The sequence below is a fragment of the Cherax quadricarinatus genome, chromosome 23, assembly GCF_038502225.1.
Source record: "Cherax quadricarinatus isolate ZL_2023a chromosome 23, ASM3850222v1, whole genome shotgun sequence".
Taxonomy (NCBI): Eukaryota; Metazoa; Arthropoda; class Malacostraca; order Decapoda; family Parastacidae; genus Cherax; species Cherax quadricarinatus.
The window spans coordinates 13,676,560-13,740,193 of record NC_091314.1 but is presented as its reverse complement, the minus strand read 5'-3'; the positions used below and the strand labels follow the sequence as shown (position 1 = coordinate 13,740,193).

Below are 63,634 nucleotides of genomic sequence, written 5' to 3'. Positions count from 1 at the left end.
ACCCTCTACCCTATCAAGATTTCTCAATTTAATATGTGAAGGATCCCTCACGTTTATGAAGACCCGTAACACTGCCTCACCTATCATGAACTCCCTACCCCCCCCCCACCACCACCACCGTCGCATATCCTGATGTATCCTATGAAGTCCGTCTTCTTTCGCCCCCCTCCCTCCCGCTTATAACTACGTTTTAAATATAATACTTTTTATCCTCTTTTCGACATCTATAAGACCCAGCCCTCCACGGCCAACCGGGAGTGTGACAACCGCTCTACTTAACCATTCGCTCCCTGTTCCCCAAATGAATCTAAAAACACTTTTTTGTAACCTTTTTAACTCACAACGAAATATCGGAAATATTACTGTAACATGCCATAGTTTACTATATAATAGCACATTCGTTGTAATCACCCTTTGTTGCAAACTTAAATTAGCAGCTCTTAAACCACTGAGGCGCTTCACAACACTATCAACGATACGCACGGAAGTTATTTGTTGTGCTAACTTGATATCACTTACATAAACGATCCCACATATCTTTATTTGGTCCACCCTTTCCCACCTTTCATCAACCATTCCTTCCTCACGTGACCCTTTTCCAAGATCCATATACTACTTTGTTTTCCCCGTATTAATCGTCATGCCAGAAGCCTTTTCAAAAGCTTTCACTAACTTTTCTACCCGTAGCAAATCCATGTTTTCTCTCACCAAAATCGTCGTATCGTCGACATATCCAACAATGGCCGCTCCCCCACCCCTTACATTACCCATCCCATTTGCTTCCAATAAAACCCTTATCCCTCTATAAAAGGGATCTTGAAAACAAGTAAAAAAAATTTGTGAAAGGGGACAACCTTGACGCAAACCCCTTCCCATCTGAATTCGATCTCCCAACCTCCCATTCACCTGCACACGTAAGGTTGCCTCCTGATACATTAATTTGGCCCATGATATAATTTCCGCCCCAAACCCCTGCCATCTCATGATCTTCCATAACGTCTCCCGTTCCACACTATCATATGCCGCCTCCCAATCTATAGCCAATACCCCCCCCCCCCTCCCAATCTTACTCTTTCTTCAATAAAACTTCTAATCATACCGTGACCTTCATACATAGACCTGCCCGGCACCCCATATTGTCCCTTGTCAATCACTTTGCCCAGGACTTTTTTTATCCTGTTAGCCAAGATCCTTCCAAAAATTTTATAGTCACCACATAATAACGAGATTGCACGATAATCTTTAACCGTTAATGGCTCACCTTTAGGAACTAGGACGACCACAGCCAACCTTTGTTGTTCCCCTAAAACCCCATCCCGCTTCATTATACTGAATAAACGTACCAAAAACCCCTTTAAAACGTTCCAATTTTGAAGATAAAAGTCGCTGGGCAGCCCATCAATTCCTGGCGCCTTACCTAATTGCGCCCCAGATAAAGCCTCCCAAGTCTCACACTCCGTTATCGGCCCTCCCAACATCAAACGATCATGCTCCTCCAGCTCACACTGCACAAACCTACCGATTGACTGCAATGCAATTTCACTTATTCCAACACTTTGCGTTTTCAATTTAACCCAAGCATCAATATACCCACTCATACCCTCCGTCGTCGTCAACACCTGATTCACTCTATACCCCTGCATACCTACCTGAACATTCAACCCCATTAACTCCATTGCCTTGCGACGTCTGTGTTGATTCCTCAACACACACGCCGACGGCCGATCTCCCCACAAAACCTCTTCGATTCCACCCTTAAGCCTTTCCCCATCAAACCTTTCGTTTTGTAAATTTCTTAGTTGCTCCTTAATTCTTTCAATTTCTATAACAGGATAATTAGCATTCGCTTGTACATAGCAGTCGCGCAACTGCCCCTCTAAATATCGTTGGAAACCATACTGTAACTGATTATATCTCACCCCTTGACTAATATAATATTCCTTAATTCGCTTTTTGGCTATCGTTTCCCACCAATTAACCAAAGCCACATCTCCAGGTGCTTCAACCACTAGGCGTTTCCACATATGCCCAAAAGACAAACGACTTTCCTCTCTCTTCAATAACTTTACATTCAATTTCCAAAATGATGGACCCCTCCTAGGCACACCCTCAATATCTACATCCATTATAACTCCTCTATGATCCGAAAAAAACACATTTATCACATTCACTCTCCGACATCCGACATAGACAAGGATGTCAGCCACAGCACCGTGTCTTCCTTTGCAGATGACACCCGAATCTGCATGACAGTGTCTTCCATTGCAGACACTGCAAGGCTCCAGGCGGACATCAACCAAATCTTTCAGTGGGCTGCAGAAAACAATATGAAGTTCAACGATGAGAAATTTCAATTACTCAGATATGGTAAACACGAGGAAATTAAATCTTCATCAGAGTACAAAACAAATTCTGGCCACAAAATAGAGCGAAACACCAACGTCAAAGACCTGGGAGTGATCATGTCGGAGGATCTCACCTTCAAGGACCATAACATTGTATCAATCGCATCTGCTAGAAAAATGACAGGATGGATAATGAGAACCTTCAAAACTAGGGAGGCCAAGCCCATGATGACACTCTTCAGGTCACTTGTTCTATCTAGGCTGGAATATTGCTGCACACTAACAGCACCTTTCAAGGCAGGTGAAATTGCTGACCTAGAAAATGTACAGAGAACCTTCACGGCGCGCATAACGGAGATAAAACACCTCAATTACTGGGAGCGCTTGAGGTTCCTAAACCTATATTCCCTGGAACGCAGGCGGGAGAGATACATGATTATATACACCTGGAAAATCCTAGAGGGACTAGTACCGAACTTGCACACGAAAATCACTCACTACGAAAGCAAAAGACTTGGCAGACGATGCAACATCCTCCCAATGAAAAGCAGGGGTGTCACTAGCACGTTAAGAGACCATACAATAAGTGTCAGGGGCCCGAGACTGTTCAACTGCCTCCCAGCATACATAAAGGGGATTACCAACAGACCCCTGGCAGTCTTTAAGCTGGCACTGGACAAGCACCTAAAGTCGGTTCCTGACCAGCCGGGCTGTGGCTCGTACGTTGGTTTGCGTGCAGCCAGCAGCAACAGCCTGGTTGATCAGGCTCTGATCCACCAGGAGGCCTGGTCACAGACCGGGCCGCGGGGGCGTTGACCCCCGGAACTCTCTCCAGGTAAACTCCAGGCACTGTAACCGCACAAGACACGTACATTCTGTCCAATCTCGCCGCATAATCTCGTCTAATGAAGGTATGCTCCACCATGCCACCCCCCCACACACACACACATCCATTAAACCCACACTTGTCAATAAATTTCCCAGGAACCCCAAGCAACAACCCGCTCCTCGAGGCTCCACATCTTTTCGTCGTATTACACAGTTCCAGTCGCCCCCTATTATTGCTACATTTGGTAAACTACGTAGATAATATACTAATACATCTTGTACAAAATGAGTTTTAAGTCTTACATCTCCCTCGGCCGGCCCATATACACATACAAAACTTATGTGTACTCTACCCCATAAACCATCCACCCTAATCACTCTCCCCTCCCCCCTTTCACTATGCCATACTACAAACGGGCTATTTTCCTTTACCAGAATGGCGACGCCCCCTTTTAACCTCGTCGCATATTCCATATACACATCGTAACCATCCATTTCTAACTCATATCCAATTCTGTAATTGTGTTCTTGGAGAAATACCACATCCACATCTAGACGCACCAGAAATTCATTAAACCACTTTCGCTTCCGCTCAGATCTCAAACCGTTAATATTTGTCAAAACCTTAACTTAAAGTCTTAATGGGATTTTCCCTTCGTTCTAGGTATAGACTTTTCACTTATACATTTTACAACACCTATCCCTCCCCCCTTTTTTGGGAACCACCTTGATAAACTCTTGTTTCGTGGATTCACTGTTCCCTTTCCTCTGTACCTCCGCCCAAGACTTTTTCCCTGGCCTTTGGGCAGGAGTAAGCACGTCATCTGAGTCCGATGGGATCGCAGTTCGCTTTCGCGTCCTACCCTCCACCTGCATTTGGATTTCTTTAGTACTATCGTGATGCACCTCCACTTCTGCTACATTCACCATCATACCAAGTGACACACTAGACTCAATGCTTCCATCTGTCGCCTCACCATGATGCTCAACCGATCCCAAAATTGCACCTGGATCCTCCACACGGTTGACGATCGACTCGTCTAACAAAACATCCAGTGCCTTCACTAAAGACGCCGCTACATCCTCTTCCCCCAGAATGGGCAGAGTCTTTTCAAATACTTTATTTATGTCCAGTGACGGTGATTCTCCTCGCTGTATTGCATCCTCCAAAGCATTCTCCTGTGCTTTTTCTACCCCATCACTCCAAGATGACCGTTGTCGAGACAGGTTAGCATAAGACTGGTCTCGTCCCTCACCTTCCTCGACCTCTTCCGATTGTTGCTGTTGCGATAGTTGGAGATTCCCACGACGCTTACCACACTGCGCCGCTATGTGGTCATACGACCCACACAGCCGACACGTATGACGTTGCCCCACATATGTTACATATACTTGAGTTCGAAATGCTTGCAACATAACATAGGATGGTATGGGATGGCGTAAGGTCTTTTTGACTGAATATGTTCCTTCCAACATTCCAGCATAAGGTCCAGCGGCCCACCGACCTGCAGAGGCCATATGAACCGTACCATAATTACGTAGCTCATCTTTTATAACAAAATCAGTCGCCTCAAAAGGCACATTCCTGATTTTTACCCATGTGTAATGTCGAGATACATCATGAAGACGTACTGATACAGCTGAATTGACGGCTATAATGGTCTCTTGATACTTATCAACCACCGCTTCGTAGACATTTGCTGACGTCAATTTAACGAAGATCCGTGTCGTCCCATTAAGTGCTACACCACGTATCTCTTCATTTGCGATACCGTAGGTATCACGGATAAATCGCCGGTAGTAACAAATCCATCGTGGCTCCCGTGACAGCCCCACGGGTCAACTCAACGCAGACAGTGTTGATGCGCCTGCTGCTATGCAGCGCCATGTTGGAAAATAAAGTTTTCACCAGCTAACGCCAGGGGTAGCAGCTCAAACAGGTAAACTGCGCAAAAGCCAACTCAATCAGGAGCGTCTGCGCAGCCTGTCCGCACGGCCCGGAAGCGATGCGAACAATGTGTTTTAAATGAGTTCTTGCTAATTGACCAGTTTTACATATTCGGCACGACATTATATATATATATATATATATATATATATATATATATATATATATAAAATATATATATATATATATATATATATATATATATATATATATATATATATATATATATATATATAATGTGTGTGTGTGTGTGTTTGTGTGGAGAAAATTTCTCCAGAAGGGGATATCAGCCCCTCTTCAGTCCTTTTCAGCCCTCAGGGGCCCGCACCTTTAAGAAAAGGCAATGGTGTCTTTTGAATCAACACTTTAGTTGATTCCAGATGCAGTACCAGCGTCTGCCAGTAAGTCACGTCATGGCTGACCAGTGTTACAACCAGCGTGAGTTAATGAGAGTAATTACTCTCTGTACTGCAACAGGATAGGTACAAGATAATAATATACTCTCAGTGATCGAGACATGCTGAGGAATCGAGCATCTAGTATAGCTTTTGTTGAAGTTTGGCAAGGAAAGGAAACTTGTTTGAATCAGCTTTTCCTTAATGGCTAGGGGCAGCAGGGTGTGAGGTGCTGTGGCATTTCAGATCACTTTAAACCCCACGGGGTGGTTAGAGTGAGCATAGATCTGTCTCGATGTTACACAATGTATGCTTAGATTGAATGCTAAGAGCATCAGTGCGAGTTGTGAATGGAGCTGTGTTGGACATAAAGGCAAATGAGTACATACACTTTTAATCTTGTAATCACATGTGTATGCATACTTTAGTATGTGTATAATATATCAGTGTCATTGTGAGGCGCGTATTGTGCACACTTTACACGTCAGAAAAGGGGTTTATTTGTATAAGCAGGCAAAAGTGCAAGCATACTGAGTGGTACTGTGTTTGGTTTTGGAATCTGTTTTATTCACTCACAGGCTTGGGTGAGTTGGTAACTTAAATTATGGACAGCAGTGTGCTGTTAAGATGCATCATTGTTGAGATACAGTAAATTGGGTGATGGAATCGTTACTTAAAGTTGTGACTGATTTCTTGTTATATATGTGCCTGTTTATCTACTATGAGCGTTTGGAAAACATAAATACATGAAAAATGAGACACTGATGCATATGGTATGTCTGAGAGTTCTTTGCACATAATATTATAATGTAAATGGTATGAATTCGGTAGATATATGTAAAATGTTGCGTAACATCGTATAACTTAGGCTCGGGATATAATAACGTGGGGGAGGGGGACAGTTTGTGTACGCACACAGTTGATTTTCTGATGTATTCTAACAAAGGAATTATGATTTTCTGTGGAAGAAGTGATACCATATTCTTTTATTTATTTCATGTATTGTATTGTTTTAAGTAAAATAAAAAAAAATGTCAGTGATTGTAAACTTTATCATTCATGTAAAGCAACTTAACCTTGTATAAATTATTATTATATTATGTATAAATTAATCTTCAGGCTGCATAACTAGGGCATCTCTATAAGTATGTCATCAATGTCAACTTATCCTATATCAATTATATAACTTGATAGAAATAATTATTATTAATTATTGTTATTATTATCATCATCACCATCTCATTATTGGTAGTGGTGCTTTGTTCCTCAGGAAAACTATCTCCTAACGCGAGTCTTTACAGAAGCTCTAACTTAGTTGTGCACACTTGCAGTTTGTGTTACCTCAAACACCGTCGTTCCCTGCACGGCCTGCCACACTCACTCTAGTGTCACCTCAAGCACCGTCGTTACCTGCACGACCTGCCACACTCACTCTAGTGTCACCTCAAGCACCGTCGTTACCTGCACGACCTGCCACACTCACTCTAGTGTCACCTCAAGCACCGTCGTTACCTGCACGACCTGCCACACTCACTCTAGTGTCACCTCAAGCACCGTCGTTACCTGCACGACCTGCCACACTCACTCTTGTGTCATCTCAAACACCGTCGTTCCCTGCACGACCTGCCACACTCACTCTTGTGTCACCTCAAGCACCGTCGTTACCTGCACGACCTGCCACACATAACACATTCACTCAGCAAAGTTCACAGATCTTCAGCAACACTAAGCATTGTTTACATGTGAGTGAGTATGGTGAGAGTTTAGCTGATGGTTGCCTACGTGACATTGAGATGAGGGAAGTGGAGAAAGGTCAGTTCAGGTCAGGAGGAGGTAGTGGGTAGTGAGTGGGTGAGGCCACGTTGTCTCCTTGTTGGTGTAATTAAATCATATCAGTGAGTACATCGGATGTTACATCAATCCATTATAGCCAAGTACGTAATTTTTACCATAGTTTTAGTCCTGTATAGATAACGTTATGAATAGTCTAATTTTAGTTAGTACGGTATATGATGTTCCTTGACGATGTGACAAATCACGTAAACGCTTGGAATATTACTGTTTCTCAATGTCGTTTTATTATATATATATATATATATATATATATATATATATATATATATATATATATATATATATATATAATATTTATTTATTTATTATTGGGTTGGAACCATTTACCAGCTACCAGTTATTAGAAATGTTACACGATTGGTGTAGGCAGAGGGTTACTTGATCCAGTTTGTTACCTTGATCGTGGTTGGAATGCAGTGAGCCAACAACTGCTCAGTGTAGTAGTTGGTCAATAGAAGACGATAACGATGAAGCCTTCACTATGTTGAAGATTTCTACAATGATATCTGCTCACTCACTCGAGACCGGATACTTTAAGTATGGGAGGTGTGCTGATAGTTTACAGTGTGGCTAGTACCGTTGTTAAGGGTAAACAAGCCAGCTAGATCTCTGAACCCTCTAGCTCATGACTCTACCATGAGCATGCTAACTCCTTAACTCTTTATATTTATGCTTCATATTCTTACGTGTCGTAAGATTCATACTTTTAGATAGCATTATAGATGTGTTAGGGTTAACTTAATTTATTGTGCACTCTTGTGGGTCTGATTTTATGTTGTACTTTTCAGATAGGGGAGGTTCTGTCTAGGGAAGGGGGGGTTCTGTCTAGGGAAGGGGGGGTTCTGTCTAGGGAAGGGGGGGTTTAGTTTGCAGGGCTACGGTATGTAACACACTGTGCTCTTTTGAGTTAGTACCTTATGACGTTCAGTCATAGTACAGAATATCTGGTTTTACTTTTGATGTAGTTAGTACGGAAGTATGTATCAATTCTCTCCTTACTTTGGTTACTGTTTGTGTTTTCATTAGATAATTTTTGTTACATGATGTGTAATTATTATATCTGTATGTGGTATTATATGGCCATGGAAAGTTTATTACATTTGTTGACAGATAAAGCCTGTTTGTTATTTTTTATGTGCTGTGATGTACTTTTAAATAAAATATAAAAAAAAACTCTTTATATCAGTCAAACTTCTGAGTGCTTCGTGCTTTTTTTTGTAGCCAGCTAGGCCAGTGGCTAACGCGACGGTCTGGAGTTTTGAGAGACTGATCGCGAGTTCTACCCCCATCCGTGGTATGGTTTGTTTGCAATCGTGTTATTACGATTTCGTGAGTTATCTTGACGACTTTGAGGGGACTTGAGCTAGAGTTCGTCACGACCACGCTAGCTGGAGATTCGTCTGTAAAAACTTGCATTTGTGGTCACAGTGGTGCCTGTGCTAACTTTCCTATGGTGTAGAAATATACCTAGTTGGATGAATCTTTTTTTATAGCTAGCTGGTCCAGTGGCTAGCGCGACGGTCTGGAGTTTTGAGACTCTCTGATCGCGGGTTCTATCCCCACCCGTGGTATGTTTTTTTTTTCACTGTTGTAATTCTTGCCCTTATTCCCACATATCCATGTAATACTCTGCTCATTGATCATATATACTGTTATGGCTTCTTCTAGCATGCCTATTTAAGAGTTTCTCAGCTAGGAAGATTAGCTATTTCTATGTTTGTAAAAGTGTGTATCTAGCCCTTTGTGAGCTGCATCTCTGGCAAGTATTATTGACATTGACACAGATACTCCAAGACTCAAAGCATCTCAGTCCCACAAGCCTACAGAAAATCTGAATCACAGATCACCTGACTGTTGGTGGTAGGCCTGCTTCTTAACCGTACGGTAAAGGCTAACTATTCCTACGTTTCCCCCTAGTATTTAGTGGTCACATAACCAGGAATGAAAAAGCAGTAATGAGTATCACAAACGGGTCTGGCGCAGAAACTTGTATCCATGATTCGTTCGGAAGGACTCAAGCACGATGTTGGCAGCCAGAACTAATATGAAAACTGGGTTGGTCTCTGAGGTTAGTATATCGTAGGTGTTGAACCGCGGGTGCTTGTGCAAGAAGAAATTCCTAGCCTAGCCTACTCAGTGCAACCTAATATTAACCTATATTAAAGCCTAAAACTACATTATTAATTCTAATATTAACCACTAATAATTTGTATCTACCTTAAAGTGTAAATCTAATGATTAGTTGTTAATAATAATAATAATAATAAAAATATTTTATTTCAGCCTGTAAAATTATCAATGTTATTACAGCTTAGTGGCAAATTTTTTGATTCTGGTAGTGGGCAGCTGGTGCAAGACTTGACCGAGGCCGTGCAGGTGGGTCAAGTGACCCAGCTGGGTGACGAGAAGGGACCTTACCGGTGTAATGTTTGCGACCAGAACCTCGCCTCCAAGACCTCCATCAAGACCCACCTCACGACCCAGAAACACCAGAATAAGGTACTACAAGGCGCAATAATCTCTTATTTCCTTATAATAAAATTCGTCATCTTTTTCATCGCTTAATTCTCTAGTTCTTTTTTGCCATTATTTTGATTCTGTATTTTGAAAGATTTCTTACACTAATGGACATGTATTTCATATGTTTTTATTTGCATATACAACTTTTAAACGTCTAGTTTTTCCTTGCCTTCTGTTTATTTTATTATATCAATATGTCATTACAGGCTATAACCTCGGCTAAATTATTAATTGGCTAGGTTGCTAGGTTTCAATCCCTGTTGTCTGCACGAGAGTCATTAAGGTTGTGCACATCACCTGTCCACCGAGTCATTAAGGTTGTGCACATCACCTGTCCACCGAGTCATTAAGGCTGTGCACATCACCTGTCCACCGAGTCATTAAGGCTGTGCACATCACCTGTCCACCGAGTCATTAAGGCTGTGCACATCACCTGTCCACCGAGTCATTAAGGCTGTGCACATCACCTGTCCACCGAGTCATTAAGGTTGTGCACATCAACTGTCCACCGAGTCATTAAGGTTGTGCACATCACCTGTCCACCGAGTCATTAAGGTTGTGCACATCACCTGTCCACCGAGTCATTAAGGCTGTGCACATCACCTGTCCACCGAGTCATTAAGGCTGTGCACATCACCTGTCCACCGAGTCATTAAGGCTGTGCACATCACCTGTCCACCGAGTCATTAAGGTTGTGCACATCACCTGTCCACCGAGTCATTAAGGCTGTGCACATCACCTGTCCACCGAGTCATTAAGGCTGTGCACATCACCTGTCCACCGAGTCATTAAGGTTGTGCACATCACCTGTCCACCGAGTCATTAAGGTTGTGCACATCACCTGTCCACCGAGTCATTAAGGCTGTGCACATCACCTGTCCACCGAGTCATTAAGGCTGTGCACATCACCTGTCCACCGAGTCATTAAGGCTGTGCACATCACCTGTCCACCGAGTCATTAAGGCTGTGCACATCACCTGTCCACCGAGTCATTAAGGCTGTGCACATCACCTGTCCACCGAGTCATTAAGGCTGTGCACATCACCTGTCCACCGAGTCATTAAGGCTGTGCACATCACCTGTCCACCGAGTCATTAAGGCTGTGCACATCACCTGTCCACCGAGTCATTAAGGCTGTGCACATCACCTGTCCACCGAGTCATTAAGGCTGTGCACATCACCTGTCCACCGAGTCATTAAGGCTGTGCACATCACCTGTCCACCGAGTCATTAAGGTTGTGCACATCACCTGTCCACCGAGTCATTAAGGTTGTGCACATCACCTGTCCACCGAGTCATTAAGGTTGTGCACATCACCTGTCCACCGAGTCATTAAGGTTGTGCACATCACCTGTCCACCGAGTCATTAAGGTTGTGCACCGTCAAGCAAGGAAACTAAATCTCTAAAATGTGAATCAACTTTAACTATCATTATATTTACACTAACATATAAAGCATATATATATATATATATATATATATATCTATATATATATATATATATATATATATATATATATATATATATATATATATATATATATATATATATATATATATATATATATATATCCTGCTTTTATGACAATTTATCTCCATCTTTTTTTTCATGTTTATTCCTGGTATGATAACATGGTTTTTTTTCCAACTGTGACACTATTATCTATCCTGTTTCTGTTTCTTTCAACGATTTAATATTGGTTGGTTAGTTTTATATTTCAAGACTCGTATCAAACCTCTGGTGTTCTGGTTTTTTTTTTCTTATTTCATCATAAATATTTAAAATTTTTTTAGTCTAATTCTTTCACTTCCAAATTTTAATATATTCTCTAGATTATATTAATTGCTTTCCTCTCTCTCTCTCTCTCTCTCTCTCTCTCTCTCTCTCTCTCTCTCTCTCTCTCTCTCTCTCTCTCTCTCTCTCTCTCCCTCTCATAATTTTTTTGCCAATATATATTTCAAAGTTTCAAATCTTCCCCTTGTTTAATTTATTCTATAATTTCTTTGTCATTCCTCATTTTGTTGCAGTGTTGTCACTGTTTACATCATCCATTCAATGATTTTCTTGTCTTTTCCAGGATCAGGAGATTAAGCATAAGTCAGTCTAGAATCCATCGTTATTTAGTAAGCAATGAGTCGTAATACTTTGGTTTCTTAGATTTTCGTTTCCAGAATTATATTGAGAGGTTTTCTATTTAATATTTCTGGGAAAGTGCTTACATCTACGACTCTGTTGTCGTCACGTGAAATACACAAGAGGTGTGTGTGTGTGTGTGTGTGTGTGTGTGTGTGTGTGTGTGTGTGTGTGTGTGTGTGTGTGTGTGTAGTACATAATTCACTCAGAAATGGCGCTGATATTATTTGTATATTAATATTTCTATCCCGTGGAAGAGAGAGGGTAGGGAGAAAAGCATATCACACACACACACACACACACACACACACACACAGTAGTGGAGGCAGGAAGCATATATAGCTTTAACACGAGGTATGATAAAGCTCATGGAGCAGGGAGAGAGAGGACCTAGTAGCGATCAGTGAAGAGGCGGGGCCAGGAGCCGAATCTCGACTCCTGAAACCACAAATACGTGAGTACAAGTAGGTGAGTACAGTGCCTTTGACAACTAGTAACTAACATATATACACAGATACACAGACATATATAAGGGTATAAGGGACATTGAATATAAGAGGTCACTCGGTGCTAGCGACCACCAGTACTGGGGTTGGAATATCTTGTGGAAGTAAAAGTGTTGAGAAACACAGCGTGAAGAAAGGTACAAACCTGTCTTCAAAATAGTGATGATATGAGGTAATTCCTAAAGAAAAAGCAATGGTAAAGAGAGCTAGATAGAGAAGCAACGATCGAAATGATGGAGTATATAGCTGGAAAGTACCAGCAAGTAGAACAGAAATTTATTCCCAGAAACAGAAGCGAAGACAAGAACAGAATTAACCCATAGTTCACCCAGAGCTGCAGAGAGAAGAAATCTAAACGTGAAAAAGCCTGGAAGTAATATAGGAAGCAAATAACGCCGGAGAATAAAGTAGTGAGCAGAAGAGCCAGAAATGCTTACACATGGATAAGAAGAGGGGCTCTACGACGATTTAAGAGTAACATGGCATTGAAAGCCAAATATGAACCAAAGTTGTTATACGGTCACATCAGGAAGATGACAAGTGTGAAGCACCAGGGGAAGCTCACTAGAAACAAGCAGGATGTGTGCAAGGAGCTCAACAAAAGATTTACAAAGGTATTCAAATTAGAAACAGGAACGCTACTAGAGAGTCAAGGAGGAAGAGTATACCAACGAGTACTGGACACAAAACACAATGAGAGGTGAAACTACTGAGAGTGTTAAGTACCTCAAATGTAATGGAACCAAGTGTCTCCTCGTGGGTTCTGAAAGAGGGAACGGAAGAACTGTATGAACCGGTAGCCGAGATCTTGAACAAGTGAAGCTGTATAACCCTTGTAGGTTTAGCGCTTCATTTGATTATAATAATTCTACAAGTAAAGTGAAACAGGGCAGGTACCGGAGGTGTGAAAAAGAGCGAATGTAGTCTAGCTGTTTCAGAAAGTGACAGACAGGTAGCATTAAACTAGAGGTTAGTGTCACCGACATGCATAGTATACAAGGTTGTGGGAAAGATTATGAGAAGAATGGTGGAGTACCTGGGAAGAAGCAGGTTCATCAACAACACCCACCTTGATTTTAAAGACTGTAAATCAGGTCTCACAAATCTGCTGAAGTCCTATGACAAGTAAACGTAAGTTAGGTGAGTGCGCGCACGAGAGAAAGGGGAAGGATAGGTAGACTGTATATTAGAAAAAAACATACCACGGGCGGGGATAGAACCCGTGATCAGAGAGTCATAAAACTCCAAACCGACGCATTAGCCACTGTGCCAGCTGGCTACAATAAGATTCATCCAACTAGGTATATTTAAACACCATAGGAAGGTTAGCATAGGCACCACTGCGACCACAAATGCAATTTTTTACAGATGACGAGAGATTTGTTGTCACAGTGGTGCCTATGCTAACCTTCTTATGGTGTTTAAATATACCTAATTGGATGAAACTTATTGTAGCCAGCTGGCACAGTGACGCGTCGGTCTGGAGTTTACTGACTCTCTGATCGCGGGTTCTATTCCCGCCCATAGTATGGTCCGTTTGCAATCGTGTCATTACGATTTCGTGAGGTAAAATGTATAATTATAGACTGAATGAAGGCGTTTAGTACAATATTTCACAAGAGATTAGTGCCAAATAGATCAAGAAATACTTAACAGGAAGCTGTCAGAATGGGTGACAGTGATTAATGAGGTTCCGAAAGGTTCAGTGCTGTGACCAGTACTATTTCTTGTGTACGTAAACATGACAGGAAAACGAGTCAGAGGTTGTGGAATGTCTTCCTCTTACAGTGGTTGTAGCGCTTACTACCTCTTACAGTAGTTGTAGCACTTACTACCTCTTCCAGTGGTTGTAGCACTACCTCTTAAAGTGGTTGTAGCACTTACTACCTCTTACAGTGGCTGTAGCACTTACTACCTTACAGTAGTTGTAGCACTTACTACCTCGTTTAATACATTGTTCTACTCAGTTTACAACTGTATCATTTTGTTTCCCTATTGAAGGTTCAAGAGGTCTGAGCTTCGCTCAGCTTCGCTCAGACCTCTGCAACACAATTGTTCTCAAAGATTAAAGTTATACCTGAATTAAGGAAAGATCCTAGACTTCACCTTACGAAACAGACAAAGCAAATGCGATAATTATGGACAAGGTAGATTATAGTGGAAAAAATGAGCATGTTATTAGGAGACATGGGTACTTACGTGCCCCTTAACTCTGCTCCTTTTGCAACCTTGATAATCTGTAACTCATCCTCGTGTGCTGGCAGTGTTTGGTTTCTCGGGGACGATTGGGGGAATACTTTCTGACAAGCGTCTTGGCAGAAGCTCTCACTAACTTGATTGTTTTACTAAGTTGCAGTTGGGGTCACCTCGAGCGTCGTCATCACCCCCACAACCTGCTACACCCACCTACACTCCGCAACATCAACAGGTACGCCCTCATGCCTTCTTACGTCAGCCTTACGAAGGTAAACATTACTCAACTGACGCCTTGAAAGGTTAACATTACTTCGGTGACGATTACAGGTGGGTGGCGCAGGTGTTGGTGCAGTAGGTGGCCGGCAGCTGGTGCAAGACTTGACCGAGGCTGTGCAGGTGGGTCAAGTGACCCAGTTGGGTGACGAGAAGGGACTTTACCGGTGTAATGTTTGCGACCAGAACCTCGCCTCCAAGACCTCAATCAAGACCCATCTTATATCCCAGAAACACCAGAATAAGGTATTAAAAGGCGCAATAATTATCTTACACACTAGTGATGTTAGAGCTCTGGTAGTGTTAGTACTTTGGTGAAGTTAGTGCTGTGGTGTGAGAGTGTTAGTGCTGTTGTGTTAATGGTATGGTAGTGTTAGAGCTGTGGTGATTTTAGTGCTGTGGTGATGTTAGTGTTGTGGTGTTAATGGTGTGGTAGTGGTAGTGCTGTGGTGTTAATGGTGTGGTAGTGTTAGTGCTGTGGTGTTAATGGTGTGGTAGTGTTAGTGCTGTGGTGTTAATGGTGTGGCAGTGTTAGTGGTGTGGTGTTAATGGTGTGGTAGTGTTAATGGTGTGGCAGTGTTACTGGTGTGGTAGTGTTAATGGTGTAGTAGTGTTAATGGTGTAGTAGTGTTAGTGGTGTGGTGGTGTTAATGGTGTGTTAGTGGTGTGGTGGTGTTAATGGTGTGTTAGTGATGTGTTAATAGTGTGGTAGTGTTAGTGGTGTAGTAGTGTTAATGGTGTAGAAGTGTTATTGTTGTGGTGGTGTTAGTGGTATGGTAGTATTAGTGGTGTGGTGGTGTTAGTATTATGGTAGTGTTAGTGGTGTGGTGGTGTTATTGGTGTGGTAGTGTTAATGGTGTGATGGTGTTAATAGTGTGGTAGTGTTAGTAGTGGGGTGGTGGTACTGGTGTGGTGGTGTTAATGGTTTGGTTGTGTTTGTGGTTTGGTAGTGTTATTGTTCTGATGTTGTTAGTGGTATGGTAGTGTTGTTGTTGTGGTGGTGTTAGTGGTATGGTAGTGTTATTGGTGTGGCGGTGTTAGTGCTGTGGTAGTGTTAGAGGTTTGGTAGTGTAGTTGTGTGGTGGTGTTAGTGGTGTGGTGGTGTTATTGGTGTGGTAGTGTTAGTGGTGTGGTGGTGTTAGTGGTGTGATGGTCTTAGTGGTGTGGTGGTCTTAGTGGTGTGGTGGTGTTAATGGTGTGGTAGTCTTAGTGGTGGGGTAGTGTTAGTGGTGGGGTAGTGTTAGGGGTGTGTTAGTGGTGTGTTAGTAGTGGGGTAGTGTTAGTGGTGTGATAGTGTTATTGATGTGTTAGTGGTGTGATAGTGTTAGTGGTGTGATAGTGTTAGTGGTGTGTTAGTGGTGTGGTAGTGTTAGTGGTGTGGTAGTGTTAGTGGTGTGGTGTGTTAGTGGTGGGGTAGTGTTAGTGGTGGGGTAGTGTTAGGGGTGTGTTAGTGGTGTGTTAGTAGTGGGGTAGTGTTAGTGGTGTGATAGTGTTATTGATGTGTTAGTGGTGTGATAGTGTTAGTGGTGTGATAGTGTTAGTGGTGTGTTAGTGGTGTGGTAGTGTTAGTGGTGTGGTAGTGTTAGTGGTGTGGTGTGTTAGTGGTGGGGTAGTGTTAGTGGTGGGGTAGTGTTAGTGGTGTGTTAGCGGTGGGGTAGTGTTAGTGGTGTGGTGTGTTAGTGGTGGGGTAGTGTTAGTGGTGGGGTAGTGTTAGTGGTGGGGTAGTGTTAGTGGTGTGGTGTGTTAGTGGTGGGGTAGTGTTAGTGGTGTGGTGTGTTAGTGGTGGGGTAGTGTTAGTGGTGGGTTACTGGTGGGGTAGTGTTAGTGGTGTGTTAGTGATGTGATAGTGTTAGTGGTGTGATAGTGTTAGTGGTGTGGCAGTGTTAGTGGTGTGGTAGTGTTAGTGGTGTGGTGTGTTAGTGGTGGGGTAGTGTTAGTGGTGTGTTAGTGGTGGGGTAGTGTTAGTGGTGTGGTGGTGTTAGTGGTGTGATAGTGTTAGTGGTGTGTTAGTGGTGTGATAGTGTTAGTGGTGTGTTAGTGGTGTGGTAGTGTTAGTGGTGGGGTAGTGTTAGTGGTGTGGTGTGTTAGCGGTGGGGTAGTGTTAGTGGTGTGGTGTGTTAGTGGTGGGGTAGTGTTAGTGGTGGGGTAGTGTTAGTGGTGGGGTAGTGTTAGTGGTGTGGTGTGTTAGTGGTGGGGTAGTGTTAGTGGTGTGGTGTGTTAGTGGTGGGGTAGTGTTAGTGGTGGGTTACTGGTGGGGTAGTGTTAGTGGTGTGTTAGTGGTGTGTTAGTGATGTGATAGTGTTAGTGGTGTGATAGTGTTAGTGGTGTGGCAGTGTTAGTGGTGTGGTAGTGTTAGTGGTGTGTTAGTGGTGGGGTAGTGTTAGTGGTGTGTTAGTGGTGGGGTAGTGTTAGTGGTGTGGTGGTGTTAGTGGTGTGTTAGTGGTGTGATAGTGTTAGTGGTGTGTTAGTGGTGTGATAGTGTTAGTGGTGTGTTAGTGGTGTGGTAGTGTTAGTGGTGGGGTAGTGTTAGTGGTGTGGTAGTGTTAGTGGTGTGATAGTGTTAGTGGTGTGTTAGTGGTGTGATAGTGTTAGTGGTGTGTTAGTGGTGTGGTAGTGTTAGTGGTGCGATAGTGTTAGTGGTGTGATAGTGTTAGTGGTGTGATAGTGTTAGTGGTGTGGTAGTGTTAGTGGTGTGGTAGTGTTAGTGGTGTGGTGTGTTAGTGGTGGGGTAGTGTTAGTGGTGTGGTGTGTTAGTGGTGTGTTAGTGGTGGGGTAGTGTTAGTGGTGTTAGTGGTGGGGTAGTGTTAGTGGTGTGTTAGTGGTGTGATAGTGTTAGTGGTGTGTTAGTGGTGTGATAGTGTTAGTGGTGTGTTAGTGGTGTGTTAGTGGTGTGATAGTGTTAGTGGTGTGATAGTGTTAGTGGTGTGATAGTGTTAGTGGTGTGTTAGTGGTGTGGTAGTGTTAGTGGTGTGGTAGTGTTAGTGGTGTGGTGTGTTAGTGGTGGGGTAGTGTTAGTGGTGTGTTAGTGGTGGGGTAGTGTTAGTGGTGTGTTAGTGGTGTGATAGTGTTAGTGGTGTGATAGTGTTAGTGGTGTGGTAGTGTTAGTGGTGTGGTAGTGTTATTGGTGTGGTGTGTTAGTGGTGGGGTAGTGTTAGTGGTGTGTTAGTGGTGGGGTAGGGTTCGTGGTGTGTTAGTGGTGTGATAGTGTTAGTGGTGTGTTAGTGGTGTGATAGTGTTAGTGGTGTGTTAGTGGTGTGATAGTGTTAGTGGTGTGTTAGTGGTGTGATAGTGTTAGTGATGTGGCAGTGTTAGTGGTGTGGTAGTGTTAGTGGTGTGTTATTGGTGGGGTTGTGTTAGTGGTGTGGTAGTGTTAGTGGTGTGGTAGTGTTAGTGGTGTGGTAGTGTTAGTGGTGTGGTGGTCTTAGTGGTGTGATGGTCTTAGTGGTGTGGTGGTCTTAGTGGTGTGGTGGTGTTAATGGTGTGGTAGTGTTAGTGGTGTGTTAGTGGTGTGATAGTGTTAGTGGTGTGGTAGTATTAGTGGTGTGGTAGTGTTAGTGGTGTGGTGTGTTAGTGGTGGGGTAGTGTTAGTGGTGGGGTAGTGTTAGTGGTGTGGTGTGTTAGTGGTGTGATAGTGTTAGTGGTGTGATAGTGTTAGTGGTGTGATAGTGTTAGTGGTGTGTTAGTGGTGTGATAGTGTTAGTGGTGTGTTAGTGATGTGGCGGTGTTAGTGGTGTGGTAGTGTCAGTGGTGTGGTAGTGTTAGTGGTGTGGTGTGTTAGTGGTGGGGTAGTGTTGGTGGTGTGTTAGTGGTGGGGTAGTGTTAGTAGTGTGGTGATGTTAGTGGTGTAGTGTTAATAGTGTGATAGTGTTAGTGGTGTGGTGGTTTTATTGGTGCGGTGTGTTAGACATGTGGTGGTGTTAGACATGTGGTGGTGTTAGTGGTGTGGTGGTGTTAGTGGTGTGGTGGTGTTAGACCTGTGGTGGTGTTAGTGGTGTGGTGGTGTTAGACCTGTGGTGATGTTAGTGGTGGGATGGTGTTAGACCTGTGGTGGTGTTAGTGGTGCGGTGGTTTTAGATCTGTGGTGGTGTTAGTGGTGCGGTGGTTTTAGATCTGTGGTGGTGTTAGACGTGTGTTGGTGTTTGACCTGTGGTGGTGTTAGTGGTGTGGTGGTTTTAGATCTGTGGTGGTGTTAGACGTATGGTGGTGTTAGACCTGTGGTAGCAGTGTGCTGATTTTAAAGCTGTGATGGTGTTGGGGTGTGGTGGTGTTCATGGTGTGGTGGTGTTCGACCTGTGGTGGTGTGGTGGTGTTAGACCTTTAGTGGTGTTAGTGGTATGGTGGTGTTAAACCTGTGGTGGTATTTGTGGTGTGGTGGTGTTAGACCTGTGGTGGTTTTACAGCTGTGGTGGTGATCGACCTGTGGTGATGTTAGTGGTGTGATGGTGTTAGTGGTGTGGTGGTGTTAAAGCTGTTGTGATGATAGAGCTATGGTGGTGATAGAGCTGTGACGGTGTTAGACGTTTGGTGGTGTTAGACTTGTGGTAGCAGTGTGGTGATTTTAAAGCTGTGGTGGTGTTAACCTGTGGTGGTGTTAGTGATGTGGTTATGTTATTGGTGTGGTGGTGATAGAGCTGTGGTGGTGTTAGTATTGTGGTGGTGTTAGTGGTGTGGTGGTGGTGTTAGACCTGTGGTGGTGTTAGCGCTGTGGTGGTATTAGTGATGTAGTGGTGTTAGAGCTATGGTGGTGTTAGTGGTGCGGTTGTGATAGAGCTGTGATGGTGTTGGAGATGTTTTGGTGTTAGTGTTGTGGTGGTGTTAGTTCTGTGGTGGTTTTAGACCTGTGGTGGTGTTAGTGCTGTGGTCGTATTAGCGCTGTGGTGGTGTTAGTGATTTGGTGGTATTAGACCTGTGGTGGTGTTAATGGTGTGGTGGTGTTAGAGCTGTGGTCGTGTTAGACCTTTGGTGGTGTTAGTGATGTGGTGTTATTAGAGTGGTGTTAATGGTGTGGTGGTGTTAGCGCTGTGGTGGTGTTGGTAATGTGATGGCATTAGACTTACGATGTTGTTAGTGGTATGGTGGCGTTTGAGCTGTTGTTGTGATAGAGCTGTGGTGTTGTTTGTGTTGTGGAGGTGTTAGTGATGTGGTGGTGTTAGAGCTGTGTTGGTTTTAGCGCTGTTGTGTTAGTGCTGTGATGGTGTTTGTGCTGTGGAAGTGTTAATGGTGTGGTGGTGTTAGAGCTGTGGTCGTGTTAGTGATGTGGCGTTACTGGCGTGGTGTTAGTGGTGTGGTGGTGTTGGTGTTAGTGGTGTGGTTGTGTTAGTGGTGTGGTGGTGTTAGTGGTGTGATGGTGTTAGTTATGTGGTGGTGTTAGTCTTGTGGTTGTGTTAGAGCTGTGGTGTTGGTTCTTGAGGTGCTAGTTCTAGTTATGTTAGAAATGTAATGTTAGTTCCGTTGATGTTAGTTCTGGTGTTGTTAGAGGTGTGGTGATGTTAGTTATGGTGTTAGAACTGCGATGTTCTGTTGGTGTTAATTCTGGTGGTGTTAGAACTGTGATGATAATTCTGGTTTTGTTAATTCTGGTGGTGTTAGAATTGTGATGTTAGTTTTAGTTTTAATTCTTGTGGTGCTAGTTCTGGTGGTGTTAAAACAGTGATGATAGTTCTGGTGGTGTTAAAACTGTGGTGATGTTAGTTCTGGTGGTGTTGGGTTACATCTTCTTACACCATTGAAAAAACACCTATTGTCAGTGAAATGGAATATATTATCTCCTGACAGGTGGGCGGCGCAGGTGTGGGTGGCGCAGGTGTGGGTGGCGCAGGTGTGGGTGGCGCAGGTGTGGGCGGCGCAGGTGTGGGTGGCGCAGGTGTGGGTGGCGCAGGTGTGCGCGGCACTGGTGTTGGTGGGGCAGGTGGCTGGCAACTGGTGCAAGACTTGACCGAGGCCGTGCAGGTGGGTCAAGTGACCCAGCTGGGTGACGAGAAGGGACCTTACCGGTGTAATGTTTGCGACCAGAAGCTCGCCTCCAAGACCTCCATCAAGACCCACCTCACGACCCAGAAACACCAGAATAAGGTACTTAAAATGCTAAAGAACTCATGTTTATTATACACTGGTATTGTCCATGTCGTAGTGGAGCGGCACGTTAAGTCAGGTTAAGCGACGGTTGTTCTGGCTTTATTCATTATGCGTCAACAGTAGACTTCGGATGGCTCGTGACTTCGATTCACAAGCGAAAGATCCAGCCTCAGTTCTGGAGCAAATGGAGACCTTAGGGATGTAAGCTGACTATTGTGGGTCGCTTCTAGGATAAGAGCATCAGAGGACATCATTAACTTATTCACTCTTATTCACGTGAGTTACTCATGACCAATAGTAATCTAGGCAAGTTTTACACTGTAAGACTTGCCTAAATTACTGTCGGTACACTCTTGTGTCCAATGTATGCATACATTATTATTATATGTGCTAATATAATAAGTCATTCCTTCCAGGGAGGTACATGGATGCCAGGAAATCGAAGTACCGTCTCCTTTCTTGGATCGAATCTAATTTCCTCTCACACTTCATTTCCCAGGCGTTGAATAACCCCTTCGGTTTAACGCTCCCTTGTGAATATAATACCTATATACATTCATTACCTTACCTAAAAACATGTATATACATAAAGTATCAAATGCATCCTTGACTGGATTATTAGGTAAAGGTAAGCGGTACAGGTGTGGGCGTCGCGGGTGTGGGTGGTGCAGGTGTGGGCGTCGCAGGCGTGGGTGGTGCAGGTGTGGACGTCGCAGGTGTGGGTGGTGCAGGTGGCAGGCAGCAAGTGGACGAGTTGACCGAGGCTATCCAAGCTGGTCAAGTCACCATGATAGAAACTGAGAACGGACCTTACTGCTGCAATGTTTGTGAGCAGAACCTCGCCTCCAAGGCCTCCATCAGGTCTCACCTCTGCACTCAGAAACATCAGAAAATGGTAATAGAAGCATTCAACACTCCTTCATATCTATTGTGTAATGACTAGCATACTTATCTAGTTACGTCATACAGATCTATCGTAGATCTTACAGTTTCTCGGATACAATGCTTGAATGATTCAATACATCATTTTTCGTATTCATTATAGTGGCGTACTTCACCTTCGTCACTGCCTGCTAAAATCTGTATATTTCCAGTTGGATTTACGAGCATTGTTGTGTCCGGAATCTGTGCAACAGGGACCAATCTTGACCAACACACCTCAGCAACCTGTGCAACAGGGACCAGTCATGACCAACACACCTCAGCAACAGGTACAGTTTCACAACTACTTATACGAAATAAAACGTAGAAAAGTGAACCTTTCATTAGATGACGCTTCGCCCTTTACAGTGTCTTATCTAGTGTTTATAGAATGTACACTCATGTATACAAATCTGAGTAGCTATTGTATACACAGGATGAGTAGAGTTAGTGGTGGGTGAAGTAAGAGCAACTAGTGGTAATTTTGGTCCCGTTTTCCCCTGACAGGAGGATGAGGTAGTAACAGAAGCATTAGCGGCAGGTCACGTCAACTTAATGAGTGACGGTGTGAGGTACAGGTGTAATATGTGTAAAAGATTCTTCGTTTCTCCGGCCTCTCTGAGGAGCCACGTCAGAAGTCTAAAACACCAAATAAAGGTAACCTGACAAATTATTTTTTTAACAGCATATTGCAAATTACATCGACACCATCTTCACGTCTGATGCATGTAACTAACTCTGACACCTACTTTGATTAAAATAAGAAATACGTGCGAGTAAGTTAGTACCTACACTATTTATACTCTTAATTCTGATAATCGAATTCTGGATCTTCAGCCAAAGTATCATTTTCATTCACATATTTTCGAGAAGCTCCACGAGGATATTTGGCTCCAAAATGTTTAACGTGAGTCGTGTTTCTCGTTGTTATTTGGGGAAGGAAGATAGTAGAGCTTGGTAAGAAAATGGAGGAGCGGATAGCTGAAGAGTGCAGGAAGTGGGAAGTACAGGTCTTAGCAGCAGAAGCTAGGATACAGTGCTTAGAAGAGAAACTGCAAAGCCTGAAACACATTAGAGAGACAAATGACAATTCAGATGTGACATCAGGAAATTCAAAGTCAGGCGCAGACAAGGGGATGGTAAGCAACAACGGAGACATGCCGTACACGAAGGCCCTATCAGACCCACGTGGGGCCAGGGAAAAGACGATGAGCACACTGAGATCAAACGACAGGTCTGAAGACAATGAAGGAAATTCAAAGTCAGGCGCAGACAAGGGGATGGTAAGCAACAACGGAGACATGCCGTACACGAAGGCCCCATCAGACCCACGTGGGGCCAGGGAAAAGACGATGAGCACACTAAGATCAAGCGGCAGGTCCGAAGACAATGAAGGTTTGTTATATGCAGAGATTCTAACAGCCAACTGCAGTAGCAAGGGACAGCTGGTCAGGAAAGACAGTTCACTGAGAATAGAAGTTTCAGATATGACAGGGACTGAAGGCAAGAACATGTCAATGGAAGGAAATAAAACGCCTCAGAGGAAGCAGATGGAGACTCAGTGGGAGGAGGAAAGGGCGAGGTCAGTTTTTGTGTACGGGCTCCAAGAAGCCAAGGGGGCCAACTTTGAAGAAATAAAACAGGAGGAGAAAAAAATGATTGAAGGCATCATGAAAACAATAGGGGAGGGCAATATGACCCAGGTGACAAATTTTCAGAGAATTGGGTGGTTTGCGAGTGGAAGGATACGGCCTGTCAGAGTAACTTTCAAGGAAGAATCAGTTCGAACCAGGATTCTGCAAGAGAAAGCAAGACTGAGGGACAAAGAGGGGTACCAGAGAGTATACCTCGACCGCGACAGAACACAAGAAGAAAGGACTACACTGAAAGAGAGGGTACAGAGACGCAAGGAGGAACGAGAAGCAATGAAAATGAGCAGGACCCAGACACAGGAGGAAGGGCAAACACACCCCACAGAATCTCCCACCAAAAGACTCCACCCGCAACATTCCCAACGCAACTGAGCAACCTATACTACAACCCACTCACTGTTCCCTCTGCCACCAACCCCCATATCACAAACCTTACCCCAACAGCTGCCCCTTATGGGCATTCTGACCCCACCCCCATCAACACAAACCCCACCTACACCACAGCCCCATATAGGCCCCCACCAAGGCTCTCGCTCCCCCAACCCCAATATACTTGCATGACCACAATGATAGAAAAGAAACTAAAGGTTTGGTATACAAACGCGGATGGAATAACGAATAAACATGAGGAGTGGAATGAAAGAATCAGTGAAAAATCCCCAGACATCATAGCAGTCACAGAAACAAAACTCGCTGAGACAATAACAGACACAATCTTCCCAACAGGATATCAGATCCTGAGGAAAGATAGAAGGAGTAGAGGGGGAGGAGGGGTTGCACTGCTCATAAAACACCAATGGGGATTTGAGGAAATGGAAGGCATGGACATGATTGGAGAAAGAGACTACATTGTAGGTACAATTCAGTCCGGAGAACATAAAGTAGTCATTGGAGTGATGTATAACCCACCACAGAACTGCAGGAGGCCAAGAGAGGAGTACGATGAAAACAACAGGGTGATGGTGGACACACTGGCTGAGGTGGCAAGAAGAGCTCACTCGAGCAGAGCAAAGTTACTGGTAATGGGCGATTTCAACCACAGGGAGATCGACTGGGAAAACCTGGAGCCACATGGGGGTCCCGAAACATGGAGAGCCAAGATGAAGTATGTGGTACTTGAAAACCTCATGCATCAACATGTCAGGGACACAACCAGAGAGAGAGGGGAGGATGAGCCAGCAAGACTGGATCTTGTGTTCACCCTGAGCAGTTCAGACATCGAGGACATCACTTACGAGAGGCCCCTTGGAGCTAGCGATCATGTGGTTCTGAGTTTTGACTATATAGTAGAGTTACAAGTGGAGAAGGTAACAGGAACTGAAGGGGACAGGCCAAACTATAAAAGGGGGGACTACACAGGTATGAGAAACTTCCTGCAGGAGGTTCAGTGGGACAGAGAAATGGTAGGAAAATCAGTAAACGAGATGATGGAATATGTGGCAACAAAGTGCAAGGAGGCAGAGGAAAGTTTTGTTCCCAAGGGAAACAGAAATAATAGGAAGACCAAAACGAGTCCTTGGTTTACCCGAAGGTGTAGGGAGGCAAAAACTAAGTGCAACAGAGAATGGAAAAGGTACAGGAGGCATAGGACCCAGGAAAACAAGGAGATTAGTAGAAGAGCCAGAAACGAGTATGCGCAGATAAGGAGGGAGGCCCAGCGACAGTATGAAAACGACATAGCATCGAAAGTCAAATCTGACCCGAAACTGCTGTATAGCCACATTAGGAGGAAGACAACAGTCAAGGACCAGGTGATAAGGCTGAGGAAAGAAGGTGGAGAACTCACAAGAAACGACCAAGAGGTATGTGAGGAGCTCAACACGAGATTTAAGGAAGTATTTACAGTAGAGACAGGAAGGACTCTGGGGGGACAGACCAGATGGGGACACCAACAAGGAATACACCAACAAGTGTTGGACGACATACATACAGATGAGGAGGAGGTGAAGAAACTGCTAAGGGACATCGATACCTCAAAGGCAATGGGACCGGACAACATCTCTCCATGGGTCCTTAGAGAGGGAGCAGATATGTTGTGCGTACCACTTACCACAATCTTCAACACATCCCTGGAAACTGGGCAACTACCTGAGGTATGGAAGACGGCAAATGTAGTTCCCATTTTCAAAAAAGGAGACAGAAAAGAGGCACTAAACTATAGACCTGTGTCATTGACGTGTAGAGTATGCAAAATTATGGAGAAGATTATCAGGAGGAGAGTGGTGGAGCACCTGGAACGGAACAGGAGTATAAATGCCAACCAGCACGGATTCACGGAAGGCAAATCCTGTGTCACAAACCTTCTGGAGTTTTATGATAAAATAACAGAAGTAAGACAAGAGAGAGAGGGGTGGGTTGATTGCATCTTCTTGGACTGCAAGAAGGCCTTTGACACAGTTCCTCACAAGAGATTAGTGCAGAAGCTAGAGCATCAGGCGCATATAACAGGAAGGGCACTGCAATGGATCAGAGAATACCTGACAGGGAGGCAACAACGAGTCATGGTACGTAATGATGTATCACAGTGGGCACCTGTGACGAGCGGGGTCCCACAGGGGTCGGTCCTAGGACCAGTGCTATTTTTGGTATATGTGAACGACATGACGGAAGGGTTAGACTCAGAAGTGTCCCTGTTTGCAGATGATGTGAAGTTAATGAGGAGAATTAAATCTGATGAGGACCAGGCAGGACTTCAAAGAGACCTGGACAGACTGGACACCTGGTCCAGCAAATGGCTTCTCGAATTTAATCCTGCCAAATGCAAAGTCATGAAGATAGGGGAAGGGCACAGAAGACCACAGACAGAGTATAGGCTAGGTGGCCAAAGACTGCAAACCTCACTCAAGGAGAAAGATCTTGGGGTGAGTATAACACCGAGCATGTCTCCGGAAGCACACATCAATCAGATAACTGCTGCAGCATATGGGCGCCTGGCAAACCTGAGAACAGCATTCCGACACCTTAGTAAGGAATCATTCAAGACACTGTACACCGTGTATGTCAGGCCCATACTGGAGTATGCAGCACCTGTTTGGAACCCGCACTTGATAAAGCACGTCAAGAAACTAGAGAAAGTACAAAGGTTTGCAACAAGGTTAGTTCCAGAGCTAAGGGGAATGTCCTATGAAGAAAGATTAAGGGAAATCGGCCTGACGACACTGGAGGACAGGAGGGTCAGGGGAGACATGATAACGACATATAAAATACTGCGTGGAATAGACAAGGTGGACAAGGACAGGATGTTCCAGGGAGGGGACACAGAAACAAGAGGCCACAATTGGAAGTTGAAGACACAAATGAGTCAGAGAGATAGTAGGAAGTATTTCTTCAGTCATAGAGTTGTAAGGCAGTGGAATAGCCTAGAAAATGACGTAGTGGAGGCAGGAACCATACACAGTTTTAAGACGAGGTTTGATAAAGCTCATGGAGCGGGGAGAGAGAGGGTCTAGTAGCAACCGGTGAAGAGGCGGGGCCAGGAGCTAGGACTCGACCCCTGCAACCACAAATAGGTGAGTACAAATAGGTGAGTACACACACACACACACACACACACACACACACACACACACACACACACACTAACACACACTAACACACTCTCATTGTTGGAGAGGAGGGGATGTTGGAGAGAAACAATATACATGTCTTCATTTTTTTTATTAGCACATCGGCCGTCTCCCACCAAGCCAGGGTGACCCGAAAAAGAAAAACTTTCATTCACTCCATCACTGTCTTGCCAGAGGCATACTTACATTACAGTTATAAAACTGCAACATTAAAATCCCTCCTTCAGTGCAGATGCTGTACTTCCCATCTCCAGGACTCAAGTCCGGCCTGCCGGTTTCCCTCAATCCCTTCATAAATGTTACCTTGCTCACACTCCAACAGCACGTTAATTATTAAAAACCATTTGTCTCCATTCACTCCTATCAAATACGCTCACGCATGCTTACTGGAAGTCCAAGCCCCTCGCACACAAAACCTCATTTACCCCCTCCCTCCAACCTTTCCTAGGCCGACCCTTACCCCACCTCCCCTCCACCACAGATTTATACACACTCGAAGTCATTCTGTTTCGTTCCATTCTCTCTACATGTCCGAACAACCTCAACGACCCTTCCTCAGCCCTCTGGATAACAGTTTTGGCAATCCCGCACCTCCTCCTAACTTCCAAACTACGAATTCTCTGCATTTTATTCACACCACACATTGCCCTCAGACATGACATCTCCACTGCCTCCAGCCTTTTCCTCGTTGCAACATTCATCACCCATGTTTCACGCCCATGTAAGAGTGTTGGTAAAACTATACTCTCATACATTCCCCTCTTGGTTTCCAAGGACAAAGTTCTTTGTCTCCACAGACTCCTAAGTGCACCACTCACCCTTTTGCCCTCATCAGTTCTATGATTCACCTCATCTTTCGTAGACCCATCTGCTGACACGTCCACTCCCAAATATCTGAACACATTCACCTCCTCCATACTCTCTCCCTCCAATCTTCTTTTACATATCCTACCAAATTCATCCACCAACCTCTGCAACTTCTCTTAATCTGGTGTTTAATTATCAGATTCTTATGGACGAGGAGGATAAGCAAGAATGTGGAATACCCAGAAGTGTTAGTAACGGTTCAGTGATTGAGACTGACGACAAGTCTTCTCCTTACTGGTGCAGGAAGTGTTGCCAACCCATCAACAACATTATATCCCTCAAGAAACACCGATCCTGCATCAAGGTAAGAAAGTTTCTCTACGTTCCTCTGGCTGCCTCGCTAACTCAGTGGTAACACCCAGACTCACAGTTGAAGGACCTGTGTTCAGTCCTGGATGATACGTCATGACGTGGGCAAGTTTTCTAACACTTGATGCCCATGTTCATCATCCTAGGTGAACAGGAGTTAATAGACTGTTGTGGGTCGCATCCAGGGAGAGGAGCTAAGAAAACTCCCAATGGATGTAACCCATTAATGGGTTTCCTCTAATATATGCTAGAGTCAGTAGCCTTCCTTTTTGTATGACATTTTTCTCTTCACGTTAGATCCATTGATGCTGGTGACGTGCTCTTGATCCTAGGGATTGGGGCTATGCTCCACTTCCTCGGATTGAATGTGGTTAATATCCTACGAGAGTTTTAGTGCTTCCCGTGAATACAGTAATATAGTAATGATATCACATTTGCTTTGGATGATTATGCAAGTTTAATATGAGAACTTTGTCTCTGTGATGGCTGTGTCTGAGGCTGCTTCTACTATCTGTTTGTCTCTGTGAGAGCCATGTCTAAAGTTATCTCTCGTATCTGTTCTTTCAAGTCATCACTTGTTGATAATATATTTGTATTTACGTACCATAGTCTGAGCTTCCTTTTACTTTGTTCTGTTTTGTGGTGTCCAGACTCTCTGTTTACTACTCACTTGTAAGGAAAGATGTGAGGCTGGAATATTATAGTTGATTAAGACATGTGCATCAGTTGGGTGTCTTTATTGCTGAAACTTGTCGCCTACACAGTAAACTTCTTCAGTCAAACAGAGTCAGCAGATAAAGTAGTGAAATGAAGATGATGTAATTAGTCCATCAATCTTGGAAAAATAGTATTTGAGGTGGTCAGTCCCTCAGCCTGGAGAAGAGTTCAACTCCATTTAGCTGAGCTCTTCTCAATGCTGAGGGACTGACCACCTCAAATACTATTTCTCTAAGGTTGATGGACTGATTACATCTTAATTTCACTACTACACCTTCCGCCTCTGTATTTGACTGAAGAAACCTGCTGTGAAGTAGAAACTTTTCGTTAATAATTATAACCAACTGTTGCACAAGTGTCTTAGTCATCAACTTGTCGGTATTTTATACCATTTTTCAACATAAGTTTATAGTTATAGCTATAGAAGGGGAGGGGGGCGGAGGTGTAGGGTGATTGTTATCGTGGGGGGAATTGGGGTGGATCTCTCCAGATTGTTTCACTTTCTGACAACTCTATGATCGAAGAAATACTTCCTAACATCCCTGTGACTCATCTGAGTTTTCAACTTTCAGTTGTGACCCCTTGTTGCTGTGTCCCATCTCTGGAACATCCTCTCCCTATCTACTTTGTCAGTTCCTCTGTTTTTTATATGTCGTTACATTTCCCCCTTCCATTCCTCCTGTCCTCCAGTGTCGTCAGGTTGATTTCATTTAACCTCTCCTCGTAGGGCATATCCCAAATCTTCGGGACTAGTCCTGTTGCAAACCTTTGCATTTTCTCTAATTTCTTGACGTGCTTGACAAGGTGTGGGTTCCATACTGATGCTGCATCCTCTAATATGGTCTGACGTACACAGTGTACAGTGTCTTGAATGATTCCTTACTAAGGTGTCGAAATGCTATTCTTAGGTTTACCAGTTATACTCGCCCCAAAATCCTTGTCCTTGAGTGAGGTTTGCAGTCTTTGGCTCCCTATCCTGTACTCTGTCTGCGGCCTTCTTTGACCTTCCCAATCTTTATGACTTTCCATTTGCTTAAACTACAGGAGCCAGTTGTTAGACCAGGCTTGTAACCTGTCCAGATCCATTTGTAGTCCTACCTGATCCTATTTTTGTTGGAATTCTCCTCATTAGCTTCACATCCTCTGCAAACAGGGATACGTCTTGATTCTATCCCTTCCGTCATGTCATACACGTACCGACCCTTGTTGGAAACCTCGCTCGTCACAGGCGCCCACGCTGACACCTCGTCACATACCTTCACTCGTTGTTTCCTTCCTGTCAGGTATTCTCTGATCCATTACAGTGCTTTTTCTGTTATTCCTGCCTGCTCCTCTACCTTTTGTACTAGTTTCTTGTGCGGAACTGTGTTAAAAACCTTCTTACAGTCCAAGAAAATGCAGTCTACCCATCTCTCTCTCTCTCTCTCTCTCTCTCTCTCTCTCTCTCTCTCTCTCTCTCTCTCTCTCTCTTGCCTTACTTCTGTTACCTTCTCATAAAACTCAAGTAGGTGTGTGACACAGGACTTCCCCTCCCTGAAACCGTTCTTGTTAACGTGTATAAGCTCATTCCATTCTAGGTGTTCCACCACGCATCTGATAGATTTCTCCATGACACTGATCTGTGGTTTAATGCTGCCTGTCTATCTCATTTCTTAAAGATTGGGACTACATTTGCTGTCTTCCACACCTCTGGTAATTACCTTGTTTCAATAGATGTGTTAAAGGTTGTTGTTAGTGGCACACATAGTACCTCTGTTACCTCTCTCAGGACCCATGGAAAGATGTCCGGTCCCATCGGCTTTGAGGTATCTAGCTCACTTAGCAGCTTCTTCACCTCCTCCTCGGTTATGTGTGTGTGTGTGTATTGTGTTCAGCACTTGCTGGTGTAACCTACCATCCCGGTTTGCTGGAGTCCTTTCTGTCTCCACTAAAAATACTTTTTTAAATCTCGTGTTGAGCTCTTCAAATACTTTTTGATCATTTCTTGTGATCTTCCCTCCTTCCTTCATCAGCCTGATTACTTAGTCCCTGATTGTTGTTTTCCTCCTGATGTGGCTGCACAACAGTTTTAAGTAAGATTTGATTTTCGATGTTGCGTCATTCTCGTACTGCCGCTGGACCTCTCTCCTTATCCATGCGCATTTGTTTCTGCCTCTTTGGCTAATCTTCTTATTTTCCAGGGACCTTTCTCTTGTATACTTTTTCCATTCTCTTGCACACTTAGTTTTGGCCTCTCTACACCTTTGGGTGAACAAAAGGTTCGTTCTGGATTTTTCCACTGTGTCTGTTGCTGTTAGGTACGAATTTCTCCTCTGCCTCCTTGCATTTTGTGGTCATATATTCCATCATTTCATGTATTTTTTCCACCGGCTCTTTCCCTCTGTACTTCATGCACGAAATTTCTCATTCCTGTGCAGTCCCCTCTTTTGTAGTTTCGTTTCTCCCGTCCTACTCATGCTGCTTTATTCTTCCCTTTTAACCGTACAATGTATTTGAAGCTTAGGAACCCATTGTCTGAACTACTCAAGGCGAATATGAGGTTCAGCCTTGCTGGTTTATATCTCCTCTCTCTCTTTCTCTGGTAGTGTCCCTAACATGTTGATGCATGAGGTTTTCCAATACCACCTCTATCATCTTAGCTCTCCACATTTCTGGTCCCCCATGTGGCTCCAGGTCTTCCCTCCTTGTGACTGAAATGACCCACGACTAGTAAACTTTGCTCTACCCATATGGGCCCTTCTGGCCACCTCAGCTAGTGTGTCCACCATTGCCCTATTGCTCTCATCATACTTTTGTCTTGGCCTCCTGCTATTCTGTGGCATGTTGTAAATAACTGCAATCACCACCTTGGGATCCCCAGTTTGAAGTGTTCCTACTCTGTAGTCCCTTGCTTCCTTTCTGCACATTCCTTCCTTTTTGTCTATTCCTTCCATCTCCTCAGAACTCCACTGGCTTTTGATGAGCAGAGCAACTCCTCCTGCCCCTCTGTTCCCTGTTTTTCCTAAAGATCTGATATCCGGATGGAAAGATCACATATCTTATCCTTATGAGTTTTGTTTCCCTGAGTGCTGTAATGTCTAGGGATGCGTCCGTGATTCTTTTGTGCCACTCACATTTGTTATTCCATCTGAATTGGTGTACCATACCTTCAGCTTCTTTTCCAGTGCTGTGTTCTGGGAACTTTGGGGGCTGGAAAAGTGGGAGACCTGACAAGATATTATGGAAGGTTGCTGTGAAGGTGGAGTTTGTGATGTGGAGGGGGGGGGGCTTTCGGTGCAGAGTGTAGAATGTTTTGGGTTAATTTGTCTGGCTGTGATGGGATTGTGGGGGTTGAGGGTATTCTGTGGGTGATTGTGATGGAAGTTGTGTTTCTTTGTTCTGGTTCTGATGTCCCCTGCCAATCTCTATCTTTGACTCTCATGCCCCTTTTGTCTTTGTATCCTCTCTGTTTCTGTTCTCATGTTCTGTTGTGGTCAAGGTACACCTGCTGGTAACTTGATTAACCCCTTAGTCGTGGTTTCTGCTGCAGGATGCTGTTTCACACCATTTCTGACTTGAAAATTAGTTTGGAGTTTTTTTTCCCCTCTTGAGGTGAGTATTTCCCTATTCTATGAAAATATGTCATCTGAGTCATGTCTTTCTCTCCTGTCTGTGTCATGATATTTTCAACCTTTTTCCTTCCCCTGTCATCTTCGTATGATGTCCCTTTGACTTCCCGAACCCATAAACAAAGATTGAATTCTCCCTTTCATCCTCTCATTGCATTCCCCTTCTTATCTCATGGTCCAATTTAAGTATCTCCATTGCTGTTTTCCCTAACAATTACTGGGAATCACAATGGCCTGCTAACGCCTCTGCAAGGGACTTGTCTCTTTCTCTTCCTTCAATCCCCTCTCTGTCTACTGTCCCTGTACCCATTGACATGCCACTTTCCTGGAATTTTCCTGGGGCCCCCAGTGGTGTGATGTTCCTCGCTGGTTGCTGAGGTTCCTGTCCCTGGTGCCATGCCTGTTCTGATCTTCAGCTCTATATCCCATTTCAGCATTTTTGGTTCCTCTTCTAGGCTCTGTATCCCAGCCGCTGTGGCTTGTAGTTCCTTCTTCTTGCTCTTTACAGCCATCCTCTCTTCCATTTTATTGTTAAACTCATCTCTTCTCCTTTCCCACTATTGTTCCCCTTTCCTGAGCTCTGCTGTCTATTCTTCCTTCCCAGACCACTTTTCCTCGGTTTTCTCTGACTTTTCGTCTATGTGTGTGTACTCACCTATTTGTACTCACCTATTTGTACTCACCTATTTGTGGTTGCAGGGGTCGAGTTACAGCTCCTGGCCCCGACTCTTCGCTGTGTGTGTGTGTGTGTGTGTGTGTGTGTGTGTGTGTGTGTGTGTGTGTGTGTGTGTGTGTGTGTGTGTGTGTGTGGCTGTTTGTGTGTGTGTGTGACCATGCAAATATTTTTTTTGAGCTTCTGATGGAGAGACTTATAGTAACATTACTGAAATTGAAATGAGGAAGGTCAAGCCTTCTAATAGAAGAATATAGATATTAATCTCTAGATATTCACTTTATCATATCAGGAAATTATTTATTTTTTTTAGGTCACAAGGGTCAATCAATCCTCGGACCTCAAGTTGGATGAGTTTGGCAGTTACACAGTGAGGTCGATTCCCAGGGGCCACGTTTACGTTTTCAACTACAAGTTCCCTCCCCCATACCAGCGAGCTGGAGCTGAACACGACTCCACCAATATTCGTGAAATCTTCACTGAGCTGGGCTATAAGGTCTTTATCCACGAAGACCTCACCAAAAAACAAACGCTTGACACAATCAAAGATATTCGAAAGGACCCAAAGTTGCACAACGTAGATTCCTTCATAGCTTTCTTCTTGAGCCATGGAGAAAATGCTTACGAATTTCAGACCTATGACAAGAAAAGATTAGAACTTAAGAATCTTAGGAGTGAGTTTTCCGACACAAAATGTCCACAACTGAAGAAGAAACCGAAAATCTTCATGGCCAACTACTGCCGGGGAAGAAGCATAGAGAAAGTGGATTTTGACGACAAAAGAGTCGAAGTCACACAAGACATTGTGACGATTCATGCAACCACAGAAGGAGTGATGGCGCTCAGGTCCCATGACAAAGGCACTATCTTCATCAAATGTCTGTGTGATGTGCTGAGGGACATTAAAGGCACCATAGACCTGAGGACAATTTATGGCAGGCTGTACCTTAGCATGATGCGCTGTGGAGGCACAAAACCCATGTGGGAAGACGTGGGATTCAGAAACTTTTACTTTCAAAGATAATTATGCACTTGTCTTTATAACATAACTATATCCCACCAGCTTTCTTTAAAAGATAACGTTTATACCACCAAGCGTAGTTGCTTTTAAAGAATGTCGCAGACATCGCGGGATAGATATAATCAACTGTACCAAGATATCTTCACTTGACTTTACTGATTCAGACACTGTCCTTCCCACCTCCAAAAATCAAGTCCTGATCGTTGAATTTCTTGCTTTCATATACATTGCCGTGTTCACACTCCAACAGCATGTGAAATACCAGAAACCGCTATTTTTCTTCACTCCCCTCAAGCCGACTTTCAAGTGCCTTTTGGGTGAACAAGGCTATACCTCTTGACACACTCCTTCCTTCCCTCTCCCAGCCGTTCTCTGTCTTTCATTTATACAATATTTAAAACAGACTCCTAACCTGTCTAATTTCTTTCGTCATGCCCTAACCATCTCAACAATCTCTCTCTCATTTTTTAATTATGTGTCTTACCGCAGCAATGATGGTATGAAATATATCTTATATATGGGAATTTCAAGATTTGCGACTGAGAAATGTTTTAAGAGAACAATGCACGTGTTATTCCTTGTTTTATACATGTATATATTAAACCGTGAATAATCAAATTATTATAAGTAATTTGTAAAGAGCTTGTGTTATTATTTTCCACCACACTTGTCGCTTCATACTCAGGAGGACCCAAGGAAGGAAACAGTCATTATTTCTCCCGTAACACACTTTATTCACGTTCTTATGAGGGAACTGTAAAATGAAAATTCTGGAAATGTGACTAGTGGTAGATATAGCCACTCATTACATTAAAATATTGTTGGAAGTGAGTGTGGGGGCTCTCATACCCCAGCCCAGCACCTGTCTTGTCAGGAAGTGGGTGTGAGGGACTCTCACTCCAGCACCTTTCTTGTCAGGAGGTGGGTGTGGGGGACTCACACCCCAGCACCTGTCTTGTTAGGAGGTGGGTGTGGGGGGACTCACACCCAAGCACCTGTCTTGTCAGGAGGTAGGTGTGGGGGACTCACACCCCAGCACCTGTCTTGTCAGGAGGTGGGTGTGGGGGACTCACACCCAAGCACCTGTCTTGTTAGGAGGTGGGTGTGGGGACTCACACCCAAGCACCTGTCTTGTTAGGAGGTGGGTGTGGGGGACTCACATCCCAGCACCTGTCTTGTCAGGAGGTGGGTGTGGGGACTCACACCCAAGCACCTGTCTTGTTAGGAGGTGGGTGTGGGGGACTCATATCCCAGCACCTGTCTTGTCAGGAGGTGGGTTTGGGGACTCACACCCAAGCACCTGTCTTGTCAGGAGGTAGGTGTGGGGGACTCACATCCCAGCACCTGTCTTGTCAGGAGGTGGGTGTGGGGGACTCACACCCAAGCACCTGTCTTGTCAGGAGGTGGGTGTGGGGGACTCACACCCAAGGCCCCGTGGCCTGGTGGCTAAAGCTCCCGCTTCACACACGGAGGGCCCGGGTTCGATTCCCGGCGGGTGGAAACATTCCGACACGTTTCCTTACACCTGTTGTCCTGTTCACCTAGCAGCAAATAGATACCTGGGTGTTAGTCGACTGGTGTGGGTCGCATCCTGGGGGACAAGATTAAGGACCCCAATGGAAATAAGTTAGACAGTCCTCGGTGACGCACTGACTTTCTTGAGTTATCCTGGGTGGCTAACCCTCCGGGGTTAAAAATCCGAACGAAATCTTATCTTATCTTATCTGACCTGTCTTGTCAGGAGGTGGGTGTGGGGACTCACACCCCAGCACCTGTCTTGTCAGGAGGTGGGTGTGGGGAACTCACACCCCAGCACCTGTCTTGTCAGGAGGTGGGTGTGGGGAAGACTCACCCCAGCATCTGTATTTTGTCAAGAGGTGAGTGTGGAGTACTCGTGCACCTCAGGTCCCATTTAGGTGGTGCCTTCATTGTGAATGGCTCTTGATCCAGGGAATTAGAACTATCCTCATCATTCTCATATCCAACCTAATTGTCTCTCATTGCCATACACTGCAAGATACTTAAGAATTTAGCATTTCACAGTGAAACAAAGAAGAAAATTAGACCGATTTTGAAGAAAATATTTTTTTTGTTTGTTTATTGATTTAACAAATACAAGATTACATGACACTCCTATTATTATAAAGGGAAGCGCTAAACCTACCAGGGTCATACAGTGCTCTAGAGTAGGAAGTGATGCAGGATCTAATGATAAATAAGAGTGGAGATGACAATAGAGGTAAAGTTAGGAGGGGCTGTGAGGAGTGCTAAAGGAAGGATTATCAAAGTTTGTGTAATAAATCAGATGCTGTCAAAAAGTCGAAGATGGAGTCTGTCAAATGGGGGAAAATAAAGTAAGGGAGTTAGAGCGGTGACAGCGTCGGAGGAGAATTCTGCATGTTCGTTGATAGACAGGACAGTCCAAGAGAATATGAGAAATTGAAACAGGAACTAGACAATTCTCACAAAGTGGAACAGGACGCCTCTCCATGAAATACCCATGAGTTAGACGAGTGTGTCCCATGCGAAGACGAGAATGTTATCTCCCAACCTCAGTGGCATTCCTATACTCCACTGCTACTCTCATACGCCATCACTAGTACTATTATACTCCACCACCAGTACTACCATACTCCATCACTAGTACTCTCATACGCCATCACTAGTACTATTATACTCCACCAGTGCTCTCATACTCCATCACTAGTACTACCATACTCCATCACTAGTGCTATCATACTCCATCACTAGTACTACCATACTCCATCACTAGTGCTATCATACTCCAACACTAGTGCTATCATACTCCATCACTAGTGTTCTCATACTACATCACTAATACTATCATGCTCCATCACTAGTACTATCATACTCCATCATAGTACTATCATACTCCATCACTAGTACTGTCATACTCCATCATTAGTACTATCATACTCCATCACTAGTACTATCATACTCCATCACTAGTACTATCATACTCCATCACTAGTACTATCATACTCCATCACTAGTACAATCATACTCCACTAGTACTATCATACTCCACCACTAGTACCATCATACTCCATCACTAGTACTATCATACTCCACTGGTACGATCATACTCCATCACTAGTACTATCATAACTCACGAAAACGTAATGACACGACTGCAAACAAACCATACCACGGGTGGGGTTTGAACCCGCGATCAGAGAGTCTCAAAACTCCAAACTGTCGCGTTAACCAGTGGGCCAGCTAGCTTCAATAAGAGTCATCCAGCTAGGTATAGAAATATACCTAGTTGGATGAATCTCGTACTCCATCACTAGTACTATCATACTCCATCACTAGTACTATCATTCTTCATCACTAGTACTATCATTCTCCATCACTATTACTATCATTCTCCATCACTAGTACTATCATGCTCCATCACTAGTACTGTGGAAAATACTGTATATATTTTCCAGAAATTCAGTATTTATATGTAAATAGATGGCCATACTGTATTTAATAATATTTATGTCATAGAAAACGAAAAGCCTGCGTCTGCGCAGACGAGACTCGCCATCTTGGTTTTGAATTTTGTATTAGAAACGTTGGTGAATGGGGAAGAATTTTTCGTGCTCTAGAGGTTAAAATTGTGCTGACACCTCTCAAATAGGAGGTGAAATTGGCGGATGTGCATTCCTGCATAACTTGAGATATCAGACGACTGGACAAGACAGCTCCAGGAACCTCAGATAAGCTCTCTAGATTTGTGTATAATTCTGGCCAGTGTTTTCATAAATTTAGTTAGTGAGGTTTTTCTGAGTATGATGCAACTTAATATCAAGCCAAATTGGTGAGTGATATTAAGATATATTTTCCTTCTGTTATGTAATTGTGCATATATATAATAACCATTTATTATTTTTAATATACAGTCCACAAATTTATATATTTACCAGTATTCCTGGTGTATGTATATTTCATTTAATTAATAGGTCCAGAGCAACTTGTGGATATGACAGTGGTAGGTATCGAAGGGGGACATTTTTGCGACCTAGGTGTCCCAAATTCCTACTTGTCTATGTAACATTGATAAATAATAATTATCTTTGTTATCGTTTACTGTTATGTACATAATTAGTTACATTCAGATAAATGCAATTTTCCACATTTAATGTGCCCGTTGGTCCTTCTTGAACCGGAGGTAATTAGTGAAGTCATTAATTGGTTAATTACCTAATAATTATATGTGAAATGACAGAAGGAGGTGGATGTTAAGTTCACAAATTTATTTAATGTGTAGTGGATTATAAATATTACAATATTAATTTTGATAAGTCAAGTCTGGCTAAGTTTATATTAATTTGTATAATATTAATTTGATAAGACAATTCTGGCCAAGATTTATATAAGTGTATGTGTAATTGATAAGCCAGGTGTTGCTAATTATATTAATGTGTATAATATTAATTTTACTTAATGTGTAGTGGATTATAATTATTACAATATTAATTTGATAAGACAATTCTGGCCAAGATTTATATCAATGTATGTGTAATTGATAAGGCAAGTGTTGCTAATTATATTAATGTGTATAATATTAATTTTGCTATGCCAAATTCTGGCAAGGATTTATATTAATTTGTATAGTAATTTTGATAAGCCAAGGCTGGATAAAGGTTTGTATTAATATACATTTAAAATTTATATAAAAATTTCTTACATGTGTAACTGCTAAGCTCAAGTGTAGCTAACATTATTAATGTGTATTTAAAATTTATATTACAATTTTTTACATGTAATTGCTAAGCTCAAGTAGCTAGAATTTATTTAAAGGTAAGTTGTACTATTTACCTTTATAAAGTGCATAATTTAGTACATAATCAGTGTTATTAAGTTGAATTTAATACATTGCATCATGGCTGAAAATGAGGAAATTAATGTAGAAGACAAACATATGGAATATAGAGCAAAGAAAGCATCACTGCAAGCTAGAAAGGGTCATGTAACAAAAGCATATAATAAATGTTTGGAATTAATGAATCAAGAAACTGTGAATACTGATGATTTAAAATTGTATTTAGATGCTTTAGGTAATAGATATGATTCATACAAATTATATTACAACAAATATGAAGGAGATTTATTAGTAAACTGTGTAGATGAGACTGAAGTAGATCTCATAATTAATCAGTATTATGAATTAGAGGAAAAGATTCTTGTAAAAGTCAGGCCTTGAATAAATTAAAATGTGTAAACCAGGCAGTTAATCAGTCTGCTCCAACAAATAATATGTTCTTGCCAAAACTCCCAGAACTATGTTTACCTGTATTTAATCCTGGTGAAAATTGGGAGGAATTTTGGTCAATTTTTAAAGCAGCTGTGCATGACAGGAGTGACCTAGCCTGTGTAACTAAATTATTTTACCTCAAAGGACAGGTAAGAGGAGATGCTCATATACTCATACAAGCCTTTCCCAATGTAGATGACTCTTACAAGGAAGCAGTCGACTTGTTGAAAGTCACTTACGGTAATATAGAACAAAGTAGGTTGGATTTAGTGAATATCATTGTTAATTTAAAATCTCCAGATCACACTTACAAAGGTTTACAGCAGTTTAGAGTTAAACTGGAGAGCACTCTCAAAACTTTAAGTAATAAATATAATCTGAAGGAATCAGACTGGTTATTGAGTGCCATAGTACAGAATAAATTCAGCTGTAAAACACTTGAATAGCTCTCGAACAAGTATCACAGGAGTTATTTTGGTCTGGAGGAAATAAGACTAGGTCTACAAGAATTAATTGTGCAGTTGCAGACCAGCCAACTAACTCATTTTAAAGATGCAACACATAATAACTCTGAGGTGGCCGTGACGAATTCTAGCTCAAGTCTAGCAGGTCTAGTGGCTAACGCGACGGGCTGGAGTTTTGAGACTCTATGACCGCGGGTTCAATCCCGGCCGGGGGTATGGTTTGTTTGCAATCGTGTCATTACGATTTCTTGAGTCATGTTGACGGCATAACTCTGAGGTATCTGTCAAGTTTCACAAAGGGAAAAATTCTCCCAATGGTAATCAAAATTCATTTCCTAAAAATAGTTGCATAGGTGCATATCAAGTAGCAGGAATCAGAAATAATGATTCTCCACAAGGTAAGAAGAATATTACCCTCCTAAGAGTAGCCCAGTTAATAAGAAACCAGTCAGAGAAAAGAGAGATTGTCTTTTCTGCAAGGGTACTCATTTTTCTAAGAATTGCAATGCGTACAATTCATGGAATGATAAAGTTGAAAGATTGGAGGAACTTGACAGATGTATCAGGTGTTTGAGTAATCACAATGTAAAGGATTGTTATGCCAAATTAAACTTCTGTTATCAATGTCACAAAGGAAGACACCATATAGTCATGTGTAAAGGTCTATATGATAATGTTGATAATAATGATAATGTTGACAATCCTGACACAACAGTGGCTAATGTAAAAATTGCTGCTAATATTAATAATGATGGTTTTGCTGAAGTAGCCTTACCTGTGTTACAGGTAAAAGTTGATGATAAAAGGCATAAATCAAAAAATGTAACTGCATTATTGGACCAGGGATCCCAGCGTACTTTCATAAAACGTAAATGTCTTGATGGTATGAAAGTACAGATGGGAGATCCCACAACTTTAAAATTATCGGGTTTTCTCTCAGATAAAAGGGCTTAATTGTATGACACTGTTTACGTAACTGTCAGGTTGGGCAATGAGAAAAAATGTGTTAATGAAATAATTGTAGATAGACTTCCAGAGAAAATATCTACAGTAGGGCTTAGTAAAGCTACAGAAAGACTTTCACATAATGTAAATTTAGCACCTTCTGGTGTAAGTGATGATTCTGTAGGCCCAATAAATATTTTGATAGTGACTATTATGCCTCCTTTGTAAAGGGTACGGTAGAGAAATGTGGTGTCACCCTTTTGAAGACTGCAAGAGGCCATGTAATGTATGGTAGGATTCCTCGTAATAATAATTCATGACTAGAGGAAACTACAAATACCATAACTGTGTCTTACTCATGAAGTTGTACCCCAGTATAATTCTTCCATAGATGATGATGTTGAGCCAGTGCATAAATTGGCCTGAGAATCCTAGTGACCCACTTAGCCCTCTAAAAACCTTTCGCTTTAGGAGCGTATTATTTGGTGCTACATCCAGTCCATTCCTACTTCAAGCGACTATAAATGCACACCTTAAACGTATGGAAAGTGTATTGAGTAAAGTAATGAGAAAACAATTTTATGTGGACAATTTCCTGGGTGTGACGTCAACTGAAGAGGAACTGTTAATGACTTATGGAGAGGCTAATAAAATAATGCAAAGTGCAAATATGCCTCTGAGAGAATAGAATAGTAATTCGTCCAAATTGAAGGACAAAATAAGTAAAGATTACCCTGGAGATGAAGTGCCAAAATGTAGTAATGTATTGGGTTTAAATTGGGATACTGAGAGAGATTTGTTAATGTTAAAACCTAATAATTACAGTATGCCCAATAAATTAACTAAGAGAGTTTTGCTTGCTGAAGTTTCCAAATGTTTTGATCTACTATGTTTAGTGTCACCCCTTACTATAAGAGGGAAATTATTAATTCAGGAAGCATGGAAACTTAAATGTGCTTGGGATGAAATTCTACCTGAGGAATTCATTAACAGGTGGGATGAATTAATTGGTGATTATGAGAAAATTCCAATGTTGGAGTTCCCACACCAGGTGGCCAATCCAAATGGGAAAAATGTACTCCACATTTTTTGTGATGCTTCAAAATTGGCATATGGAGCAGTTGCTTACCTTCACTGTAATAGTGTTATTTCTCTTGTTATGTCTAAGGCTAAAGTGTCTCCAATTAAATCACGTACCTTACCTCAGTTGGAATTAACAGCCATTTATGTAGGTGTCAAATTAGCTAATTATATAAGAAATAAGTTGCAGGAGATAAATATTAGCAACACTGTAATTTGGTCTGATAATGAGGTATCCTTACAATGGATTCGTAATGGAAACAGTAAAATTGTGTATGTACAAAACAGAGTCGCTGAAATTAATCAGATGCAAGAGAAGTATAATAGTTTGGGTCAGCATATGTTAACATTTAATCATATACCTGGTGAGGAGAATCCAGCTGATTTCTTGTCTCGAGGTTTACCTTATGCTAAATTTGTAAATGCTGTATCATGGTTTAAAGGACCGAGCTGGTTGGCAAATAAAGCTAATTGGCCTGTACAAAAGGCGTATATTGCTCCTGTTGAAATTACTGTGACCACCGTCTTTATCCATTGATATAAATAGGTATTCTTCTTCACCCAAACTGATCAATGTAACTAAGTTGGTGTTTGAATTTCTAAACAAGATAAATATTTCATATAAGTTTTCACATCCTCTTGAATATTGGATAAAGAGGGTACAGGAGGAAATCTATGGAAATGAGATTAAATTGATGATGGAAAGAAAAATTGTGAAAGGTTCTATAATAGAGAAATTGGGGCTGTATTTAGAGAACAATGCAATTAGGTGCAGAGGTAGGTTACAAAATGCTGAATTGGGTGATTATGCTAAACACCCTATCTTACTGCCCAAAACTCATCATCTAACAAATTTGATTGTTCTAAATGCCCATAAAAATGTAATGCATGGTGGGGTACAAGATACCTTAAATTGTATTAGGGAAACTTTCTGGATTCCACAAGGACGGCAAAGTGTAAAAAGGGTGATTAAATCTTGTGTAATATGTTGCTGTGTGGATGCCAGATCCTATATGTACTCAGGTCCTCCACCATTGCCAAAGGAGCGTGTACAATTATTGAAACCATTTGATGTAACAGGTGTAGACCATTGTGGTCCAATAATTTTAACAGGTACGTCAAATGGTGTTCCACTGAAAGTGTATGTTTGTTTGTTCACCTGTACTGCTACTAGGGCAGTTCATTTAGAAGTGGCACAGGACTTGTCTGCAGAACAGTTTATACAGCTGTTTCGAAAATTTGCAGCTAGGAGATCCTTTCCGAGGTTGATGATTTCGGATAATGCCACAAATTTTGTAGCAGGTACTCAACACTTGATAGAATTAAATAATAGTAACGATGTTCATTCTCTGTTAACCCAGCGAGGATGTACCTGAAAATTTATTACTCCTAGAGCCCCTTGGCAGGGGGGGATGGGCTGTACGAAAGACTGATAGGCACAGTGAAGAGGTGTCTCCGCAAAGTACTACACCGGAAGAGAATTAATTTGGAAGAATTCCGTGCAGTGTTAGTGGAGGCAGAAAATCGTATAAATAATAGTCCTCTCTCGTACATGAGTGATACACCTTATGCAGATGTATTAACACCTTCTCATCTAATATGTGGAAGGAAACTGGAAGCTGCCCCTGTCTATAGAGATAATCTGGAAGAAAGTGATGAAGATTACAATGATGTGGCAGTGTTGTGTAATAAATTTAAAATGTTAAAGTAATTGATCATTGGTCTAATGTGTGGCGTAAGGAATATCTTACACTACGTGAACACTTTTATGGTGCGACAGAGGCAGTAAATCGACAGACCATTCAACCAGGTGACATTGTGTTAATTGACACTGAACAACATCGAACATTGTGGCCTCTGGGCAAAGTATTGACATTGTACTCAGATGCACAAGGTGCTGTCAGGAATGTCAAAGTGTTGTGTTGTGGCCAGGAAAGTTTACGCACAATTAATAAATTGATTCCCTTGGAATTAGGTGTTCAATCAAACGTAAATGAAAATCTGAGGGAAAGTGACACGAGTGATATGGAAGATAACGCAGACCAAGTGATGCCGGAAGATGAAATCGTAGTAAGACCTACTAGGAGAACAGCCACTCAAGCCAGAACTGGCTGGAATCGTCTCCTAAAGGAAGGAGTAATTTGAATCGTTTAGCAACGAACTCCGGCCGGCCGCAGTGTGAGAAAATACTGTATATATTTTCCAGAAATTCAGTATTTATATGTAAATAGATGGCCATACTGTATTTAATAATATTTATGTCATAGAAAACGAAAAGCCTGCGTCTGCGCAGACGAGACTCGCCATCTTGGTTTTGAATTTTGTATTAGAAACGTTGGTGAATGGGGAAGAATTTTTCGTGCTCTAGAGGTTAAAATTGTGCTGACACCTCTCAAATAGGAGGCAAAATTGGCGGATGTGCATTCCTGCATAACTTGAGATATCAGACGACTGGACAAGACAGCTCCAGGAAACTCAGATAAGCTCTCTAGATTTGTGTATAATTCTGGCCAGTGTTTTCATAAATTTAGTGAGGTTTTTCTGAGTATGATACAACTTAATATCCAGTCAAATTGGTGAGTGATATTAAGATATATTTTCCTTCTTTTATGTAATTGTGTATATATATAACCATTTATTATTTTTAATATACAGTCCACAAATTTATACATTTACCAGTATTCCTGGTGTATGTATATTTCATTTAATTAATAGGTCCAGAGCAACTTGTGGATATGACAGTGGTAGGTATCGAAGGGGGACATTTATGCGACCTAGGTGTCCCAAATTCCTACTTGTCTATGTAACATTGATAAATAATAATTATTTTTGTTATCGTTTACTGTTATGTACATAATTAGTTACATTCAGATAAATGCAATTTTCCACAAGTACTATCATACTCCATCACTAGTACTATCATTCTCCATAACTAGTACTATCATACTCCATCACTAGTACTATCATTCTCCATCACTAGTACTGTCATACTCCATCACTAGTATTATCATTCTCCATCACTAGTACTGTCATACTCCATCACTAGTACTATCATACTCCATCACTAGTACTATCATACTCCATCACTAGTACTGTCATACTCCATCACTAGTACTATCATACTCCATCACTAGTACTATTATACTCCATCACTAGTACTATTATGCTCCATCACTAGTACTATCATTCTCCATCACTAGTACTATCATACTCCATCACTAGTACTATCAAATTCCATCACTAGTGCTATCATACTCCATCACTAGTACTATCATTCTCCATCACTAGTACTATCATACTCCATCACTAGTACTATCATACTCCATCACTAGTACTATCATTCTCCATCACTAGTACTATCATTCTCCATCTCCATACTCCATCACTAGTACTATCACTAGTACTATCATACTCCATCACTAGTACTATCATACTCCATCACTAGTACTATCATACACCATCACTAGTACTATCATACTCCATCACTAGTACTATCATACTCCATCACTAGTACTATCATACTCCATCACTAGTACTATCATACTCCATCACTAGTACTATCATACTCCATCACTAGTACTATCATACTCCATCACTAGTACTATCATACTCCATCACTAGTACTATCATACTCCATCACTAGTACTATCATACACCATCACTAGTACTATCATACTCCATCACTAGTACTATCATACACCATCACTAGTACTATCATACACCATCACTAGTACTATCATACACCATCACTAGCTCCATCACTAGTACTATCATGCTCCATCACTAGTACTATCATACTCCATCACTAGTACTATCATACTCCATCACTAGTACTATCATACTCCATCACTAGTACTATCTCCATCACTAGTACTATCATACTCCATCACTAGTACTATCAAATTCCATCACTAGTACTATCATACTCCATCACTAGTACTATCATACTCCATCACTAGTACTATCATACACCATCACTAGTACTATCATACTCCATCACTAGTACTATCATACTCCATCACTAGTACTATCATACTCCATCACTAGTACTATCATACTCCATCACTAGTACTATCATACTCCATCACTAGTACTATCATACTCCATCACTAGTACTATCATACCCCATCACTAGTACTATCATACTCCATCACTAGTACTATCATACTCCATCACTAGTACTATCATACTCCATCACTAGTACTATCATACTCCATCACTAGTACTATCATACTCCATCACTAGTACTATCAAATTCCATCACTAGTACTATCATACTCCATCACTAGTACTATCATACACCATCACTAGTACTATCATACTCCATCACTAGTACTATCAAATTCCATCACTAGTACTATCATACTCCATCACTAGTACTATCATGCTCCATCACTAGTACTATCATACTCCATCACTAGTACTATCATACTCCATCACTAGTACTATCATGCTCCATCACTAGTACTATCATACTCCATCACTAGTACTATCATGCTCCATCACTAGTACTATCAAATAGTAATATTTTCTGTATGGCTTGCTACTCTGAGCGGTCCCCCGCCCCACTTCCGGTCCCGCGCCCGCACGCCCGCGCCCGCGTCCTCCCGCGCCCTCCCGCGCAGCTCCTGCAGTGCCTTCTGCTGCGTCCTCCGGATCGCCTCCGCTCCTCGAATTTTTCGAATGTTTTTTCGAATTTTCGATTTTTTTCAATTTTGGTAATTTTTGAAGGCCCCCCTTATGGGGATTAGAGATACATTTTCACTCCTTCCTCTGGGTACCCCTATGGTAAGACCTCCCTCACACCTCCCACCACCCACTTCCATTTCCCATACCCTCTAAGCCCAAATATACCTGCTCCATCTCCTTGGATCAAGATTTAACCCCTCTTCCTGAATCTCCACCACTTTTTCCTCAATTTCGATTTTTTTTTCAATAATATAAAGAAAAAGATGACTTTACCCTCCAACTCCTTGGATCAAGATTTACCCTCCACTTCCTCGGATCAAGATCACCCTCCGTATCTCCCATACCATGTAAACCCAATATTCCTACTCCATCTCCTTGGGTCAAGATTTACTCTCCAATTCCTTGGATCAAGACCTCCCTCACACCTCCCACCACCCACTTTTCGAAGATTTTTTGTAATCTCCACTTCCTTGGATGAAGATCACCATCTCCACCACCATCACCCTCTAAACCCAATATTCATGCTCCAACTCCTCGGATCAAGATCATCCTCCGTATCTTCCATACCCTCTAAACCCAATATTCCTGCTACAACTCCTTGGATCAAGATTTACCTTCCACTTCCTCGGATCAAGTTTTGGCTCCTCCCTGTGGCGGCGGTGCTCATACGTTTGCAGGTCTAAACAAGTAACTTCCTCTGGTTGACTTAAACGACGTCACAGTCCACCTGTGTTTACTCGGCAGTCAGTGACGTCACGTGATAACCATCCATAACAGGCTAAATCAAGCTGGGTCACTCTGTGTCCTCTCGTTATCTTAATTCACAATATTTTCCTTCATTTATTTTCCATTTTATGTAATATATTTTCTTCATTACATGAATTCTCAGTAATACACATTTCATATACAACATAACAATACATCGGTAAATACGAAAAAAGATTCTCTTGACAATTTTTCGCCAATACAAGAAGATTTTTACTCATAATGTTCACATTTCACATTTTTATACACATCTCTTCAGAACACAAAAGATCACACGCACACTTTTCTCAATAACTGTTAAGAAATATTCTCTCATCAACAACGTTTATCATCTCACTGCAGAACAACACCATCAAAACACTACCAAATCGCTCTCATACATCATATGAACAATGCCAAAATACTCATACATCATTTGAACACCTCCAAAATAACATTTTGAGTACTCTCAGTCATCGTTTGAATACTCCCAAATAACATTTAACATTTCCAACTCAACCACCAAATTACATTCTCAATCACACACTTCACATTAGTTTTTAAGAAGAATGACCCTCAACTGAAAGAAGGCAAACTCATGTAATTACTAACATCGAGCAACATCCTCACTCAATTCTACAATCGAGAGAATTAATGTCTAGATATAAAATATGCATATTCAATCCAGTCTTTGAAATATTCACACATGATCTCTATTTACACAAGATGCTCATTATTTCATTAAAATTCACACAAAAACACACATTCTCATGACTTAACATAACTCATCCCAAGTCCACCAACAACTCACAATTTTCACTTGTTTTTACTAATTCATCAAATTTTTCCCAAGTGTTTAATGACACTAATGCACATTCCTCCCTACACTTACTAAAATTTTAATAAAATCCTCTCCATTCCCATCTCCTTGTATCCACATAGATTAATATTATACTCGCATCTCATAACCCACTTACAACCTTCACCCACTATTCACCCTCAATTTCATTTTGACTCAATAATGTTCACAACATGTCACAAACTTAGAAAACACTTATTTTTATAAACATTCTCACAAAATAAGACATATACACAGAATATTACGATAACCACCAACTATAACATAACATGAGCACTGTAACATAACATGAGCACTGTAACATAACATGAGCACTGTAACATAACATGAGCACTATAACATAACATGAGCACTGTAACATAACATGAGCACTGTAACATAACATGAGCACTATAACATAACATGAGCACTGTAACATAACATGAGCACTGTAACATAACATGAGCACTGTAACATAACATGAGCACTGTAACATAACATGAGCACTATAACATAACATGAGCACTATAACATAACATGAGCACTATAACATAACATGAGCACTATAACATAACATGAGCACTGTAACATAACATGAGCACTATAACATAACATGAGAGCACTGTAACATAACATGAGCACTATAACATAACATGAGCACTATAACAACATGAGCACTGTAACATAACATGAGCACTGTAATATAACATAACATAGCACTATAACATAACATGATCACTATAACATAACATGAGCACTGAGCACTATAACATAACATGAGCACACAGTAATATAACATGAGCACTGTAACATAACATGAGCACTATAACATAACATGAGCACTATAACATAACATGAGCACTGTAACATAACATGAGCACTGTAACATAACATGAGCACTATAACATAACATGAGCACTGTAACATAACATGAGCACTGTAACATAACATGAGCACTGTAACATAACATGAGCACTATAACATAACATGAGCACTATAACATAACATGAGCACTATAACATAACATGAGCACTATAACATAACATGAGCACTATAACATAACATGAGCACTGTAACATAACATGAGCACTGTAACATAACATGAGCACTATAACATAACATGAGCACTATAACATAACATGAGCACTATAACATAACATGAGCACTATAACATAACATGAGCACTATAACATAACATGAGCACTATAACATAACATGAGCACTATAACATAACATGAGCACTATAACATAACATGAGCACTATAACATAACATGAGCACTATAACATAACATGAGCACTATAACATAACATGAGCACAGTAATATAACATGAGCACTATAACATAACATGAGCACTATAACATAACATGAGCACTATAACATAACATGAGCACTATAACATAACATGAGCACTATAACATAACATGAGCACAGTAATATAACATGAGCACTATAACATAACATGAGCACTGTAATATAACATGAGCACTATAACATAACATGAGCACTATAACATAACATGAGCACTGTAATATAACATGAGCACTGTAATATAACATGAGCACTATAACATAACATGAGCACAGTAATATAACATGAGCACTATAACATAACATGAGCACTGTAATATAACATGAGCACTATAACATAACATGAGCACTGTAATATAACATGAGCACTGTAACATAACATGAGCACTATAACATAACATGAGCACAGTAATATAACATGAGCACTATAACATAACATGAGCACTATAACATAACATGAGCACTATAACATAACATGAACACTATAACATAACATGAACACTATAACATGAGCACTATAACATAACATGAGCACTAACATAACATGAGCACTATAACATAACATGAGCACTGTAACATAACATGAGCACTGTAACATAACATGAGCACTATAACATAACATGAGCACTGTAACATAACATGAGCACTGTAACATAACATGAGCACTATAACATAACATGAGCACTATAACATAACATGAGCACTATAACATAACATAACATGAGCACTATAACATAACATAACATGAGCACTATAACATAACATAACATGAGCACTATAACATAACATGAGCACTATAACATAACATGAGCACTATAACATAACATGAGCACTATAACATAACATGAGCACTATAACATAACATGAGCACTATAACATAACATGAGCACTGTAACATAACATGAGCACTGTAACATAACATGAGCACTGTAACATAACATGAGCACTATAACATAACATGAGCACAGTAATATAACATGAGCACTGTAACATAACATGAGCACTATAACATAACATGAGCACAGTAATATAACATGAGCACTGTAACATATCATGAACACATCCAACTAAGATATGATATAATCACATTTTAGACACATTCCCTCAAATCACTATACTCAAGATTTAAAGTAGGTTTTGGGATAACATTGGTACACTTCCAAATTACCGTAGAACACTTCCAAATTATTTTAGAACACTTCCAAATTACATTGGAACACTTCCAAAATACATTAGAATACTCCAGAATTACTTTGAACAACTCCATTTAACATTTTGGATATTTCCAAATTAGTTTTGGAGACTCTCTTTAAACTGAACATTGTTTTCTCGTTGGTAAACACGATCAATGGTAGACACATCTACTCGATTTCGGTAGTGTAAACAAAAAAAAAAGATTAAAGGTCATCCCCATGGGTATCTGTTTTGAGAGAAACGAGTGTCCGATCTGAGCGCGGGTACAACCAGAGAAGCATTGTATAATTTGTTGTGGAAAGACTACAGAGCAGCCAGGGAACATTTGCTGTAAATACTTGTGCTTAAATTATATTACAGGATTAGCTTGGTTCAACATACACTCACCGTCACATACACTCACCATCACATACACTCACCGTCACATACACTCACCATCACATACACTCACCGTCACATACACTCACCGTCACATACACTCACCGTCACATACACTCACCATCACATACACTCACCGTCACATACACACCGTCACATACACTCATCATCACATACACTCACCGTCACATACACTCACCGTCACATACACTCACCGTCACATACACTCACCATCACATACACTCACCGTCACATACACTCACCGTCACATACACTCACCATCACATACACTCACCGTCACATACACTCACCGTCACATACACTCACCATCACATACACTCACCGTCACATACACTCACCGTCACATACACTCACCATCACATACACTCACCGTCACATACACTCACCGTCACATACACTCACCATCACATACACTCACCATCACATACACTCACCGTCACATACACTCACCATCACATACACTCACCGTCACATACACTCACCGTCACATACACTCACCGTCACATACACTCACCATCACATACACTCACCGTCACATACACTCACCGTCACATACACTCACCGTCACATACACTCACCGTCACATACACTCACCGTCACATACACTCACCGTCACATACACTCACCATCACATACACTCACCGTCACATACACTCACCATCACATACACTCACCGTCACATACACTCACCGTCACATACACTCACCATCACATACACTCACCGTCACATACACACCGTCACATACACTCACCGTCACATACACTCACCATCACATACACTCACCGTCACATACACTCACCATCACATACACTCACCGTCACATACACTCACCATCACATACACTCACCGTCACATACACTCACCGTCACATACACTCACCGTCACATACACTCACCATCACATACACTCACCATCACATACACTCACCGTCACATACACATCGTCACATACACTCACCGTCACATACACTCACCGTCACATACACTCACCGTCACATACACTCACCGTCACATACACTCACCGTCACATACACTCACCGTCACATACACTCACCGTCACATACACTCACCGTCACATACACTCACCATCACATACACTCACCGTCACATACACTCACCGTCACATACACTCACCGTCACATACACTCACCGTCACATACACTCACCGTCACATACACTCACCGTCACATACACTCACCGTCACATACACTCACCGTCACATACACTCACCGTCACATACACTCACCATCACATACACTCACCGTCACATACACTCACCGTCACATACATTCACCGTCACATACACTCACCATCACATACACTCACCGTCACATACACTCACCGTCACATACACTCACCGTCACATACACTCACCATCACATACACTCACCGTCACATACACTCACCATCACATACACTCACCGTCACATACACTCACCGTCACATACACTCACCGTCACATACATTCACCGTCACATACACTCACAGTCACATACACTCACCGTCACATACACTCACCGTCACATACACTCACCGTCACATACACTCACCATCACATACACTCACCGTCACATACACTCACCGTCACATACACTCACCGTCACATACACTCACCGTCACATACATTCACCGTCACATACACACCGTCACATACACTCACCGTCACATACACTCACCATCACATACACTCACCGTCACATACACTCACCGTCACATACACTCACCGTCACATACATTCACCGTCACATACACACCGTCACATACACTCACCATCACATACACTCACCATCACATACACTCACCGTCACATACACTCACCGTCACATACACTCACCGTCACATACACTCACCATCACATACACTCACCATCACATACACTCACCATCACATACACTCACCGTCACATACACTCACCATCACATACACTCACCATCACATACACTCACCATCACATACACTCACCGTCACATACACTCACCGTCACATACACACCGTCACATACACTCACCGTCACATACAATCACCATCACATACACTCACCGTCACATACACTCACCGTCACATACACTCACCGTCACATACACTCACCGTCACATACACTCACCGTCACATACACTCACCGTCACATACACTCACCGTCACATACACTCACCGTCACATACACTCACCGTCACATACACTCACCGTCAGCAGGAGTGTCTAGATATTAAATCCACTAAAGTTTTCTTATATTTTGCTAATCAACTGAAATGTGGCTTCAGCTTAAACATAAGACACTGTAGTGGGAGTTAATGTTTACTGCGACCAAGACGCTACAAGTTAATTACATTACAGAACGAAGTTAAACATATATAAATTTGTCATAGGCTGATGTTGAATTTCAGTCTGGCAAACATTTATATTAAATCTACAGAAAACATTTAAACCTACTGTGTGATTTACATTTCTTATTGAAAAAAAAGACTCATATACAGTACACGATATATATATATATATATATATATATATATATATATATATATATATATATATATATATATATATATATATATATATATATATATGTCCTGAATCCATCCAAATGTGTAATCATTTCAGTCAATCAACAAGTGACAAATGCAGCGAGATCCAAACTACCAGGAGCATCAATCAGACAGATTTTTACGAAAGTACTTAACCTTTCTCTAGAAGACGGGCAGTGGAATCAAGCTACACTTCCAGTCAGACTAGGAGGCATTGGTGTCCGCAGATCATCACAGATTGCACTACCTGATTTTCTGTCCTCATGCATGGCATTCAGAGGGCTTGTAGCAGCAGTTCTCCCTGAACATCTTAGGGACAGGATTGGAGTCCAGGACCAAAAGTTCATTGACGGAGCCATGATCTGGAATAACCTAACGGGCTCTGAAACCAGACCTGCTCCCCCCAACAACTACAAACAATCGCACTGGAATGGCCCAGTATTGGAGAATATAGCCTATACAATGCTTCAGAGTGTGTCGGGGAAGGATAGAGCCCGCCTCCTGGCAGTGAGAGCTTCTCATGCAGGGGACTTTCTGTTGGCTGTTCCCAACTCCAGCCTTGGCACACGGCTCGATCCACAGACGACCATCCGCATTAGTGCTGCCCTTCGACTTGCCGCCCCTATTCTCGCCGAACGCAGGTGTATTTGTGGCAGTGAAGCAGCAGACCGATTCAGGTACCATGGTCTTGTGTGCCGTAAATACGAGGGAAAGATTGCAAGACATGAGGAGGTTAATAACATTACCAAGAGGAGCCTCACAACAGCCGGATGCCCAGCAGTAAGGGAGCCACCCCAACTATACAGATCTGATGGCAGCCAGAAGCGTCCAGATGGTATCACACCTCAAGCCTGGACAGACGGTAAGCAGGTGGTGTGGGACGACACATGTGCATCTACCTTGGTTGATACCTATCTCCAATACACCAGGGAGGAAGGAGGGGCAGCTACCAGCTTCAGGGAGTCCCAAAAGTCTAGAAAATATGGAGAACTTGCCCATCATTATATATTTGTTCCCATAGGATAGGAAACCCTTGGCTCATGGGGAAAGAGTGCATCTAAGTTCCTTAAGGAGCTAGGCAAAAGACTCAGCAGGGTAACTAGGGATCCCAGGGCAGCTAGTTTTCTGTTCCAGCGACTCAGCGCTGCTGTTCAGAGGGGTAATGCCTGCTGTATTTTGGTCACGCGCCCCAGTTCTGAAGAGCTGGATGAGATTTTCGCATTATAATCAGTGACAAACACGTAACAATATGTACTAGACATTTATCTCTCACGTCTCATGTACTGTATTTGCCATCTTTATATCAACAATGTGTCTCTTAAACCTTTTTGTACCATATTATGTAATAAAATATACCTATTGGTAAAAAAGAATGAAAAGATGGGGTGGTAGGGGAAGTGAAATGTTCAAACGGCTTCAGGAAGAAATCCAAATATTCTTCCTTGAAGCCTTTTTATCCACTTCTCCGAGGCTGTGGGTCACACAATTTACACCAGAGGTGGACTCCATCCTATATATATATATATATATATATATATATATATATATATATATATATATATATATATATATATATATATATATATATATATATATATATATATATATATATATATGTCGTGCCGAATAGGCAGAACTTGCGATTTTGGCTTAAATAGCAACGCTCATCTTGCCATATAGGACAAGCGAAAATTTGTGTATGCAATAATTTCGCCAAAATCATTCTGAACCTAACGAAAAAAATATATTTCACTGAGTTTGTTTAGTATTAAATTATTGTAAACAAATCTAAAATACATTTAGTTGGGTTAGGCTAAAATAAATTGTTCTTGTTATAATAAGGTTAGGTAAGTTTTCTAAGATTCTTTTGGAGCAAAATTAAAAATTTTACATTAACATTAATGAAAAAAAATATGTTTAAACGTATAACATAAAATTTTATAAAGGACTTAATTTTAAATGAGTTCTTGCTAAATGACCAGTGTTACATGAACATGTGATAGATAGAAAAAGATGAAAATTAAGTGAAAGCAACAGTGCCTACTAAAAGAAGAAGTATGTCCAACAGGAGAGTAAGACAATGCTGGAGGGGAACTGGTGAGCCGGTTAAAGGCACCTGTGGCAAGGAGAGAAGGTTCACACTAGTGATGCTGTTGCTGCTGATGCCGACGACCATATATATATATATATATATATATATATATATATATATATATATATATATATATATATATATATATATATATATATATATATATATATATATATGCAAAACAACCACTCTGAAAGAATAGAGAAATTCCAAGCGCTTTCGTGACTACTCACATTATCAAGGAACTATATAGTTCCTTGATAATGTGAGTAGTCACGAAAGCGCTTGGAATTTCTCTATTCTTTCAGAGTGGTTGTTTTGCATATTTTGAAATCACCTGTTTACTGTGATCTTATTGCATATATATATATATATATATATATATATATATATATATATATATATATATATATATATATATATATATATATATATGTATATATATTGGCAAACATTGTGACCTTTCACCGATAAGCCATAACTAAACTTTTTTATACATATTTAGCCAGTATGTTAACTAGGTTATATATTTCCACTCTTCGCAGTTCGTTCTCTCGTCTTGGCTACTCTTCCAATTTCACTGTTATGCCCTTTGCTCATGTTAAGAAAGAGACGATATATTTATACATGTTATTTTGGCTTTTTCATTTAATATTATATTAAGGAGTATCTTCATTAATAGCTAAAATGAATTTACTCAGCTTTATAATATTATCTGATTATAAATTGTTTAACTTTGTACATATGTAGGATGTTTCAATATTCTCAACTGCTGGTGCAGCATGGTTAAGCACCAGGGGATTATTTGAGCTACTCAACCCCTCAACACTGCGGTCAGTGGTCACGTGAGGTCCTGTCCTAAGCTGTGCTACCGAGCACCATGGCTTGCCGTAGTGCTTTAGAATCTCAGGAGAAAAATAAGAGGCTGAAGCTTTGCCTAGATGGGTTTGGGAGTGAGTGTGAGATGATTGGAGCTGGTAAGGAGGAAAAGGTTACTAGCAATGAGTTGGAGAGTGGCAGCCACTTTACGTAGCATGTGGTTCACAATTCAGGAAGAAAGAAGGTTAATAGAGAAGATGCAAAGGTAGGAAATCGATTCTCTGTTCTCCAGGACGAGAGTACTACAGTGGTTAGTGAGGTTAAAGGTACCACTGACTCCCCTGCTAATCAAGGTAAGAATGTTCTGATTGTGGGGGACTCTCAGGTAAGATATATGGGTTGTGCTCTTTGTAACAGAGATAGGAAGGTCAGACAGAGAGTGTACCTCTTAGGAGCTGGTGTTGGTGACATAGTCAGTAGGCTAGATAATATTATGTCAGGTAATGGGAACAAGCCCATTATCTGTCTTAGTGCTGTTGCAAATGACATCAGGAAGGGCAGGAGACAGGAGCTTCTGGATAAGTACAGGTCAGCCATAGATGTAGTCAGGTCTAAGGGAGGGGTCCCAATCATATGCAGTAGCTTGCCTAGAAGGGGAGTGGGCAATGAATGGATGACTAGGGCAACTGGTATAAATTGCTGGCTGGAAAGGTACTGCAAGGAACTTGCAATCCCATTCATTGATAACTGGGACAAATTCTATGGCAAACGTGATATGTATGCAAGGGATGGAGCTCATCTCTCTGGGGTTGGAGTGGTTGCATTAGCCAATTCGATTGAGGGGATCATTGATGACTTGCCTAGGACTTTCAACTGATAGATTATAGAGGTATGGGTGCTTGTGGGAAACAATCAGTTTGCAGTACTAGGGTTGAAAATGGTAGATGTTACCAGGATACCCCAGGGATATGTTTAAAAGACAAAATTTAAAATAAAGTTGCTAGTAAAGGCAAAGCAATTGATCAACAAACAGAGATAGTGGAGGGTAATGAGAGACTAGCTCCCTTAAGGTTTACTATACAAATAGTAGGAGCCTAAGAAATAAGATAGATGAGCTAAGATTACTTGCAAGTGCAGGTAATATAGATATTATTGCTATAACAGAGACCTGGTTCAACTTGAAAATAGAGAAATGCCTTCTGAATGCAACATGCAGGGTTATAAATTATTCCACACTTATAGGGTCAACAGGAAGGGTGGTGGAGTGACGATGTAAGTCAGAGATAATTTAAATTGCTGTGTTAGACAAGATATAAGATTAGAAACATCGGACAAGGAATCTATTTGGCTACAGTTTCTAGAGGGTCGTGAAAAATAAATTTTAGGTGTGATTTATAGGCCCCTAAACCTTGATAGGGAGTGCAGTAAGCTGCTATGTGGCGAAATTCATAAGGCGTCTAGATATAAAAATGTTGTGTTAATGGGAGGTTTTAACTTTCGACAAATTGATTGGAACAATGTGACAGGAAATCTTGAGTCTAGTGACTTTCTTGATACAGTTCAAGATTGCTTTTTAAAACAATTTGTGACAGAACCAACTAGAGGAAACAACCTGCATGACTTTGTTCTTGCCAACAAAGAATCACTAATTAATAATCTTGAGGTTAGTGATGAGCTTGGGGAAAGCAATCACAAATCACTTAGTTTCAGTATATCTTGGAATTACTCAGATGGCGGCTATCAAGTCTCTGTCCCAGACTTTCGCTTGGCCGAATTCATGGGACTGAGAAATTACCTGAGTGGGTTAAATTGGGATGACCTGACTATGAGTCAGGTAGGTGGTGTTGGTGGCCAATATGATGTTTTTCAGAGCATAGTCCTAGCTGCCCAGACAACTTTTGTTCCAAATAAGGAAATTAGAGCTAACAAAAATAATCCCAAATGGATAACCAGTACATTAAAACATCTCACTGGTCAAAAGAGAGGCATATATAGGCATATCAAATGAGGGGAAGGGCAGTTAAGAAATCAATATATTCAATTTAAGATAGAAATAAAAAAAGGAATAATAGCAAAATGGGATTATGAGGCTAAAGTCACAAGGGATTTGAAGACTAACCCAAAAGGGTTCTTCCAGGTATACAGAAGTAAGATTAGGGACAAGATAGGCCCACTTAAGAGTAACTCAGGTCAGATCACTGATAGTGATAAGGATATGTGTGAAATTTTCAACACTTACTTCCTCTCAGTTTTTACTCAGGAAGATACTAGTGAAATTCCAGAAATAATAAATTATGTAGAATTGGACGATAATAAACTATTCACGATTGGGGTAACTAGTGACATGGTCCTCAGTCCAATAGACAAATTAAAATCTAACAAATCCCCAGGCCTTGATGAACTGTTTGCAAGGGTTTTAAAGGAATGTAAAGAGAAACTTAACGTTCCTTTGGCTAATCTTTTCAATATATCACTACATACTGGCATAGTGCCAGACAAGTGTAAAATGGCAAATGTAATACCTATTTACAAGGCAGGTGACAGGTCCTTAGCTTCGAACTATAGATCAATAAGCCTTACCTCCATAGTAGGAAAATTTATGGAATCAGTAATTGCCGAGGCAATTCATAGCCATCTTAAAAGGCATAAATTGATTAATGAATCTCAGCACGATTTTACAAAGGAGCATTCCTGTCTTACGAATTTACTAACTTTTCTCGCTAAGGTACCTCTTCAAGGGGGGCTCCTTGGCGTGGTGAAGCGGCTCTTGGTCTGAGGAATTAGACCTGTTGGTCTCCTTCCTCAGACCGAACCTAATTACCCCCCAATCCCCCGTTCCCTATCCCATCCTCCCCATCCTCCCCTTTTTCCTTTCCTCCTCCTCCTCCTCCCCACCCCTCCCTTTTGCCCTTCCTTTTTGGCCTTTGGGATTTTTTTTTTTTCCTACAGGCACGCTAGTTCCTAGGTAGGGGAAAGGGTACCGGGGCCCATCCCATTCCGTTGAGGTTCTTGGTAGTGGCGTAGTTTGCAGTGGAATCTGGATTGCCTGGGGATGTCCCGATCCCTCTCTGGTATCCCGGAGGGTGGCTTTGGGTGTCTCTCGGGCGACGGGTGTATCTCTGGAAGCCACCTTTTGGATTCTGGGGGTGGTGGCCGAAGGAGGTATGCTTTGTGGCGGATTTCCGGCCGCCCTCTCTTTTGTCCACCGAGGTAGCGCGGCAGATATGAGGTTGCTATCCCGGAGTGCCGGTATACTGGCATGATGGGTAGGGTATGGCACAGGTTCCATGCTGCATCTGCGCTACTTGCGGTGCTGAGGTCCACTTGGGTGGGGAGGGAGAATTCTGGCCCTTTAATTCCTCCTAGGAACTATCCCTCCCTGGTCCCCCCTTTTTTACTCTTTTTTTTATTTTTATTTTCTTTTCTTCTTTCTTTTTTTTCTTAAAAACAAAAAGAAAGAAGTAACCTAACCATGGCAGCCCTAGTCCATGAACCTGCTACCCCCGGGCCCCTTCTTGATACCGCACCCCGTTCTGACCCTGCCTCGTCTTTGGACCACTCTTCGGACACTCCTCATGCCTCTGTACCTCTTGCCGGTCCTGTTTCCTCACCCACTTCAGGTACTGAGGCCTCGACTGACTCCTTCGATTTATCTGACCTTCGCTCTCCTCTGACTATGCTTCCAGCCTCTCCCTCTATGGTGCGGCAATTTTCGAACCGCCGGCCCGTTCCACGTCGGACCAACTCTGGTCCCACGCCTTAAACGCCAACGACAATTACCTGCTGATGATACTTCTCCACCTTCTCGTTCTTCTCAGAAAAGATCGACACTTCCTTCACTACCTTTGCATGCTCAGTTTCAGACTACACAATGGACTAAATTCTTCACTTTACGACCGACTTCCTCTACTGCCTATCTTTCTGACCACAGTATTGGCAAGGCACTCCTACGCCATGTTGGTAAAGATATTTCTTTTCATGCTCTTAAGAGCAGTACGCGCATCATCACCGTACAGAATGCTACCCAGGCTCATGAGCTTTCTCGTCTTCCCCATATCGATACTGTTCCTGTCACTATTGAAAAACATCATTCCCTCAATTCTTGTAGTGGTACCGTCATTCTGCCCCATACCATAGTTCAACAAAATTTCCAGACATGTGGCACTGACATTCTTGAACAGCTGGAACTCCAAGATCTCCCAATCCTCAAGGTAGACACTTATGTTCTTCCTGCCCGCGGGCAGAGACAATACCCTAGCAATGTGGCTCATTTAACTTTTGACAGCCGTGAACTCCCATCCTCAGTTTATGTAGCAGGACATCGGTTACAAGTTCGAAAGGTGATCCCTACACTGCAACAGTGTAGAAATTGCTGGCGATTTGGCCATCCAGTGAAATATTGCAGATCTATCGCCGAATGCCCAGTCTGTGGTGCCGATGACCATTCTAATATGTCTTGCAATCGACCTCCCTCTTGCCTTAATTGTCATGAGGCTCACCTTTCATACTCTCTCCGTTGTCAAGTCTACTTAAACGAGCGGGAAATCTGTTACCTCAAAGAGGCAGAAGGCCTCCCTTATGCCATGGCAGTTCCTCATCTCCGCCTCCAAGGGAGACTACCTCGTGTTTCTTATTCCCGTGTTTCAAAACGTCCCCCCCACTTCTGGGATCCCATCTTCTGTAACCACCTCTGTGGTTACCTCTCCCATAGTCACTCCTGTATCTAATTCTTTTGCTGTCCTAGGCTCAGACGTCCCTACTTCAATGCCTCAGTCTGATCTCGCTTCTGTGTGTTCTCCCTCACAAGCCTCAGTAGCGACGAGATCTCGTATGACACCTCCTCCTAATCGTCCCTCTACTTCTCAAAAGTCAAAAAAAAGGTCCATTAACACCTCCTACCCATCTTCCACCTCCTCATTTTACCTTCCCTGTCTCTGTACCTGGTTCTTCCCCTCTCACTGGCTCTGTTACAAGTGTAGAGGTTTACCCTCCTCCTCATACTGTGCCTTCCTTCCCTGTTCCCTCCCAAGTTTCTTCCTCTTCTGTCCCCTTCCATGCTTCTCCAGTTCCCTCCACCCTTTCGCCCCCCCCCTACCTTGGTACAGTCCATTACAGTTCCAATCTTTACTCATCCTCCCCCTACCATTTCCAATATTGTCTCCCATACGACGTCTCTGAATTCTGAAACACTTGAAGCAATCTCTGAATATATTGCAGAGACCAAACCATCAATGGACACTGATCCACCCTCCGTTCCTTCTCTCTCCTCTGCTCCATCTGCGCAACTCCTTTCTTCACAGCACACCATTCCTTCGCTGCTTGAACGTTTTCCACTGCCTCCGCATGTGGACTTTTCTAACCCCTCTAGTCCGTAGGAACCCTTACCTGCGGATTTCAGGTGTCTTTATCATTGCCAATCATGGCCTCTTTACAGTGGAATATACGCGGCCTCAGGGGTAATCGGGGTGAGCTTCAGATGTTACTCTTCCAGTTTTCCCCTGTTGATGTTTGCTTACAGGAACCAAAATTACACTCTGCTGTTATCTCTCCCATCTCAGGCTATAATTTATTGCATTCTTCAGATCCTTTTCCTGATGGGACCTTTAATGAAAGTGCCCTTCTTCTACGCACTGATATTCCGTACCATCAGCTATTTGTTCGTACTTCGCTGCATTACACAGCAGCCCATATCCACCTGCATAGGTGGTATACGCTCTGTTCTTTATATCTCTCTCCTTCTCGGGCATTATCTATTCCGGATATTGCCTTTCTTGTTTCGTCATTACCGCCACCGATTCTGTTACTTGGCGGTTTTAATGCCCACCATTTCCTCTGGGGGGGGTCTCACTGTGATTCCCGTGGCATTCAGTTAGAGGCTTTTCTTGCCACCCACCCCCTCCATGTTTTAAATACAGGTACTCACACCCATTTTGATCCTCGGACTCACACTCTCTCTTGCATCGATCTCTCAGTCTGCTCTTCCTCTGCCACATTAGACTTCACTTGGTCTGTTCTCCCGGACTTACATGACAGCGATCATTTCCCAATCATTCTTACTTCCCCTTCATATTCACCACCTCTTTGCATCCCACGCTGGCAATTTGATCAGGCAAATTGGAACCTTTACTCACACCTAACTGTTTTTAGAGAGGTTCCTTCTTCGTCCTCCATCGATGAGCTTTTACACTTATTCTCGTCCTCCGTTTTAACCTCAGCTTCTAATTGCATACCCCAAACTTCGGGCAGGCATTCTCAGAAATGCGTGCCTTGGTGGTCTCCTGCTTGTGCTCGTGCAGTACATTTGAAATGCGCTGCATGGGGCAGGTACCAGTACAATAGAACCACAGAGAGACTTCTTGATTTTAAGCAGAAGCATGCGATTGCTCGCCGTGTCATCCGTGACACTAAACGCACTTGCTGGCGAGATTATGTCTCCACCATCACCTCTGCTTCCTCTATGAGTGCAGTCTAGAAAAAAGTATGAAAACTGAGTGGTAAATATTCTCCTGACCCGGCTCCTGTTCTGCGGGTTGCCGGTGTTGATATAGCAAACCCACTAGATGTTGCCAATGAAATTGGCAATCATCTGGTCCGTATTTCTCAGGGACTCCATCTATGCCCCTCACTTCTTTCCTCAAAGTCTGCCAGAGAGTTAGCACCCTTGGACTTTTCTTCTCTCAGAGAAGAACAGTATAATGTGCCTTTTACACTTCAAGAACTTGAGGCAACACTCTCAGCTTGCCGATCATCGGCAGCTGGGCCCGACGACATTCATATTCGTATGCTGCAACATTTACATCAGTCAGCCCTTGCAGTCCTATTACGCCTTTACAATCTTATATGGTCACAAGGAGTTCTTCCACA

The 63,634-nt window shown here is 42.1% G+C and overlaps 1 protein-coding gene across 1 annotated transcript; it reads left to right on the top strand.

The window, feature by feature from the left end:
• Nucleotides 1–5,638: 5,638 nt before the first annotated feature.
• LOC128685580 (uncharacterized) lies at nucleotides 5,639–35,048 on the top strand. The gene is made up of 11 exons (XM_070088112.1): nucleotides 5,639–5,682; nucleotides 6,832–7,258; nucleotides 9,681–9,869; nucleotides 14,881–14,958; nucleotides 15,054–15,245; nucleotides 20,775–21,071; nucleotides 21,697–21,969; nucleotides 22,169–22,285; nucleotides 22,503–22,652; nucleotides 28,220–28,384; nucleotides 33,701–35,048. The coding sequence occupies exons 1-11, from the start codon at nucleotides 5,639–5,641 to the stop codon at nucleotides 34,409–34,411; spliced, it is 2,643 nt and encodes an 880-aa protein (XP_069944213.1). The 3' UTR covers nucleotides 34,412–35,048.
• Nucleotides 35,049–63,634: the final 28,586 nt, after the last annotated feature.

What these genes read in the sequence shown, in the direction of transcription:
- LOC128685580 (XM_070088112.1), top strand. Translation starts at nt 5,639, where the DNA reads ATGCTGAGGAATCGAGCATCTAGTATAGCTTTTGTTGAAGTTTG. An exon ending in CCCAGAAACACCAGAATAAG is followed by an intron (nt 9,870 to 14,880) that starts GTACTACAAGGC and finishes TGTTTTACTAAG; the next exon opens with TTGCAGTTGGGGTCACCTCG. An exon ending in ACACTCCGCAACATCAACAG is followed by an intron (nt 14,959 to 15,053) that starts GTACGCCCTCAT and finishes TGACGATTACAG; the next exon opens with GTGGGTGGCGCAGGTGTTGG.